General features: G+C 33.6%; 2 protein-coding genes, 1 non-coding gene and 2 pseudogenes across 3 annotated transcripts in view; 2 read left to right on the forward strand and 3 right to left on the reverse strand.

The window, feature by feature from the left end:
* LOC108474204 (probable mannitol dehydrogenase) overlaps positions 1 to 3,489 on the forward strand; it is a 4,672-nt gene extending 1,183 nt beyond the window's left edge. Inside the window, exons 3-5 of the mRNA XM_017776134.2 lie at positions 2,273 to 2,786; positions 2,862 to 3,015; positions 3,112 to 3,489. Of these exons, the coding sequence (XP_017631623.1) occupies positions 2,273 to 2,786; positions 2,862 to 3,015; positions 3,112 to 3,326 (883 nt within the window). The 3' untranslated portion in view covers positions 3,327 to 3,489. The remainder of the gene's footprint in view (positions 1 to 2,272; positions 2,787 to 2,861; positions 3,016 to 3,111) is intronic.
* A 159-nt stretch (positions 3,490 to 3,648) lies between these two features.
* Positions 3,649 to 9,133, reverse strand: LOC128283865 (probable mannitol dehydrogenase; annotated as a pseudogene).
* A 27,688-nt stretch (positions 9,134 to 36,821) lies between these two features.
* Positions 36,822 to 42,829, forward strand: LOC108471316 (probable mannitol dehydrogenase; annotated as a pseudogene).
* Positions 42,830 to 46,054: 3,225 nt separating this feature from the next.
* Positions 46,055 to 46,966, reverse strand: LOC108471317 (uncharacterized). The gene is made up of 3 exons (XM_017772953.1): positions 46,775 to 46,966; positions 46,430 to 46,600; positions 46,055 to 46,321 (listed from the first exon to the last, which is right to left on the reverse strand). The coding sequence occupies exons 1-3, from the start codon at positions 46,964 to 46,966 to the stop codon at positions 46,055 to 46,057; spliced, it is 630 nt and encodes a 209-aa protein (XP_017628442.1).
* Positions 46,967 to 67,477: 20,511 nt separating this feature from the next.
* Positions 67,478 to 67,584, reverse strand: LOC128284444 (small nucleolar RNA R71). The gene has a single exon (XR_008274870.1). It is a non-coding gene; the product is annotated as a small nucleolar RNA R71 (small nucleolar RNA).
* Between the last annotated feature and the right edge of the window lie 4,505 nt (positions 67,585 to 72,089).

Genomic DNA, 72,089 nt, shown 5'->3' on the forward strand with positions numbered 1-72,089 from the left:
ATCTTTATTTTATTGTAAATTCATAGATATAATAAGTAATAAAAAATATTGATAGAATCAAATACAAATTCATACATAAAATGAAGAAGTAATTGCATGACTAATGCCTGTTCGTGTTATCTGGTATGACATGAAATTGGATGTCAATTAAAGTATTATTATTTAACCGACCAAATTTGGTGGCTTGATTATCATGAATCAGACTAAAAGTGGGCATAACAATTATATTTCGGCCTCATGTTATGTCAGTGGTATGAAATCCAGCCATTTGTCTCTCAATGCGTATTACTTTAGTCGTTCTATGTCCACTACGGTTTCTATCTTACTAATTCCCACCCTTTAATTGTGGTTACAAATTTGTTGATCCCGTCTAATGATGATGTGTCAAGTTTTGAACCATTTCTTAATGTATATGAACTGATTCGAAGTGAGAGCATCATGAATTTCGGCTGCCAGTACTAACTACACTTTTACCACTTCATTTTGATGACTCAAATTTGGTTCTATTTGCTTGAAGTTGTTTTATGGAGGCAAGAAGGTCCACGTTCTTTTGTTTTCTAACATAAACTCGAGTCTAGGCCTTAAAGGTTAAAATTTTTTGTTAATTTAATTCTTATTATTTTTTAATAAAAATATTGATTAAAACATTAAATTTTTATAATAATCTATAAGTATGTCATGTTTTTTTAAAAAAAAATCATGAATTTTTATATATTTTTGAATAATTTTAAAATTTTAAATTATTTATTGACATGAAATATAAAATAAATATTATCATATCAATATGAAGTACACATGAATTGTCATGTGAGTTGCCACAAAAATATCATTAAATTTAATGTTTTTAGTCAACATTTCTGATTAAAATAATCAATTTAACTCTTTCTAAAAATTTAATGATTAAATTTAGATTAAAAAAACCAAATTAACAAATATAAAAATAAAAACCTTGAAAGCTAAACTTCACATTACGTCTTTACTTTTTAATACTATATTTAGAATTTAATTAATAGTAGTAAATTAAAGAGTTTAGTTTAGATTCAAATATTCTAATTTACATTTTAAGTAACCAATAATAGAGAATAATTGTCGTGCTTAACCAGTCATTACCTATTTTCTTATCCAAAATTGTATTAATAAAAATATAATTATATAAATACCAAATTACTTCAGCTTTTTATAACTTCTATTGAAAAAACAAATAAAATCTTTTAACTTCTTATAACTCTACTTAAAAACCAAATAAAATGAAATTTTAAACACTAAATCTTACTCAACCTTAATCTCTATCTTAGGTCAAACTTTTAAACCCTAAATATAAGCTTGAAGCCTAATTTGACTCTATATTTTTAAGGAGAGTATTTAGTTTTTTCCGTCCATTTGGTCATTTTTCTTATTAAATCGATTTAATTCACCATAATATATGAAGATCAATCCAACTAGATTAGAGTTTAAGAACCAATATAATTAAATCGATTTACAGTCTTTTAATTAATTTAATTGAATTTAATTATTGACTTGAATAATATATTTATTTTATATATTATAAATTAAAAATATTAAATTAAGTTGATTTTTTTATAAGATCAATTTGAAAATTCAAAAATCAATAACCGAAAAAATAATCAACAGAACTAAACCTATAACTCAGTTTAGTCGCTTTTCTCGATTTTGAACAAAATTGCTCTCCCTATATATGCTAGCCCTTAAATCTTAATCAATCTCATATCCTAATATATATGTATATATATATATTTTGAAAGTTTACATTAATGTTATAATTAAAATAAAAGATACAAATACAAATCTCAAAATAGTAGAATGGAACTATTACAGCACATTCAAGTACAAAGAAGTCCAAACAAGTAGAATCAAATTATTATAGCATAAATTAATTAAGAAGTCTAGTAACTCAATTAAAACCCACACATAACATCAACACATGGTGAGATAAGAAAATCTGCACATATAATTACACATAACTAATTGAGAAAGTTAATTTTAGTATGGGTTAACTTTATGTAATTAAGATTAAAATATTGTTAAACAAAAATAGATGGAGAGCCTAATAATTAAGAATTTTTTTTAAAAACAAAATGAAGAGCTCTGAAAGTAATTTCTCTCTATATTTTAAAGTCCTAGTGGAAGTAAAATAAAATTTAAAAAAAAAAAGGATATATTTTTCTTATAAAATCATTTATTTATTTAGACCATTTCTTTTTAACAGCTACATCTTCATCGAGATATAACACAAAATGCCCATAATTTGCAGGCATGAAATAGTAGGGGAAGTGACAGAAGTAGGCAGCAAAGTGGAAAAGGTTAAGGTGGGAGATAAAGTGGGTGTGGGATGCATGGTCGGAGCTTGCCACAGCTGCGACAGTTGTACAAACGACCTCGAAAATTACTGCCCTAAACTCATATTAACCTACAATGGGATTTACTACGATGGAACCATAACTTATGGAGGCTATTCAGATTCAATGGTCGCCAATGAACGATACGTTGTTCGTATCCCTGACGGCATGCCCCTGGACTCTGCAGCTCCTTTGCTTTGTGCTGGAATCACTGTTTACAGTCCTTTGAAATACTTCGGATTAGGTGAACCTGGAAAGCATATCGGCATTGTTGGCCTTGGTGGTCTTGGTCATGTTGCCGTTAAATTTGCCAAGGCTTTGGGGTCCAAAGTGACTGTAATTAGCACTTCTCCTAGTAAGAAGGCTGAAGCCTTGGAACATCTTGGTGCTGACTCTTTTTTGGTTAGCCCTGACCAAGACGAACTACAGGTAATTGTGTGCACTTACTCCTACTTTTACTAATAGAAATTTTAGAAATGATTTTACTTTTTCGGGTTGGAGCAGGCTGCCATGGGTACGTTTGATGGAATTATAGACACAGTCTCTGCTACTCATCCAATTATGCCACTGCTTGGTCTGCTAAAATCCCATGGGAAACTTATTATGGTTGGTGCACCCAGTGAGCCACTCGAGTTACCTGTATTTTCGTTGATCATAGGTAAGCAGAAAAATGCATTTAATAAACACTAGTCTTGGAGTTTGAATTCGAGTATAAAGCTGACAAGTAATTTATATATTTGTGATAAAAAAACAGGAAGGAAGACAATGGCTGGAAGTGGTATCGGAGGAATGAAGGAGACACAAGAGATGATTGATTTCGCAGCGAAACACAACATAAGAGCAGATATTGAAGTTATATCCATGGATTATGTGAACAAAGCGATGGAGAGACTTGAACAGGCTGATGTCAGATACAGATTTGTAATTGACATTGGAAACACCTTGGCTGCCACCAAGCCTTCAAGTTGAAAATCACTAATCCGTTGCTTTAAAATGCTCGGATGTCGCAGTAGTTTCGTGATTGAATATCGTGTGCTTAAACAGACTTTGGTATGCTATGCTTAAAATAATCGATGAATAAAGAGTGCAGAATGCTTCATGTCTGGAGCATTTATTTTAATACACAAATAAATGTTGAACTATCCAAATATAGACGATAGGAGTAATAGTTAATTGAATCATACCAAAATCGGTTTATTAGAGTTTACATTCCTTTCACTTAATCGGATTGGATTGCATTATGATCCATTTATGAAGGCCTCTGCCTTCGCAACATCACGTGAAGAACATGTAAAAACCAAAAGTATTACAAGAAAGTAGGAATATTAGGGACTGGTGTTGCCGTTTTGTTGTGTAATAACATATAGGAAGCAGAGCTTTAAGAGGTGGGCTTCAACGTGTTCCCAATATCAATGACAAATTGATATTTGACATCTGTTTTGAGAAGGCGTTCCATGATAGTGTTCACATAATCAATTGGTGTAACTTCAATGTCTGGTTTTATGCTTTGTTTAGCTACAAAATCAATCATCTCCTGAGCCTCTCTTATCTCTCCGATCAAACTTCCTCCTGTTATCTTTCTCCCTGCCAATTTTAATGTAAAAATCACATCAATATTATTTGAATATGCATATGGTGAAGTCGAGCCTCATTCATTCTTTTAGAGAGCGTATATTCACCATAAACTCTTACCCTAGAGCAATGGAAAGGCTGGTAGCTCAAGTGGTTTCTCTGGAGCACCAACAAGTGTCACGGGCTGCAGTTCAAAGCCCGTGACCATCGCACCAAATGTATCTCATGGAGGTTTATCATTTAGATGGGAATTATTTGACTCAGAAGAACTGGTCCGATTCAAGGAGCTATTGGAGAAGCTTGTCGATTGAAACCTAGGTGGCCCAATGATAAAGATATGACAACATTAACTATCTTGATAAATAGAGAAACTAATCTTAGAAGATCAAGGGGAATCATATCTTATAAGATTATATTGTATTTGATTATGTAAATTGATTATGTAATATTGTAAATCCCTAGATTTAAGGGATAAGCTAATCTCGTCAGTCGATGTAACTTGATCTAGATTGTCGGTTTTGGGGGAGCTCAACTATAAATATAGAGTCTCCCACTCACTTGTATTTCATTCCATTCTTTCATTGTTTCTTATATTCTTTGAGAAAAAGTAATACAATTGAGAGCATTTACTTAAACACCTCTCGTACGTAGTTTTCTATGGCTTTCTGTTCGTTTGTACTTCTTTTTATTTGTGTTGCTTCCACTATATAAATTAGTGCATTGGAGGAATTATTTGTGAATCCTAAATTGTTTGGTGATTAAGCTGACTTAGGTGTGTTTGCGTCGAAAGGATTGCCCAAGGCCTCATAGAATGTGAGACAAAAGTTCTACCCCGTAACACAAGAACAAGCTTCCCGTGAGTCTTCAGCAACCCAAGCAAAGGCAGCAAGGGATGTTGAGCAGATACTGTATCGATGATGCCATCCAATGTACCATTAGCAGCCTAAACACAATAAACATATATTATATATAAATCCAATAATTCACTAAGCACATACATATCATCCATCATGCAACCAAAACTTAACAATCATGTGTATTGAAGTTTAAATCCAATCAATCAATCACAAATTCAATTCTTTTAACCCCATTCTTAGGATGTATCAAAAAATTAATAAAATTATTAAAAAATCACAAAATATCCCAAAAATATCAAAACTTAGAAAATAATTAAAAAATAAAAAATCATAATCTATTTGTGAAAATCATAAAAATATTTTAAAATTATAAGTATGCAAAACTCCTTTCAAAATTAAAAGTTTCAGAAAAAGTTTCGCACCTATAATTTTTAAAAATAATTTTTAGAATTTTCAAAAATAAATTGATATTTTATATTCATAATTTTCTAAGTAATATTTTTGGATTTGACGGTTTTTGCATTTTTAATGATATTTTTAATTTTGTTATATATTTTTTTATAAATTTAAGTGAATTTTTTATTGACATGTGGCAACACGTTATTAGTTTGTCTATTTTTTAATTGAAAATTTAGATTGGGGTAATTGAGATTACAAGATTAAAATACTGGGTCAAATTGACAGCAAAAATAAATATAAAGACCAAACTGATATTGATAGTAATAATTTAACCAGATTTATTAAGCTTTTATTTTCTTTAAAGTCATGTAAATCTGCCCCACTAGATTTTTGTAAGAAAACCTCCAAAATTAAAATTTATAAAATTCCACGGTATCCATAAATTTTAAAAATACCTTTGATTGAAAATTATTTAAGATTGATGGCTTAACATAAATTTCTATAATATAATAAAAGTATGAATTTGAGAAAAATTTAAATCCACGAATCGTTTTATTAAATCGATTTAATTTAAAATAATTAATTAAGATTTATTTTTTAAATATAATAATATAATGTCTTTATAATATTTCAAATTCTTGATAAAAGTAAGTTTGATTCTCGAATTTTCCACTCAATAAAATTATTTCATTGTAATTTATTAATTGATTATGATTCTATATAAATGTAAGTAAACTATCTATATTGAATATAAAGTGACTAATTAAATTGGTATCACGAGTCAACTCAACACTAATTCAGTTGTGTAATTATTAAAGTACCCTTATTTTAAAGGGTAATTAATATTATTATAAGGGTATTTTCATATTTTTCATAATTTTATATAAAGTTTAAATAAAACAACTAAAAATATTATTTGGAAATCAATTCAAAACCAAAAATTCATATAAAAACCTTTACAACTTTAGTGATAATCATCTATGGATATATTTTTATAAATATATCTTTTAATATAAAATATTTTCATTTACTCACATTGTGAGTGTGATAAAATCTAATATTTATAATAATATTAGTTGAAATAATATATACAAACCCTTATTTTCAATATTAACAACTCAAAATGGGAAAAATAAATAAATGGATTTTGAGGGTTTAGTACCAATAAAGGTCAATTTCCGGAATTATCTATGGAAATGGGTCGTTTCAAAAAATAATAATGGGAATGGACCGAAAATCCAAAAACGAGCTGATGTGGATGGGTTTTCAGGGGAAAACCTAGAAAAACGCTTCCACGTCAGCGCTTTTTTTCTTGTGTCAGGCAAAAGCACGTTGACATGGACGCGCTTTAGTAAAAAGTGCTGATGAGGACGCGCTTTTGGCTGTGTAATCCCCAGTGGATTATTTGCAAATTATGACCTAGGTTTAGGTTTTTTAGATTTGATTAGGGTTTATGAAAAATTAAATTAGGGTATTATGTTTTTAATTGTTTAGGGTTTTTCAGCTTGATTAGGGTTTAGGAAAAATTAAATTAGGGTATTAGGTTTTTAATTGTTTAGGTTTTTGGGGTTTGATTAGGGTTTAGGAAAATTTAAATTAGGGTATTAATTTTTTAATTGTTTAGGGTTTTTGGGTTTGATTAGGGATTAGAAAAAAATAAATTAGGGTATTAGGTTTTTAATTGTTTAAGGTTTAATTTTTTTAATTGCTAAGCATTGTTCAAGGAAAAATAATTTTGACAATATGGGTTTTGAAAAAATAAATTTGCCATGATGTGTTCTGAAAAAATTATTTTGACAAGATGATTTTTTTTTTTGAAAAAATGCTCTAAGTAGGATACACAGCCAGTAATATATTTGTACAAAAATATTCAAAATAAATTCTATTTTATTAAATGAAATAATATAAAAACAATTTGTACAAAAATATTAAAAATTAAATCAATGCATGTGCCGGTTGGAATCAATGCCACATGGGAGTAGTCGATAGTTATACTCTGGATTCCTTTTTAGCTCAGCTTCTAGCCAGGGTTGTGGTGTTCAGGATCAATTTCTAGTTGTGGGTGTTGGGAGGATGACCCACCTTGATAGAATAAAAGATCACGGAGGTGTTTGCATCACTTATGGCGAATGAGCGTAACCGGCTTGAATCCCATAAGGCAATGGGGATTGGAAATGAGTTAAGCTCATCGACGGTGCCTCGTGCAATCCCTCCTACGACGATGGCCTATATATCATCAGTTGAGTCGGAGTCATCAGGAAATGAGATGCACTAGGCCATATATTCCAACCTGGTATATGAGCGGAAAAAGGATATACATAAGGGTTAGGATACGCACCTTGCATAATCTAAAAGGGCTATGGTTAGGGCATCATCACTTGTTCTGTTGAGGCTAGTGATTGTGTGGGCATTGTTGATGGGCCCACCTCGCTATCCCTTGTCATTTACTCTTCTGAGAGCAAATATGGCTTGTCATGAATCCTAAATCAATATATAATCTGGATCACATGCTAACTCCTACCATGAATCCTAAACCATGACATGTAATCTGGATCACACGTTAACTCCGGAACGATAATCGGTTCACGAGTAGGTATATTATCATATCGATTTTCCTACATTTCAATATATTCTTAGTGGAAGAGCGGCCAATGTGTATTTGGTCGCCGTAAATCAATTTTGTGCTCATCATCGAGCATCTTAGATGTCACGGGAATAGGTTGTTGCCATCTGAATTGTTGTAACAATCTATCCATCTGATGTATCTCGACAATAGTGTAGCTAACCAATGGGACCCTAACGTGCCAGATGTTCAGATTCTGTAGGAATTCATTCAAAATTACTGCTTGAATTGTCGAATCCTCGTATGGTGTCCATTGAAACTATATGAACGTAATAAAAATATTAGTTATATACATAATACGAAATACAAAATCAACTATGTTATGTAATGAAATAAGTACTTACATGTGCTTCTGACTGTTGGTCTAATAAAAGCCATATATCTTCAAGAGCTGTAGGTATTCACCCGTAACTCGACAAATGGTTCCACCTATTTAAATAAAATTTTAGCATAATATTTTATTTTAAATCTTTTTAATAATTGTAAAATCTAATATAAATTTTACCTTATTATGAGTGGGAATGTATACGGGTGCTCCACTCGAGGATATAAAAATGGAAAACGAAACCGAGCCCATGATTGTAGCAGTGAGAGGCAATCTTTAATTTTGATTTTATTTGGTTGCATTGCCCGACACGTCTTCTGATATAATGTCGCCAACACAGCAGACTCCCAACTGAGTTCGCTAGCTGCTCTAAAATCGATGAGTTTCAGTAGTCACCTCAGATGTACAAGGTTTTGTGACTTGTCTGATATCAGATAACCTCAGATGTACGAATCATCCCTCGGCACCAAGACTATCTCTCGTAACAAGCCGATATCGATCCAACCTCCGTAAATAATATCCGGAATCGCACCCAAAAGATCGTAACATATGGCTCCCGAATCAGTAGATTGAGCGGACCCGGTGAGTATGGACCTATTCACCGGTAACTCCAACTATAATTACACGTCCTCTAAAGTGATGGTACACTCCCCACATGGAAAATAGAATGTGTGATCTCGTGTCTCCACCTCTCCACAAACGTGCTGATGAGTTTCAGTTCCAACTTGCACCCCCAACCTATATTGGCCACGTGCTAAAAACCTGCTTCCCTCAAGTAATTTTCAATCAACGGTGATAGAAGACTAGGTAAATTATGAATAAAACATTGTAACACTTGATCTACCGGCTATTATTAAAAAAATTATAAAAAATATTAATTAAATTATAAAATTTAAATAAAAAATTTAAATAATATTAAAAAAATGAAATTAACACTTACCATTTGCATTTGGCTGACAGATATATGTTTATCATCAAGAAGAATTAATTGGCGGGCCATTGTTAACATGATCAAATTTCTTAGAAATTATAAAAAAATAATATTAATTCAGACAAAAATAAAAATTTTAGAGAGCTTTGAGAACTTTTTTGAGAAATTTAGATAGAGATTTGGAAGAATAATAAAATTGGTGTGAAAAAATAGGTTGAGGGGATTTTATACTTTTTTCCTGTCCGTTGGGCCCAATGGTCAAATTTTTAAACGGCTGTTGGAGGTGACCATTGGGGATTACACGGCCAAAAGTGCATCCTCGTCAGCGCTTTTTACTGAAGCGCGTCCACGTTAATGCGCTTTTGCTTGACACAAGGAAAAGAAACGCTGACGTGGAAGCGTTTTCTGGGTTTTCGATCCATTCCCATTATTATTTTTTGAAATGGCCCATTTCCGTAATTAATTTCGAAAATGAGCCTTTATTGTTAATAAACCCAATTTTGAGGCCACGACTAGGTTATTTTTATGGATTTTTTGTATTTCACCCTTGCCTAAGAAAAAGGCAGAGAAGATGAAAAAGGAAAGTGAGAGAGAGAGGGAAAGAGAGATGAAATTTTATTAATGTTAATGTTAATTTTATTTTTATTAAATTAAAAATGATACATGATATAATTTGATTGATTCAAAAGTGTTTTTTTTAACGAGAGTTAATGGTTGGTAGTAGCATAATAAAAAATTAAGTATTAAAATGAGAAAACTTGCATAGTTTAGGTACTTATTTTTTAAAACTAATTTCAATGTCCACTACAAGAAAACAAAGTTTTAGCGGCAAGCGCCGCAAAAACTATTAGCGGCTCTTTTAAACGCCGCAAAAACTATTAGCGGTGTTTTTCCAAGCGCAGCAAAAAACGCCGCTATAGGAAACACCGCTAAATTTTGCGGCGTTTATCTGAAAAAAACGCCACAAAAGATCAAGACTTTTAGCGGCGTTTGTGAGAGAAGCGCCGCTAAAAGCCATGGCTTTTAACGACATTTTTTTCACAAACGCCGCTAATTTTGGCAGATTTGAAATGTATATTTTTCACCAATATGCAACCCTTCCTGCATTAAATCCAACCAAAAATAGCAAATATAGCATGAAATCTAACCAAAAACAGCAAATGTAGCATAAAAAATACAACCAAAAACATTAAATCTAGCAAATGTAGCATAAAAAATACAACCAAAAACATTAAATCTAAATGATACTTCAAATTCAACGAAAGATCTATGATGTAAATTAATAAATTAAGTATAACTCAAAATATTCTTACAATAATGTTAAATGTGACAATGTTAAAAACATTCTTACAAGGAGAAAACTAATGTCTAAGATGGCTGCTTTTGCGACTGCTAAAACATCTGTATCATTTGCTGAAGCTATAGCTGAATCTCATCGTACTTTCTGCTCTGCTCTACTGCCATCACTGCTGCCTCTGCCTCCCTCGCTGCTACCGCTGCCTCCCTCGCTGCTGCCTCTGCTCTAAGTTGTTGCTGGAGTTCTTCATATTTTCTTTGAACCTTGGCAATTTGCTCAACTGTGCTCGCTTGCATCTGAGCTATCTGGTCTCTTAACCTCTGAACTTTAGCTTGAGCTTGACTCCCAGAAGGTATGTATTGTTGGGAGCCGGATCTAAAATATTGGGTCGGGGTAACACTAGATCCTTGAAATCGAACCTACCGTACCTTTCAGGACCCAAAACTTCAGTGATAATTCTGTTATCAATATTCTCAAGATTAACAGAACTATCAATTGAAGCAATCACTTCGTACTCCGCCTTCTTCTCCTTTAGTTTCTCCTAATAAATCAATCAAAGAATTAGAAACGAAATATATAATAAAAAGGAATGCAACTTAACTTAACATTGTTTAAAACTACTAACGACGAATTAAACCATTATAATTAAACATTATAAATATTTATAATAAATAAAATTTTATTAAGTAAATATACCATAATTTCTCCAGCTTTGGATGTCATAGGAGATTCATCTTTCTTCCTATGCGTAATCTCAAAAAGCTGAAGGCATCCAAATTTTTGACCTGACGAGACTTCCTACAATATAGTAGTAAAAATATTATTTAATAGTAGAAAGTCATTAATATTTGATAGAATTAATAAATTCATAATACCTCGGCCTCAGCTACAGAAGCAAAACTTCTCGATCCTGTCGTGTGCACTAAATTTTTGTTTTTGCCTGCTGCTTGTTCCAACTCGTTCACAGTTCTACATAATGAAATTATTATTACGTATATAGTTAACACTATATATAAGAGTTTGGAAATATGTAATACCTCTCCTTTCTTTGAATTCTAGAATCTAACCGCATCTTCCCATTAGTACCTCAGCATTCCCGGTGGGACATTTCTCAATTTTTCCTCGAGGCTTATGTCTTTCTTAAAATATAGTTTTTTCAAAGTGCTTTTATAGTCTCTCCATTTTTTACCCAATGCTTTCTTCATATAGTCATCGGAGACCTCTAAAGCAAATCTCTCCTAAAAAAACACAAGTTTAGAATGTAAATATAAATGACAGTTAAACTGAAGTACTATAAATTACTTTAACGTTTTGTTACCTTAATATTATCAAGAGCCTGATTTTTGTTGCTATCAGGCATGTGATGCCATGATTCATAGTTGATGGGCAACATATTGGCATTTCATGCTATAATGCCCGAATAGCCTGCTAAAAGTCGAGCTTCAGATCCAACAGGTTGACCATGACTGTTTTTACTTACTTTGACATGCTCGACAGGATTTAATTCGTATAAATCTTTAAGTAGCGTACATCTTTGACCTCTACGTGTCCCACCACTTTCAGCTAAAAACGATATCTTATTATATTAAAATTGAAAAATAAATCAATAATAAAAGTCAACACACATGTAAAATAAACTTAACATTACTTCGAAATTCTGCAAGCTCGTCAAGTGTCTCCGGCACATTCGAAGATCCAACAACTGTCTGCTATTCACTATTTGCTTCTTCCGAATCTGGAGCATTCTGGACAATACTTAAATCTCGTAATCTTCTTCTATGCATTTTTCCTGCAATACACATAAAATAGTTGAAATTTTAGTAACAAATTACAACAATAATAGTACATATAAAATAGTTAAATTATATAACATGACCAAGATTAAAATTATAGTATTACATATAATTAAAAAATCGTAAAATCTTACTACATCATTATTTGTAAATATCTTCATCTACATCATGTCGGACCCATTGATGTTGTGTACTAGTACTAGGGATATTTTCATCTAAGTTTTGTTCTGGAAAAGGCAATGTTTCCGATCTTTCGACGATGTCATCTCTACTTCCATTACCTATGTCAAACAAGTCTCTAGGGGTGTTCTGGAGTACAACATACCAACCCTTATCAATTGAATCTTTCGAATAAAAAACTTGTTTCACTTGAGAAGAAAATACATATGGCTCGTCCATCAATTGTTGTGCAGTGTGAATCAAGCAAGAGAAATTAACCATTGTAAAACCAAATTGATCTTTTTTAATTCTGCGAGCAGTATTAACATCAGCCCAATCACACCGAAATAAGAAAAATTTCCATCTGCCATAGTAACCCAACTTAATAATGTCGACAAGAAGTCTGTAATACTCTACATTACCCTCAACCGGATTACTGTCCCTAACACTAGCATAACTTGTAATTGAAGAATTAACAACAATTCCACAATTTTGAGTTCTCATCATTCTCTCGCGATATTTTGTATGAAATCTATATCCATTGATGAGGAAGGCACTATATCTTTTTATTACTCTGTTCGGACCTTGGGAAAGCCATTTAACTTCGTCATTGACGTCCTTCCTACTCCAAACCTATTGAATCAAAAGTAAATTGAGAAATTATAAATGTATTATACATTCTTATTTGATTAACTACATTTCGTGATTATATGTAACTTATTAACATACCGTTTGGCTTAACCATTCATGAAAAGATTCTGTGAATAACTTATTAATCTCTCGTTGTTGTAATCTTCAAGAGCGTACGTGTGACAACCCTAATTAGACCCTGGTCGGAATGTGGTTTCGAGACCACATTACCGAGCCAAAAATTTATTTTTGTGTTTTAATTACATAAGTTTTTGTGTGACAGCGAATATATGAGAAATTAAATGCTTAATATTAGCTTTAGGAATGTGAATTAATTCGAAAAAGACCTAGTTGACGAAGTTAGAAAAGATGATAGATGAATTATAAGGAGTAATTAATAATAGGGAGAGGAAGCACGGCTTTGCATGTCAAATTACCCATAAAATACATGGTGGCCGGCCAAGGAGTGATGATGCTCCACTCATTCTAATTTAATATATTTTTTTTAGTTAACAAATGATGGGAATAATAATAGGAAAGTGAACAAAAAAAAAGGGGTGTTCATACTTGCCATCTCCTAGCCGAAAAACCAAGAAAAAGAAAGGGAGAAAAATTTTGAAGAAGTTCGTTCATTGCTTGTATCTAGGAGGAGTGTTTGATGTTGTGGCATGAAAATGAGGGAGTTTGAATGCTTAATAAGGAGGGAAGAAGGAGTGTTCATGTTTTCTTTCTTTTGCAATTGTCGTAACTAGAGGAAGAAGAGGAAGCAAGATTCGGCCAAGGTGGTCCTTTAGATCAAGGTATGTTCAATGATATTTTTGGAAGTTTACACAACCTTTGGGTGATGAATCTAAATTCTATCTATCCCATGGTTGGATTTGGGGTTGTCGGAGAGTTAGGCTTTGACTAAGAAGCTTAAAAATTTTAGTTGATACCTTGATGCTATTAACATGTTAGTTATATGTATGTGTTAAATTGCTTGTTATGTTAGCATGAAAGTTGAAGTTGTTAAGTCACTTTGTTGGAGGTGTCGAATTTAGGACTAAGAAGAGAATGAGTATTCGGCTAACATGGTTGAAAGGTGGATGTGCCGATTTTTTTTAGATTTAGACTATGAGAATGGCTATAATGGGCATTAAGATGTGGAACTTAAGAAATGTAGTTATATGTGGATTTACATGATGTTACAAATAGATGTGAAAATATGCTAGATTAGGAAAATTCGATCAAGTGTTCATGAGATGAAATTAGATGTTTAAATGATGTTATAGTTGACATTGTACATACATTCGGCCATCTAATTGAGTATGAAGGTGGTGTTAAATCTAATTGTGATGCCCATTCGGAAGTGTATATATATATATATACATAAGTATGCCCATTCGTGAGGTTACCTTTGATTATGTGTATAATCGACTAAATGGGTAATTAGTGAGGATGGTTGCCGAATATACTAACATACATATGCATGTGTAATTGGATTATAAATATTTAGCAAGGTGGTTAAACTAGTTGATTTATTGATTAAGCTCAAGGAGTTAAAGGAGGAGAATCAAGCAAAGGCAAAGAAAAGATCATCGAGTAGCCGAGTTGGAACCGTCTTACCCAACACAAGGTAAGTCATTAAGCATATATTTTGTATTAATTTAAATGATCATAACGTCTATGTAATGATGCTGAATGGAATGATAAATATATATATATATATACATGTATGCATGGAGTGATGAAAGTATTGAATGAAAAAGAAAAGAGGTGAGATGTATTGAGTTGTTGGTTTCGGCACTAAGAGTGCGGGTGTAAACATTCATGATCATGAGATTGGCACTAAGTGTGCGGGTTCAAATTGTATAGCACTAAGTGTGCGAGTTTGATTATATAGCACTAAGTGTGCGAGTTCGACTATTAAGCACTAAGTGTACGGGCTTATTATACATTCTCTAATAAATATACATGCTCTAAGTGTGTGGCCTTATCGAGTCAATCATGGACAGCGGTACGAGTAAACACCTTGAGCTCATAAGGAATAGACATTTTATTTATGTTTGGGATTGAGCTTGGTAAGTCTTGAACCTATGTGGTGATTATACTTGAAGATAAATGCATCCAATGTCATATGGTGTAATGTATGAAATATCAAAGTAGGGTTTGGTATGAGATCGAACCGAAATGCCTAAGGAATTATAGCACAGTTTGGGTATGGATGGAGGATTTTAATCCCGCATTATTTATTTTCTCTTATGATATATTATTACTGAATGGCAATGTAATGCTTATGACTTACTGAGTTATATACTCACTCGGTGTTTGCTTGTCACCTACTTTAGGTTTTTGGATTCGTCTTTTACGTGTTTCTGGACCATCATCAAGTCATCACACCGCTAGCAACTTTTGGTATCTTTTTTTAGTCGGTCTAGGAGAACATTTCGCATGTATAGGCTAATATGTTTTGTTGAAATTTGGTATGTAAACTTTTAGCCATGCGAAAATGGCATAAATGTTCGGTTGGATTTGGTTCTATAATGTTAGGTCGCAAGTCTTGGTAATTCGATTTTTATGCCATATGTCATGGTTGATTATTTTTGGTGTTAAAATTCATGATATGGCAATAGTGTAGTAGGGAGGTGTTTGACAATGATTAGCCTTTGGCATGGCTAGTCATGATCATAATTTGTGATATGTATGATGAATTACTAGTTAGATCAAGGAGAAATCACGAAATAGGCATAGTTGCTTTAGTAACAGATGCTGGCAGCAGCAGTGACGTGAGATTGAAAAATCACTAAAAATAGTAGGAATGGAATTAAATAATGAATAAATTATGTAATCGAAGATCGATGAGTCTATTTTCATATAGAAGAAACAAAACGACCATATGAGCTGTATGTTAGGAGATAATTAAACACTTGTGAAACAGGGCCAGAGCAATTTCTGGATCCCCTGTCCCGATTTTATAAATTCACCCTAAATTAATCAGATACAATTAGAAGCCATGCTTTATATGTATAGATTCCCTTTTGAGTCTAGTTTCATTAGAAACCAATGGCATAAGTATTGGAGCTCTGTAAAGGGAGATATCTAAGTCGTAATACACAAGGGTCAGAGTAGTTGAACCCAGGAACAGGGACGACTTTAACCAATAAACTATACCAATTGGCCCAGCCAAAAATTCTACAAAAATTCTACCATATGTATATATGAGTCTAGTTCCGGGGAAAATTTACGGAACTGGATTTCAAGTTTCAGAACTCAAGATATGATTTTTTAATGCGACTCGTACGCAGATTGGCAGCTTGTCTGGGAAATTTCTAATAAGTGGTTTGAAGTCTGTTAACACCTCGTGTTCGACTCCGGCGACGGTCTCGGGTTTGGGGTGTTACAATTTAATTGGTATCAGTGCTATGGTTTAGTCGGTTCTAGGACTACCATAGCACGTATGAGTCTAGCTATACATGCCTTAATGTTAATGTTTAAATGTGTGATGACTTCTGACGGTTAAAATTTTTGTTTTGATTAGTAAATGGATCCCGGTGTAGAGAGAACCTTGGCAGATGACGTTGAAAGTGTAGCGGGTGCTCCTGCACAAGGGACGCCGCCTGTTGAACCTCAGTCATCTGCGAATAATCAAGGTGAGGGGGCTAAACAAGCCTTCTTTACCATGATGAATGAGTGGGTCGCATAATATGCCCGAACCAATCCGGCTGTCCAACAATTCCAATTTGAATAATCCACCCAAAGAGCCCGTAATGCCATCGCCATCGATCCCGTGAGGCTGAGTAAGCCACCAGACTTGATTAGGAAGCGCGGGCTGAGGAGTTCAGGCCATAGTTCTTGATGATGCCGAAAGGGCCGAAGTTCGCTTGATAACACCATTCGGTGTTTGATGAATCATGCACACCGATGAATGTCTAAAGTGTGCTATATCCTTGTTGCGGGACTCAGCCTACTATTGGTGGAGGACCTTGATTTCCATAGTCCCAAACGAACGAGTTACTTGGGATTTCTTTCAAACGGAATTTCGAAAGAAGTATATTAGTCAACGGTTCATCGATCAAAAACGTAAGGAATTCTTGGAACTCAAGCAAGGCCGTATGACAGTATCTGAATACGAACATGAGTTCGTAAGACTCAGTCGGTATGCCCGGGAGTGTGTGGCCGATGAGGTTGCTATGTGCAAAAGATTTGAAGAAGGATTGAATGAAGATTTAAAGCTACTAGTGGGTATTTTGGAGATAAAGGAGTTCGTAACACTAGTCGAACGAGCCTGCAAGGCGGAAGAACTTGGAAAGGAGAAGAAGAAGGCTGAATTTGAAGCTAGAGACTATCGTAAAAGATCAACGGGTAAAGCTCCGTTCTCGGCTGTAAAGAAGTTCAGGGAGGACAGTAGTAAGTCGAGGATGACTGCGGGAATTTCCATCAGAGCACGACCATCGACGGACTCTCGAGCTACTTCGGTAGCTAGTGTGGGCAATAATCGTCAAGAGAAACCTGAATGCCCCCAATATGGAAGACGACACCTAGGTGAATGTTGGGGTAAGTCTACTAACAGGGCCTGTTACGGATGCGGTTCGAAGGACCACTTCATTAGAGATTGCACGGAGCTTGATGAGAAGAATAAGATGCAAGGTGCAAGACCTAGTGGAGTGACAGCTAGAGGTAGACCACCGAGAATTTTAGGAGGTAGGGTGGTAGTCGAGAGGGCCTCGATACTACTGTTCGAGCCGAGACCCGACTCTGCTAGAGCATATGCCATTCGCGCATGAGAGGAGGCATCCTCCCCTGACGTCATCACTGGTACTTTCACTCTCTTTGATACTAATGTGATTGCATTGATTGACCCTGGCTCTACTCATTCATATGTATGTGAAACCTTAGCATCCAAGAAGACTCTCACCGTTGAGTCTCTCGAGTTCGTAATTCGAGTGTCAAACCCTTTGGGTCAATACGCACTTGTTGATAAAGTGTGTAAGAGATGCCTCTAATAATCCGAGAATCCTATTTTCCTACCGATTTGATGCTTTTACGGTTTGACGAATTTGATGTCATTCTTGGTATGGATTGGTTGATCGTACATGATGCAATGGTGAACGCAAAAGAAAAACCATCGATTTGAGGAGTGCACATGATGAGGTAGTCCGAGTTGAGTCTACCGATTTGAAGGGGTGCCGCAATAATATCTTCAATGACCGCCGGAGATATGTGAAAAGGGATGTGAAACATACCTTGCGTATGTATTTGATAGCAAAGAGATGGAAAGGAAACTTGAATCGATACCGTGGTTTGTGAGTATTCGGATGTTTTTCCGAGGAGTTACCGGGTTGCCACCGGTTCGAGAGGTGGAATTCGCATCGAGATTGTACCGTACCACGCCAATCTCAATAGCCCGTATCGTATGGCATTAACGAAATTAAAGGAGTTGAAAGTTCAATTGCAAGAATTGATGGATAGAGGTTTCGCTCGACCGAAGTTTTTCTCCATGGGCGCATCCGTATTGTTTGTGAAAAAGAAGGATGGAACCATGAGATTGTGCATCGACTATCGTCAGTTGAATAAAGTGACCATAAATAATAAATACCCGTTGCCACGTATTGATGATTTGTTTGATCAATTAAAGGGAGCCTCAGTATTTTCCAAGATAGATTTGAGATCTGGTTATTATCAGTTGAGGGTTCGAGACTCGGACATACCCAAAACCGCTTTTAGAACGAGGTACGGTCACTACGAATTCTTAGTGATGCCGTTTGGGCTCACTAATGCCCCTACGGTATTTATGGATTTAATGAATCGAGTATTCAGGCCATACTTGGATCGATTTGTGGTTGTGTTTATTGATGATATTTTAGTTTACTCACAAGGTGAAGCCGAACACGCCGAGCATTTGAGGTTAGTATTACAGATTTTGCGAGACAAGCAGTTATATGCAAAATTCAGTAAATGTGAATTTTGGTTGAAAGAGGTTAGCTTTTTGGGGCACGTGGTGTCTGCATCGGGTGTTAGAGTGGATCCGAACAAAATTTCGGCCATACTCGATTGGAAACCTCCAAGGAATATTACTGAAGTTAGGAGCTTTTTGGGACTTGCCGGATACTGCCGACGGTTTGTAAGGGGTTTCTCGATGATAGCTACACCGTTGACGAAACTACTCTAAAAAGATGTTGAGTTTGAATGGACAGAAAACTGTCAGAAGAGTTTCGATCGACTAAAGACCTGTTTAACCGAAGCTCCAGTACTAGTACAACCGGAGTCCGGCAAAGAGTTTGTCATTTACAGTGATGCATCCTTACTTGGGCTAGGTTGTGTGTTGATGCAAGAAGGTCGAGTTGTGGCTTACGCGTCGAGACAATTAAAGCCGCATGAGAGAAACTATCCGACCCATGATCTTGAATTGGCAGCCATAGTGTTCGCCCTGAAAATATGGCGACATTACTTGTTTGGGGAAAGGTGTCATATTTATTCGGACCACAAAAGTCTTAAATATTTGATGACTTAAAGAGATCTAAATCTGCGACAAAGACGTTGGCTTGAGTTGTTGAAAGACTATGAACTTGTTATTGATTATCACTCGGGAAAGGCTAACGTGGTTGCCGATGCTTTAAGTCGGAAAGCACTGTTTACTTTGAGAGCGGTGAATGCTCACTTGTCCGTCTCACCCGATGGGGTGCTAGTAGCTGAATTAGAGGCCAAACCATTTTTGATTCGTCAAATACTTGAATCCCAGAAAGTCGACGCTGAATTGGTCACTAAACGAGCTGAATGTGCTTCGAATGAGGAATCGGAGTTTCGGATTGACGACAATGATTGCTTGATGTTCAGAGGTCGATTATGTGTTCCAAGAAATTCGGAACTTATTTCGATGATTTTGGACGAGGCTCACAGTAGTCGAATGTCAGTCCACCCAGGTAGTACTAAAATGTACAATGACCTGAAACGTCAATTTTGGTGGCCCGATATGAAACGAGACATTTCTGAATTTGTTTCAAGGTGTTTGATATGCCAACAAGTAAAAGCGGAACATCAAGTCCGTCGGGATTACTTCAGCCGATCATGATACCCGAATGGAAGTGGGATCGGGTAACGATGGATTTTGTATCTGGATTGCCATTGTCATCAAGCAAGAAAGATGCAATCTGGGTTATTGTTGATAGATTGACCAAGTCGCTCATTTTATCCCCGTCTGCATGATTTTTCGCCGATAAATTGGCGTAATTATACATCTCCCAAATTGTTTGATTGCATGGGGTACCTATTTCTATCTTGTCGGATAGAGACCCAAGATTTACATCGCGATTTTGGAAAAAGTTACAAGAAGCGTTGGGTACTAAGATGCATTTAGCACCGCATTTCATCCCAGATCGATGGCCAATCTGAACGAATAATTCGGATACTCGAGGATATGTTGAGATGTTGCGTCTTAGAGTTTTGTGGTTCATGGGAAAGATATTTGCCTTTGATTGAATTCGCTTACAGCAATAGCTTTCAATCAAGCATTAAGATGGCACCTTACGAGGCCTTATACGGTCGTAAATGCCGTACCCATTATTTTGGACCGAACTTAGTGAAAGTAAAATTTTGGGGTTGATTTGATTAAGGATGCCGAGCGAAAGTTCGAGTAATTCGTGAAAGTTTGAAAGCCGCCGGATCGTCAAAAGTCGTATGCGGATTCAAAAGAAAAGACATTGATTATCGGGTTGGAGACAAAGTATTTCTCAAAGTTTCACCGGAAGAAGGTGCTTAGATTTGGTCGTAAGGGTAAACTAAGTCCGAGGTTCATCGGTCCGTATGAAGTATCCGAACGAGTTGGACCCGCTTGCATACCGATTAATTTTGTCCCCTGAGCTTGAAAAGATTCACAACGTTTTCCATGTCTCGATGCTTCGACGATATAGGTCTGACCCGTCGCACGTAATCACTCCATCTGAGATCGAGATTCAGCCTAACTTGAGTTATGAAGAAGAACCGGTTCGCCTTTTGATGCGTGAAGTAAAAGAGTTGCGAAATAAGAAAATCCCATTAGTGAAGGTGTTGTGGCATAAACACGGAATTGAAGAAGCCACTTGGGAACTTGAGGACTCTATGAAGGATCGATATCCAAAATTATTCACCAGTAAAATTTTCGGGGACGAAAATTTCTTATGTGGGGGAGAGTTGTGACAACCCTAATTAGACCCTGGTCGGAATGTGGTTTCGAGACCATATTACCAAGCCAAAAATTTATTTTTGTGTTTTAATTACATAAATTTTTGTATGATGGTGAATATATGAGAAATTAAATGCTTAATATTAGCTTTAGGAATGTGAATTAATTGAAAAGGACCTAGTTGACGAAGTTAGAAAAGATGATAGATGAATTATAAGGAGTAATTAATAATAGGGAGAGGAAGCATGGCTTTGCATGTCAAATTACCCATAAAATACATGGTGGCGGCCAAGGAGTGATGATGCTCCACTCATTCTAATTTAATATATTTTTTTAGTTAACAAATGATGGGAATAATAATAGGAAAGTGAACAAAAAAAGGGGTGTTCATACTTGCCATCTCCTAGCCAAAAACCAAGAAAAAGAAAGGAGAAAAATTTTGAAGAAGTTCGGCCATTGCTTGTATCTAGAAGGAGTGTTTGATGTTGTGGCATGAAAATGAGGGAGTTTGAATGCTTAATAAGGAGGGAAGAAGGAGTGTTCATGTTTTCTTTCTTTTGCAATTGTCGTAACTAGAGGAAGAAGAGGAAGCAAGATTCGCCAAGGTGGTCCTTTAGATCAAGGTATGTTCAATGATATTTTGGAAGTTTACACAACCTTTGGGTGATGAGTCTAAATTCTATCTATCCCATGGTTGGATTTGGGGTTGTCGGAGAGTTAGGCTTTGACTAAGAAGCTTAAAATTTTAGTTGATACCTTGATGCTATTAACATGTTAGTTATATGTATGTGTTAAATTGCTTGTTATGTTAGCATGAAAGTTGAAGTTGTTAAGTCACTTTGTTGGAGGTGCGAATTTAGGACTAAGAAGAGAATGAGTATTCGGCTAACATGGTTGAACAGTGGATGTGCCGATTTTTTTAGATTTAGACTATGAGAATGGCTATAATGGGCATTAAGATGTGGAACTTAAGAAATGTAGTTATATGTGGATTTACATGATGTTACAAATAGATGTGAAAATATGCTAGATTAGGAAAATTCGATCAAGTGTTCATGAGATGAAATTAGATGTTTAAATGATGTTATAGTTGACATTGTACATACATTCGGCCATCTAATTGAGTATGAAGGTGGTGTTAAATCTAATTGTGATGCCCATTCGGAAGTGTATATATATATATATATATATATACATAAGTATGCCCATTCGTGAGGTTACCTTTGATTATGTGTATAATCGACTAAATGGGTAATTAGTGAGGATGGTTGCCGAATATACTAACATACATATGCATGTGTAATTGGATTATAAATATTTAGCAAGGTGGTTAAACTAGTTGATTTATTGATTAAGCTCAAGGAGTTAAAGGAGGAGAATCAAGCAAAGGCAAAGAAAAGATCATCGAGTAGCCGAGTTGGAACCGTCTTACCCAACACAAGGTAAGTCATTAAGCATATATTTTGTATTAATTTAAATGATCATAACGTCTATGTAATGATGCTGAATGGAATGATAAATATATATATATATATATACATGTATGCATGGGGTGATGAAAGTATTGAATGAAAAAGAAAAGAGGTGAGATGTATTGAGTTGTTGGTTTCGGCACTAAGAGTGCGGGTGTAAACATTCATGATCATGAGATTGGCACTAAGTGTGCGGGTTCATTATAGCACTAAGTGTGCGAGTTTGATTATATAGCACTAAGTGTGCGAGTTTGACTATTAAGCACTAAGTGTGCGGGCTTATTATACATTCTCTAATAAATATACATGCTCTAAGTGTGCGGCCTTATCGAGTCAATCGTGGACAGCGGTACGAGTAAACACCTTGAGCTCATGAGGAATAGACATTTTATTTATATTTGGGATTGAGCTTGGTAAGTCTTGAACCTATGTGGTGATTATACTTGAAGATAAATGCATCCAATGTCATATGGTGTAATGTATGAAATATCAAAGTAGGGTTTGGTATGAGATCGAACCGAAATGCCTAAGGAATTATAGCACGCTTTGGGTATGGATGGAGGATTTTAATCCGCATTATTTATTTTCTCTTATGATATATTATTACTGAACGGCAATGTAATGCTTATGACTTACTGAGTTATATACTCACTCGGTGTTTGCTTGTCACCTACTTTAGGTTTCTTGGACTCGTCTTTTTGCGTGTTTCGGATCTGTCATCAAGTCATCACACCGGCTAGCAACTTTTGGTATCTTCTTTTAGTCGGTCTAGGAGAACATTTCGGCATGTATAGGCTAATATGTTTTGTTGAATTTGGTATGTAAACTTTTAGCCATGCGAAAATGGCATAAATGTTCGGTTGGATTTGGTTCTATAATGTTAGGTCGCAAGTCTTGGTAATTGATTTTATGCCATATGTCATGGTTGATTATTTTGGTGTTAAAATTCATGATATGGCAATAGTGTAGTAGGGAGATGTTTGACAATGATTAGCCTTTGGCATGGCTAGTCATGATCATAATTTGTGATATGTATGATGAATTACTAGTTAGATCAAGGAGAAATCACGAAATAGGCATAGTTGCTTTAGTAACAGATGCTGGCAGCAGCAGTGACATGAGATTGAAAAATCACTAAAAATAGTAGGAATGGAATTAAATAATGAATAAATTATGTAATCGAAGCTCGATGAGTCTATTTTTATATAGAAGAAACAAAACGACCATATGAGCTGTATGTTAGGAGATAATTAAACACTTGTGAAACAGGGCCAGAGCGATTTCTGGATCCCCTGTCCCGACTTTAGAAATTCACCCTAAATTAATCAGATACAATTAGAAGTCATGCTTTATATGTATAGATTCCCTTTTGAGTCTAGTTTCATTAGAAACCAACGGCATAAGTATTGGAGCTCTGTAAAGGGAGATATCTAAGTCGTAATGCACAAGGGTGAGAGTAGTCGAACCCAGGAACAGGGACGACTTTAACCAATAAACTGTACCAATTGGCCCGGTAAAAAATTCTACAAAAATTCTACCATATAGATATATGTGTCTAGTTCTGGGGAAAATTTACAGAACTAGATTTCGAGTTTCAGAACTCAAGATATGATTTTTTAATGCGACTCGTACGCAGATTGACAGCTTGTCTGGGAAATTTCTAATAAGTGGTTTGAAGTCTGTTAACACCTCGTGTTCGACTCCGGCGACGGTCTCGGGTTCGGGGTGTTACAGTACGCGAGATCTCAAAATTTATTTGTACTCATTATGTTAAAAACAAGTTTAATTGGTTAGAAAATAAACAAATCAAAACGACGAATATGTGAGGAAATTTTAGAACTTACTTGCGTAACGGTTCAATTGAATCGTGGTGAAAAAGTACATATCGATGTGCTTGTATCCACGATATATCATCTAATTCTGCTGTTTCAACTTTGCCGAACGGTTCTCCATAACTTTGGAATAAATAAGTTTCGGCCAAGTTATGATCATTGAGCCCAGCATTTCTACTTGGTCTATTAAATCGTGTTTCAACATCTTCTAAATATCTGTCATGCACTCCTCTGCCAAGTAGCCTTCAGCATCTTTCTGGATAATGCTTATTGCGGAATAAGACTTCAATTTGCTTAGGAACCTAAACACGATATACAATATTTATCAAAAGTTGTAACTAAATGTATAGAGGTAAATGAATGAATACTTGACAAATAAATTAGCACTTTTCTATAGGATACATCCATCGATAAAAAATCGGTCCACCAAGTATTGCTTCGTGAGGGAGATGGATTACCAAGTGCACTATAATAGTGAAGAAGGAAGGTGGAAAGATCTTCTCCAAATTGCATAAAGTCAAAGCGGCTCGATCCTATATTTTCTCAAGTTCTTCAACATCCAAAACTTTGGCACAAATAGCTTTCATTATATTGGATAGTTTAATTATACATGACGTTACATTTTTTGACATACAGCATCGTAAAGCAACTGGGAGTAAATCTTGTATCAAGATGTGGTAATCATGTGATTTTAATGAATATAATCTTTTATCTTTAAGATTCACGCATCGAGATATATTTGACGCATACGCATCTGGGACCTTTATATCCTTCAACACCATGCAGAACACTTCTTTCTCTTTCTTTGACATTGAAAAAATAGAAGGCGGCAACAGATATTTCCCATTCGGAAGTACTTGAGGATGAAGATCACGCTGAATTCTCATGTCAACTAAATCAACTTGACTCTGAAGATTGTCTTTTGATTTTCCATCGACATTCAAAATTGTCCCAATTATGTTCTCGCAGGCATTCTTCTCAATATGCATGACATCAAGATTGTGGCGTAAAATGTTGTGCTCCCAATAAGGCAACTAAAAAAAAATACTCATTTTTTTCCACAAGTCTGCCTCATTAGGATCATCCTCTTCATCAGATTCATTATCAGATTCATCCCTTGATCTTCTCTTTGTTTGCGTGTTAGGTGATTGATTCATCTTTCCATAACTAAAATTGATAACTTTTAACACAAACAAGATTTCAGATCCAATGGTCTGCTTAAGAGCTCCTCTGTACTCTTCAGTACCGTCAAATAGAGTCCTCTGAAATCTAAATTTATGATTTCCATCTAACCACCGACGATGGCCCATGTAAGAGAACTTCTTCCCATTATACAACCACTTCGAGCAAGTTTGCGCAGGACAACAAGGACAAACATAACGTCCTTTAGTATTCCAACACGATAAATTAGCATAAGGTGGAAAATCATTAATTGTCTACAACAAAGTTGCACGTAAATTAAAGTTCTCATTTCTCAATACATCATGTCTCAACACCCGACCATAACTGTTTTAACTCTTCAATAAGTGGCTACAAATAGATGTCAATATCATTTCTGGGACCTTTCTCTCCAGGGATAATCATTGATAAAATGAATGAAGATTACTTCATGCAAATCTATGGAGGCAAATTGTAAGGAACAAGCACTACAAAGCCAAAATCTTGTACAAAGTACTCATGATTTTAAAAGGATTAAAGCCGTCAGCTGCTAGCCCAAGCCTCAACACCCGACCATAACTGTTTTAACTCTTCAATAAGTGGCTACAAATAGATGTCAATATCATTTCTGGGACCTTTCTCTCCAGGGATAATCATTGATAAAATGAATGAAGATTACTTCATGCAAATCTATGGAGGCAAATTGTAAGGAACAAGCACTACAGGCCAAGTACTGTACAAAGTACTCATGATTTTAAAAGGATTAAAGCCGTCAGCTGCTAGCCCAAGCCTCAACACCCGACCATAACTGTTTTAACTCTTCAATAAGTGGCTACAAATAGATGTCAATATCATTTCTGGGACCTTTCTCTCCAGGGATAATCATTGATAAAATGAATGAAGATTACTTCATGCAAATCTATGAAGGCAAATTGTAAGGAACAAGCACTACAGGCCAAGTAACCTTTCTCTCCAGGGATAATCATTGATAAAATGAATGAAGATTACTTCATGCAAATCTATGGAGGCAAATTGTAAGGAACAAGCATTACAGGCCAAGTACTGTACAAAGTACTCATGATTTTAAAAGGATTAAAGCCGTCAGCTGCTAGCCCAAGCCTCAACACCCGACCATAACTGTTTTAACTCTTCAATAAGTGGCTACAAATAGATGTCAATATCATTTCTGGGACCTTTCTCTCCAGGGATAATCATTGATAAAATGAATGAAGATTACTTCATGCAAATCTATGGAGGCAAATTGTAAGGAACAAGCACTACAGGCCAAGTACTGTACAAAGTACTCATGATTTTAAAAGGATTAAAGCCGTTAGCTGCTAGCCCAAGCCTCACATTCTAAGGATCGCTTGCAAAGCTTGGAAATTTACTATCAAATGATTTCCAAGCTAAAGAATCTGCAAGATGTCTTAATAATCCATCATCGGTTCGTTGATTGTTATGACACCTCATAGAATCGGCTGTCTTTGACGACATGAAAAGCCTTTGAAGTCTTGGTATCAGGGGAAAATATCGCAAACCTTGACTGGCTTCTTTCTTAACTATGCCCCACCTTCATCCGCATTCACATCTTTTGTATTCCTATCTATCCAACGAGACTTACCGCAAACATGACAAGACTGTTGGTTTTTTTATCACCCTAGTACAACATACAGTCATTTAGGTAACTATGAATTTTATCGTACCCATGGCCCAAATCTTTTATTAGTCTCTTCATATCTTGACAAGACTGGGGGATTTTTGCAAACGGAAACATCTCTCTCAGAAACTCTAGTAGCATTGTAAAAGAGTTTCCGGTCCACCCTCCCAAACATTTTAAGTGAAATAGACAAATACAGAAGGACAATTTCGAATATTTTGATCCCTCGTAAAGTTCTTCGTTCATTTCATTAAGTAAATTGTAGAACTTCGCCGCTTCTTAATTTGACTCCTCATCAGGTGCACTTGTTCCCGTTTTGCCAAAAACATTTCCACCAATATTACAATCATCGGATGTAATAAAGTTAGGTGGAAACGATTGCTCACCATGACTGTGCATATTAAATGTATCCCGCAACATACCTTCCATGTCATCTTGTTTAACATACTAATGGTAAGCAGTATCAGGATAAGTCGGATTAATCGTTGAAGAAACTCCACTAAATGTACACTCTCCATGAAAAATCCATTTTTTATACCCCCGAATAAAGCCATCAACAATTAGATGTTCGTAGACAACTTCACGATAATGCCAATTGATGTTGCCACACTTCTTACACGGGCAAAGAATCATATTCTCTTGGCTTGCATTTTGAAATGCAAAATTTAGAAAAGTTTGTACTCAATTTCGATAGGCGTTGCTTACACTTGACAAATTCATCCAACTCCTATCCATTTCATAGTTCTTGAAATCTAAAGTTTACAATAAATTACATGGGTAAGTTGTTTATTTATAAGTATAATTAAGTTATGTAAGTTATGATATGATATATATTTATGTACTATGTAAGTTATGTAAATTATGTAAGTTATCCGAATTATGTAAATTATGTACGATATGATATATATTTATGTATTATGTAAGTTATGCAAATTATGTAAGTTGTTTATCTTATGTAAATTATGTAAGATATGATATATATTTATGTTGATGGGATTGTGATTGTGTTGATGGGAAAACACAAGGGAAGTGAAGATTTGGTTATTATATTAAATTTACAAGTTTAGGGTTAATTATTTATTTTGAATTAAGTCCATCATGTGTGCTCAATTATGGTTATTTTATTTGAGTCACATGAATGCTAAATCAACTCAGGAATGAATGGGCTAATTCCTTAAAATAAATTAAAAAATTATTTTCCAAGTAACTCAAGTCTAATTTGTTGAACAATATTTAAAAATACAATTTAATTTAATTAGGTTATTTAACAAAAATAAAAGTAAACAAAATATTTTTCGTGATTAAAATAAAATAAAAATATATTTAAAAACTTTAAATATAATTTAATTTAATTAGGTAATTTAAAAATAAAATAAGAGTAGACAAAATATTTAAAGAAAACTTTAAATACAATTTAATTTAATTAGGTAATTTAAAAATAAAATAAAAGTAGACAAAATATTTTTGTGATTAAAATAAAATAAAATAAAATAACATATTCAAAATAAAACTATGTCATTGAAGAAGGATCAAACTATCGAAGATACCCATTAATTTAATTTAATTGAGTTTAATTGTAAGGAGGAGGGTAAAAATGAAAACATAAAAAAGGGATTGAATTAATCAAGCACAAAAGATGAAGGACTAAGAAAAGGTAGAACAAGAATCAAATAATTAAATCTTAACTTAGATTGTAAATCACATGTTAAGTATAGGTTGTTTGTTTCAAGGTGTGGTAAAGATTGAGCATTATGATGGTAATTATTAGCTGTTTGGATTTAATTAAGAGATGTGCAAATCTTGGAACAAGCTTTTTCAGCAGCTGGACATGATCATATATACCAATGGTGAATTATTCTCAATGATGAAAATACCCTTTCATTGATGAAAAATTAACTAGATATACCCATGTGAGTCAAGGTATTTCAAGGGGTATTTTGGTCAGTGAATGAATCATATATATATATATATATATATATATAAATTTGATCTAGATTTCACATGGCTAATATTTACTTTCATGTGTTATTATCCAATTTACGTTTGTATGAAAAATAAGAATAATAGTAATTGATATTAAAAATAAAATAACATAATCAAATCTTTACGAGGTAATTGAAACAAATTTATAGGTGAAAGCCGTATTGTTTTAGTTAATGAAATGATTTCTATGGCATCAAATTCAGTTTTGCTTCCATATTTCATTTCAAAACTGTATATTATCTTGTTCATAACTAATTTTTACAAAGAACATCGCAATAAAATTTTACCAAAAAAGGAACATGGCAAACTGAATGGCAGATAACAGAAAACATAAGGCAGAAAACTAGATGACAAATGTAAAGTAAGTAAAATGATCCAATATTTGAAAGGAAAATCAGCAATTAAATCTATACAAAATCGGAGCCTCAGAAGATTAATTTTTCCAAAATCATCATGATAAAACTATTATTGATGAGAATTTTGAACTAAAACGTACCTTAGTAATTTCAACAAGCTTGTCTACTCCACTCTCACCAGGAAACAGAGGCTGGAGTCAGAAAAATAGTATTTGTTAAGTAATTTAAAGGGAAAATGCATATAAATAAGCAAAAAAAGTATGCAATGAAACATGTACCTGCCCAAGCAATAGCTTCGGCCAAAACACGACCAAAGAGACCAAATGTCAATGGTCGTATATATTCGATTGCACCAAATATTAATTTAGGTGCTCGATAGTACCTAGGACAGATCTAAGATACGTTTGGTTCCCCTTTCACCTGACAAAGTTAAAATCAAGGCTCATGAACAATAAGGCAGTGACTAAAGAAGTGACTAGACAGAAAAATTGAGATTCTATCATACATACCAAAACTGGAGATAACAGAAAACTGGATGGCAGCAAACTAGAGAAGCAGCAGAGGGCTAGCGACAATTTCACACCACGAGATGTGCATGTCAAAGACAAAAGGTATACATAAATTTTAGAGAAGAACATGGTAATAAAATTTAAAGCAATTTAAAGCTAATGATGTTGAGTTGCTAACGGCACAGGAAAACAAGCAACAAAAATTGGAGAAAGAAAGGAAGTACTTACCTTAGAGAATGTGAATTTCAGCTAAGCAAACCGGATGGTAGAAAATTGGAGATTTTTGAAAGATTAGCCTGGAAAATTTAATTTAAAGGGTAAAAATATTGTTTACCTTGTAATAAAATAAATAAAGTAGTTGTTCTATATATATTGAATATACGTTATCTCATTCACCACTCTGATTATACTAAGGACAAAATTCAGGATTATAAAGATTTATTAATCACTTCTAAAAATGATGAAAATCTAACATATATAGGCTGTTTCGGACAGCCATAAATAAGAAACCTTAAATACTTGATATTATGATGGTAACTTCCCATGCACAAGTTGTTTCGGACAGCATTAAGAAGACAATTCATGACATTTCAACATGCACATTCTATCATCAATTTGTCAAGACTTTGCACAGCATTTAACATGGTACAACACAAAACTTATTAAGCTAATTTCACCTTCAATGTGTCTAAATTTGGATAGCATTTAACATAGAAATTCCCCATGCAAAAACATGTTTAAACTGTCCAAAAATTGGACAGCAGAAATGCAGCCATTATGCATGCCAAAACACATTCAATCCATTCAGACTTAGACAACATAAATGCAACAGGAATTTATATTAGTTCATAAAGCTATGAAACACAAAAAAATAAAAATCTCAAAGACCCACGTATTTGGATAGCATTAAGATGATAAAAAATGAACAACATTAATATACAAAATATTACAGCATAAATGGGAAAATAACACCAATTCAGACATGAAACAAATTACTATTTACTAATGTTGTATTACATCAAAGAGCTATAAAAATTCACAAACTCTAAATAAACAATTAGATGTCAAAGCATGAAAATGGAATACGAATTTGAGTTGCAAGTGCAAATCCAAGATGATAACAAGTTCTATTTGTAGAACAAGGATGCAAAAAATAAAGACAATAAGAAGAATTGGCAAAGTTGATTGATACAGTGCAAAAGAACAAAATGAAGTAGTAAGGATAATCCAATGTCAAAAGTCACACAAACCTCAATACCATTAGAAAGTCCTGGAATAGTTTATATGTCACCACCAATGACTTTCAGAGTGAAATCCAACTTTTCTGCAAGCAAAAAAAAACATATTAACCTAACTATATCAACTTATTAAAACATTGCCAAACTATTTAATGTCAAATTCTCTAACAATATTTAAAAACTAAGTATTAGTGTTTTCTTATTCCCTCAACAAATATAATGAAGCTTAACAAATATATTTAACTCAATATAATGCTCTCTTTCATGACAGCCATCCATGTTTCAATAAATAATCAACTCAAGGCAAAATATGGTTGAAATCATACTGGTATATATAAAAATAAAGATAAAATACGTGGAAATCATGAGATTATATCCATTTACAAGTTATATATAATGATATAGATATGACAATTTCATGGTTTGTTTCACATTTGACTAAAAATAATAAAATTAAACTAAGTTTAAATCATTAAAAACATTAAAAACATTAAATCATTAAAAAAATTAATCATTAAAACATTAATTTTCATTTGAATTAAACAAGACTTTATTTAATATTCTTGAACTGAAAGAAATGTTTGGCAAAGTTATATTATTTTTGGATGGATTAGGGTTGGATTTAGGTATCTTATCTTTTATAATTGAATTGACGATGTTTAAAGAATTTCAAATTATTAAACTTTTAAATAAAATAAAATTAATTTTCTATTAATGGAGTTATATATATATATATATATATATATATATATATATATATATATATAAGCTGAATTTAAACAAAACAAATCGAATTTGGATTAATTAGACGGTAGTATAGCTTTAATGAGCTATTACTATTTAACATAGGTAGAAATGTAAGATGTGGTGGTACAAGCACAAAGCCAAATCTGCTATTCAAACCATACAATGTAGTCAACCAACAGCCATAGGGGGTGGGAGGAGGGACAAAAGAGGTCTGCCCAAAGACAATGGGGAACGAACTCACAACCTCATGGTTAAAGGATGAGATGAGCAATCATTACGCTACACCTAATGGTTACAATTCAACTCTTTTTAAAAGGTTGATGGTCTTGAAGTCAAATTTAACTAAAAAAAAAGAATAACATGTAAATTTGAAAGTTAAATTTGAAATTATATCATTACAAGCCAAAAAAGGGTAAAAACTTAATTATAGTAAACTCGAAATTGCTTCTTATCTAATGTGATATTGCTTAATCCGTCCTATTAATATTCCTATTTCTTAGTTCTCACTCCCAAATCTTCATCTCAAACTTAATTATAGTAAACCTAACTTAGGCTGTGAAGTTTAAAAATTTTAGTAATATGTTTACAAACGTAGGCAAAAGAGAAGAGTTAACATAACATTAAATTCAAGTGTCGTAACACACATTGTCACTCATTTTGTTCCCTTGATAGATTATCTTCCCAAGCAAAGTAGGTCAAGCAAATAAAACTAGCTAGGTAGTGACATTTTAGCTTCCCAGCTTGATATATTATCTTCTCATTTTGATTGAAATGGTACAAAATGTATATAGTTAATTATATATAAATCTCTAACTCTAACTATTTTGTTATATAACATATTGTAATTATTTGAATTGAAGTGATTAATTATAAAAATTGAAAATGTAATTGATCAGACACATCATTAACATTTTTTGGTTATGAAAGCAAGCATTATATTCAAATTTTAAAATTGGCTATACTTCTAGAGTTTTTAAATCTGTTTCTGAAACACCCAATGATGGCAAACCCCTCATAATATTTGCTGTAAAAGATGGAGAAGAGCTAATACTTGGTGATAGTCGGCGTTGAACAGATATGCAAGAATCAGAAGAGGTTTTAACTTCATAACCCCATCTATCCAATTTCATAAACACCTCAAAGGGACTTCACGAAAGTAAAAGGGATTTCGATTTGGGGATTATGGGAAATAGATTTGGGGATTTCAAATTGGGAGAATTTTTGAGGATTTGAGGGTTTCGATCATTGAGGTATTAAGTTGGGGAAAAATTAAGGATTAGGGGAAATTTTGTTGGGGGAAAAATAATGAGTTTCGGTATAGTGGTAGGGATAAAACTGATGACGTTTTGGTAAACATAATGAATTTTTGTGGCGTTTTCAGCAACCGCTGCTAAAAATCAACCTATTGCGGCGTTTATTAGGTAGCGCCGCTAATGAAACGCCATCGTTTTACAAGGTACAGAAGTAAAATAATTTGTATTAAACTTTTAAATAAAATAAAATTAATTTGTATAATTATTTAAACTTTTAAATAATTTTATTTTATTTAAAAGTAAATTAATTTTATTAATCTTTTAAATAAAATAAAATTAATTTGTATAATTTTATAAACTTTTAATAAAATTATTAAACTTTTAAATAAAATAAAATTAATTTGTATAATTATATAAACTTTTAAATAATTTTATTTTATTTAAAAGTAAATTAATTTATTAATCTTTTAAATAAAATAAAATTAATTTGTATAATTATTTAAACTTTTAAATAATTTTATTTTATTTAAAAGTAAATTTATTTTATTAATATTTTAAATAAAATAAAATTAATTTGTATAATTTTATAAACTTTTAATAAAATTATTAAACTTTTAAATAATTTTATTTTATTTAAAAGTAAATTAATTTATTAATATTTTAAATAAAATAAAATTAATTTGTATAATTTTATAAACTTTTAATAAAATTATTAAACTTTTAAATAAAATAAAATTAATTTGTATAATTTTATAATTGTGACTGAAATTAATCTTAAAAAATGAAACCAAACCTTAAACTCTAAAATCATAATCCCTAAACCCTATATATATATTACAAGGTACAAAAGTTATTAAAAATTAATCTTATTGTTTAATTAAACCCTAAAATAATTTTATTTTATCATTTTATCAAAATCCCTAACCTTTAAACCCTAATACCCTAGCCCTTTAGAACCATAAACACTAAGACAACACTAAACCACAAACCATTAACCATTAACCCTAAACCCAAAATAACAAATCATAACCCCTAAACCTTGAATACTAAACATTAAACCCTAAAATCTAAAGCCTAAAGCCTAAAATTATATACCCTAAACCTTAAACCCAAAATAACAAACCCCAAGCCCAAAATAACAAACCTTAAACCATAAACTTAAAATACGTACACTAAACATTAAACCCTAAATTGTAAGTAAAAATGCAATCTTATCATTTTGATAGCATATATTTTTATAATTTTGAAATGATTAAATCAAAAATTTTCCATTTTCAGAGGGATAAAGTGCAATTTTTACCTTTAAAATTTTTAAAAATTTCAAAAAGCCTAAATGGAAATTTTTTCATTTTAGAGGGGTCGAGACACTTTCAACCCCCTAGTTATGCCCCTAAATATATATTAATTATAGGGTTTAGGATTTAATTGAATATGATTCACTTGAGATTAACATACTATCGGCCTATGGCTATTAAACCTTAAACTATAAAACCCTAAATTATAGACCTTAAACCTTAAATATTAAACCCTAAACCCAAAAATAAATTTAATCAATATTAAGTATTGCTTCCATAATTTATAGTGAACATAAGCTTTTTCATTAATATCTATGTATATACACATCAACATCCATATGATTTTTTTAGGGTTTAGGGTTTTAGGGTTTATAGATTAGTGTTTATATATGGTCTATATTTAGGGTTTAAGGGTTTAGAGAAAGCCATACGGCGTCGATTTTAACAACTTGATAACTTAAATGAAAACTTCTAAATAGTTTTGTTATCAATTCGTAACTTTTCATAATTAAGTAACTAAAATGAAACTTTCTCACAGCTAAGTGAATAGTGTAGTTTATATTTTTTATAAAATCAGTTTCAAATATCAAAATAAAATCAAATTCAAAACAAAAATAAGAAAATAATATGAAAATTAAATCGGATCAAATCGAAACGAGTCTCGGTTAACCTACTCGAAAATGGATGCTCAACTTTTTGCGGCGTTTGGACCAAAAACACAGTTTTAGATAAAAATTTTTGCGGTGTTTTGACCAGAAACGCCGCTATTGCTCGATTTTTAGTGGCGTTTGGACTTGAAACGCCGCTATTGCTCGGTTTTTTGTGGCGTTTGGACAGGAAACGCCGCTATTGCTCGGTTTTTACTGGCTTTTTGGACTTGAAACGCCGCTATTGCTCAGTTTTTAGTGGCGTTTGGACTTGAAATGCCGCTATTGCTCGGTTTTTAGTGGCGTTTGGACTTAAAACGTCGCTATTGCTCTATTTTTAGTGGCGTTTGGACCTGAAACGCCGCTATTGCTCGGTTTTTAGTGGCGTTTGGACTGAAACGCCACTATTGCTCGGTTTTTAGTGGCGTTTGAACAAAAAAGCCGCTATTGCTCAGTTTTTAATGGCGTTTTATTCTAAAACGCCACTGATGTGTACTTTTTGCGGCATTTTTTGTTCAAAAGCCGCTAAAAACGCCGCTAAAGCCCTATTTTTCTGTAGTGGTCACATATATTACACGTGATTTTATGTGTTTATTTTTAATTTATTAAATAATATAATTTTATAATTTTATAATTTTAAAAGTTATATATTTACTAAATAAAATAAGGAGTGGTTGAATTTATAAAAGAAGTCTAGTAATTTTGATAAATAATTGAGAGAATAAAATATTTTAAAAGTGTTGGAAATAAAAATGAAAATTTCAAAATATAATGGTAAAAAACATTTACAATTGTTTTATGTTTAGAATTTTATTGAAATTAAGAACATATTTTACCCTAATATTTTTTTTGGTGAATCATAGTAACATGATAAGGCCGAACAACAAACATGACCAACACAACTCGAATTCAGGTCACACTTGAGGTGGTAAATACCCTTAACCATCAAACCATCACATGGGTTCACGCTAATATTTTTTAATTGAGATAGCATACTACTTTACATTTAATAAACCTAAATTAAATTATAATTAGATTCAAATGTCAATTAATACATATAAATACAACTATAATAGTATTTAGATGTGAGTACAATTTATAAGTATCAATACTACTTTATGTTTAAATGTCAATTAATAATTTTAAATTAAATTATAATTATATTTATATCTCAATAAAATTTATAATTATCACATTTAATTATGTACACATACTACTCAATCTTAACCTTATACCAATATTTAGATGTTAATACATTTTTTTGTTATCAAAATATTAAAATGGCAATTAATAATTTTAGATCAACTGATAATTAAATTTGTAATTATCAAAATATTTAAATTATAATACATTTTGTTGTTATAATTTTAAAAATTTTATTAAACTCGTACTTTTGTATAGATTATAAATAAATATATTATTAAAGTTTTTAAAAATTAAGATAAAATTGAGATATTGAGGATTATTTTTCAAAAAAATATAACTTAATTGGTATAATACATAAAATTTGAGAATCAAATTTGTTATTAGATCACATCACCTTCATTAAAATGAAGGGAATTAGTTGGGTGATATTTTGAAAGATTTAAAGCTGAAGTAATGAAGAAAGGAACTTGAGTTATATATACTGAAATTTACCCTAGATAAAAAAAAAAAAAAAATCTCCTAAAAGTTAATTCTATAAATAAGAAGTTTTTTTTTTAACTCAAACTCACCAAAGCATCAAAGAGAAGAAAAAAATGAACGACCATATCAGCTGAAGAAGAGCACCCAAAGAAAGCTTTGGGTTGGGCAGCCAGGGACTCATGTGCTCAACTCTCCCCTTTTACATTCTCCAGAAGCTTTAAATTATTTACGGTGTTCTGTTTTCATAAGTAGTTCTTTTTTTACTGCATTTGAACAAGATGGTTATGATGAGAAATTGCAGGGAAACAGGAGAGAAAGATGTGGTTTTCAAGGTGCTCTATTGTGGGATATGCCTCTCTGATCTTCATATGATCAAGAATGAATGGGGTAACACTGTTTATCCATTTCTTCCTGGGTAATTAATTTCTCTTCCTTCCTTGTCCTTCTTCCAATGCTCTGACGGCCAAATTCAACAAAAATTAGTCAAAGTACATCAAACTAAAATCAAAATACATTTGAATAACTACTAAAATAATATGCTTAAAACGAGGTTTGGTTTAAGGAATTTCACATTCTCAAGAACATCTTAAATGATATTTTTCATCTGGATTTTGAAAATTACTTTTAAGTTTCTAATCTTATATTCTTAGTAGTGTTGTTGGAAATATAGGAGTTATTCTTACTTAAGTAACGTAAGATATTTAAGAAATGCTACTTTTATATTAATTTTAGTTCATTTACATTGTAATAATTTAATTTTATTTTGCGGTTACTCTCTATATATACATATTTGTAATTATACTTTCAAGTCATATAATTTTTAAATATAGTTTTATTTTAATTTCTCACGAGAGGAAAAATGGGATGAAATTTCCCTTGCAACTCACTTCTATCTTTACAACCCATGAATATTCCTTCTCTCAAGAAATTTTCTTAATTTATCTGCTGCGGCCTCTCGAGATATAAAATTCATGGTTTTCCGCAAAGAGATAAAAGAGTTACAAACTCCATCTAACCAAAAGCTTAGAAAACAGGTTGAAGATATTATAAAGCTATAGAGCAACACCCAACCCACTCGTTGAAACACACAAATAGCAAGACCACACATTAAATCTTAACTTTTCTCCTTAAAAATCAAATGGGAATAAGTGCCGTTTCAACTTCCGGGAAAAGCGGCGGATCGTAGGTAATTTTACCCCACAAGAATAATAGTACGACTTAAAGTCGCGTGTTTGAATGATTTACAAATATAGGAAACAGTCAATTCATATATATATATATATATATATATGAAAGATAATAATTTGATAGAATTCATCTACTTCACTATTATTTTTGAAAAAATATTTTTAAATTTGATTTAAGATTTAAATATTTACTATTTTTTTATACATATTTTTGAGAAAAATTTTTTATTTTAGATATTATGTTATAAAGTAAAAATATGTTTTTAAATAATGTTTAAATTTGTTAATATTATAATATTTTAATAAAAATAAAAATAAATTATTGTAACTTATTATTAATATTTTGATATATAAAATATAATTTTAAATATTTTAAACAATTAATATTAATTATTTTTAAAATTTAATTTGAATAAATAAACTAAATTTTAAAATATTAAAATATAATCATTACAAATTTAAGTATACTAGTTTCTAATATTTTGCACATTTAATTTTTACTTAATTTTTAAATAACATATTTTAATTATTGTTACCTATCATTAATAACGATAATTTCTCTTAATTTTAATAAATTAAAATTTTGAATTATATAAAAAAAAGTAAACTAGAATGTTAATTTGAAAAAGAAATTAAAAATTGCACCAATAGTTCATGATAAATAGGATAAACATATTTAATAATAGCAGTTACAAAATAATGATTGCACAAAACATTTTTCCCTACACCAAACAAATAACATATAGATAAAAAAATTATTTGCCACAATAAAATCAATCTCCATTTTTTATAGGTAATTTTTCATATATAAAAAACAATTTTTCTTATATATTATGTATTGTTCTATTTAACTAATAACTTTATTGTTGAAATTAGCATAACTTTTTTAACCAATAATTTTAAATTAAATTACAATTATTTTAAAGTTAATTCAATAATATGATGATAGTAAAGGGTATACTTGTTGGTTCAAAGGTTTTTCCTAACTTGTGTTTTCATATATATTATAAATAAGTTATATACTTGAAATAAATTTCAAAAGGAAAATAATAGTATAACTTAAGCATTACATAAAATACCTTGGATTATAAATAAGAATTAAAAATATCATTTGACTCTAAAAGTACATCCACAAATACAAAAGCTAAAAGATGTTTTTACGATTGGGTTCAAAAGTTTTTTTTGACTCCAAAAAGATGTTTGTTTAACATTGTTTATTGCTCCAAAAGCGTATTTGATTCCAAAAGGTAATTTTGGAAAGTAATGTTAAATAAACACTAAGGACTTGTTTAGAAAACACACAATAATTGAATGAAAGTTTAATTACCAGGGTAGTAATTACACTCTTTTGTAATTACAAAGAATTGCAAATTCCCTAGATGTGTTTGGTTGATAGAGCATAATTACACCGTAATTTCATATGTCATGTTTGGTAATATAAATTGTAATTAAATAGTTACACAATTTATAATTTTTAAAAATATTAATTACTATAAAAATTATTAGTATGATAAAAAAGAATTTATAAGCAAGTAAAAAAATTAAAAGCAAATCATCATATGTAATTTTATCTAATAAAAATAATTTATAACATGATTACTAATAAAATGGTAAGAAAAGTAAACATCATATATAAATTTACCTAATTGTTTTAGTGCATATTTGTTGGGCTATTCCTTTTTAATATTTAACATATATTTCTTATCATCATTTGTTGGTCTTTGATCAAGTTCATCATCATCTGAATTTGAATCTACACAATTAATATTATCAAGATCTGTGGGGTAATTCCACATATGATTGAAGTTAAAATATGCAACATGCTTATACGATCCAATATTGTTTTCTTTATGTTATACTAAGGTGATATTAATATGAGAACAGGAAAAAGTTTTAGGGGAGTCGAAATTAAATTGTCTATATCTTTATAATTTTTAAAGGATTAAATCAAAATGTTATTATTTATAGGGGAGTCCAAGTGTAATTTTATATTTACTATTTTAAAATTTAAAAAAACTTAAAAAAAGTCAAAATGATAATTTTTATTTTAAAGGGGGTGGTGCCCTTGCCAATCTCCTCTAAATTTACCTTTTATGAGAAATTTATTTTAAAACATCAAATGTATTAATCAACTTTCGAATATTTGAATATCCCAAACTAAAGAATTCAAGAACTATCTTATCTAGATCATTTTATCAAATGATTTTTCAAAAAGTTATTATGTGAAAATATTCTTATTGTATCATGTTTTATGTAAATGACATCATAGCAGACTTACTGAGAGAGAAAGGGGGGGGGGAGTGATAGGCGATAATATAAAGGTAATTAAGTAATTACATGATAGCAGACTCAAATAGCAAGCCGTTTAGGATTGCTTTGTTTGTGAAAAGGAAATTTTGGATTATCATAGTGATTTTAAATAGTTTTTATTTATTTTTAGAATACAATATCCATATAATTCTATAAATATTATGTTTATTTTTCTTATCTTAATTTAATATGTTGGATTAACTTTTTGACATCAAACATTATTTTTATTACATTTCAATTTTTATTTTCCAGTTGAAGTTGATCCATGCTACAATAATTGGTATTACAATAATTTTTATTTTCATATCATATTTTATAATTAAACTAGTTTTTCTACCTGGCTATGGTAGAGTTTAAGAATAATTATAAAAATTAATTTTAATTATATTAATCATTATTATTAAACATTATAATTATACAAAATTTGAGATGAATTGATATGCAATATATGAGAAAAATTAAAACACTATACAATACAAAAAATAACATAAACACAAAATAAATATATATGATTAGTAAGGCCACCTCAAACAATGCAGTCTAATATTAAGAAGTAAATAATTTAAATAATGTGGATTAATTTGCAAGTGATTTTATCTACATTTGAATACATCAAATATAAACCCAAAATCGAATGTCATTAGATGTGAAGTTAGATGTTTAAAATATTATTTAAAATTAAAATAAAATTATTTTATTTTCTAACCGGCTAAATATGAATCACTCAATGAATTAAAATATAGATAAACCCTTTTAAATACACATTTTAAAATATTTAAAATTAAAATGAAAATAATGATATAATAAATTATTTTTCCCTAAATTTTATTACTATAAGTTTTTTTTTGAAAGATATTACTATAACAAACTATTCAAATAATTGTAAGTAATAAATAAATACTGGCATAAAAATTAATTGAAATGCAATATACAAAAGTATAATAAGTAAGATATGAATACATAAACATATCAATATATATAACACAAATATTTACGAACAAATCTTAACATGTAAAAATTAAGATAAACTTATAAAATAAAATTTATAATACTTTAAACATAAAAATACAAAATTTTAATACATTTTCTTTATTTTTCTCTCTTCTTCCTTTTCCATTCAAACGTAAAAAGAAAAAGCAAAAAAAAGCACACTTGTCACCTCAAAACATCTACAATGTAAGCCTATGTATCTTCTTTTCTATAGTTGTTATTTTCATATCATATTTTATAATTAAATTTAAAAAATAATAATTCAAATTGATTTCAAAAGAAATATTGTTGTGGCCCGACTCATGAAATGAAGTAATTGAACGAAAAACAAATGCATGAAAAGAAAAGAAAAGAAAAGAAAGCTAATGGGAGGAGGGATCCCCATAAAGGATGCACTTCTCCAACCAGATAAAGACATTAAAATAATGTCGATCAATGACAACTGAAGTTGACATGACTGTAAATACAAGGTTATCATTTCCCCCCGCACTATTCAATGAATTTTGCAGACATGAGATAGTTGGTGAAGTGACAGAGGTGGGGAGCAAAGTAACCAAGTTCAAAGTTGGAGATAGAGTTGGAGTCGGGTGTATGGTGGGATCATGTCGGTCCAGCCATGAATGCGCTAACGATCTTGAAAACTACTGCTCAGGGGTGATTCTTACCTCTGGGGCAAAGTACCATGATAGAACTATTACTTATGGAGTCCACTCTGATTGGATGGTGGCCGATCAACACTTTGTGGTGCTCATTCCAGATAATTTACCTCTCGATGTAGCCGCTCCTCTTTTTTGTGCTGGGATTTCAATGTATAGTCCACTGAGATATAATGGACTCGATAAACCAAGTTTGCATATTGGTGTGGTTGGATTGGGTGGGTTAGGTCATCTGGCTGTGAGATTTGCCAGGGACTAAATTCTTGGGGCTGATTCCTTTTTGGTTAACCGAGACCAAGATCAGCTTCAGGTTCCTATTTGAATGTTCAAATTTATAGCTTTTAACGTTAAAAAAGAAAGTAATTATATATGTTGGTTGTTTAGGCTGCGATGGGAACAATGGATGGTATACTGGATACGGTATCAGCGAAACACCCTCTGCTACCATTGCTTGAGTTGTTAAAGAAACATGGAAAGCTTATTCTTGTTGGAGCTCCAACGCAAGCACATGAGCTACCGGCATTTCCTTTGCTCGGTGGTAGAATACAATATATAATTGGTTGTTGTTAAGTTTGGTAGTGAGCAATTACTATGACATTAAGCTTAAATGTTTGATTATGGCAGGGAGGAAGCTAGTTGGTGGAAGGGTCATTGGAGGGATGAAAGAGATGCAAGAGATGCTTGATTTTGCAGCCAAACACAATGTGAAGCCGAAGATTGAAGTTGTGGCAATTGATTATGTGAACACTGCCATACGCCGCCTTGAAAAAACTAATGTTAAATATCGATTTGTCATTGATATTGAGAACACATTGAAGCCATCGTCTAATTAATATGGAATTAAAGCTGTACATTATAATATAATATTATTTGTATTGCATGCATATGAAAGGATGTTAGAGATATTAATCACTACTATAAGTTTTTGTTGTAAACAGATTTGGGCTTGTTCAACTTTAATGGATATATTCTACAAAAAAAAACTTTAACTGGTATGATTTGTTATGCCACCATATTCTTATGTAAACATAATCTAGATTATACATAAATCATTTAATATTATGTTGAAAGAATAAAGAAAATATTAAAAAGAACTTGCCTTTGTATTAATTTAGATTAATTGCCTCCATTATATATCCTCGATAGGTTAATATTTGTAACACGGTGTCTACATTTGCTTATTTATGATAATCTTGTAACTTTTTGTATTAACTCGGACTAATTGTTTTGACCATGGTGTTGTCGTCAATATAAGTCAAGAGAATGTAAGATATGTCCCCTCATTTCACTTGAGATAATGGATCCTCTGTAAACCACTCTACTACCTTTGTATGTCTTATGCTATACTCAAATATCTTACCTTAAATATCCATCAATATATGCCCATTTCGTAGTCTAAAGATTACTTAGACTATTGACAGATGAAAATATTTTCATAAATACTTAAATGAAATACCAAATGGAACTCTCATAATAGGTTTCATATTCAGTGTACTTATTCTTGCAACAAGAACTCACATGTTATTCTTAAGCATCTTGTGCTTCAGCTCATGATATCAATTGTATGCATCCTATTGAACACCTTTCACCCAAGTTCATACAATAACCTGAGCAAAGGATGTCACATTTGAGCATTACACTCACTAAACTTGAACATCATCTAATTCAATTCATTGAAACCAAATTAATCTCATTTGAAGTGGTTCGAGCAATTCCCAAGCTATCTTCAAAGTTTGGTTGTAATCGGGGCACATTTTAAATACTTTCGAAGCAAAACGGACCAAATTAAGTGGTTTGAAGCAGTTGTTTTGATACAACCATGTAACACTCCTAACCTGGCCTAGACGTTATGGCTGAATTTGGGTGTGTTACGAAGAAGGGTTTTAAACTATATCTTTTAAGTTAAAACGTATCGTTTTATTAGTTTACCAATCGGAGTCTTAATATCCAGAAAAACTTGAGTTTATAATCTTATTTGAAACCATTTTAAGTTATTAAGAATTTACAGTGGAGGTTTGAAAATCATTTTATTCAAAATCAAACTCGTGTTTCCATTGTTAAAACCATTTGTTTGTGTAAAGTGTTTTTGTCAACATTGCGAAAAAGAAAGCAACAAAATCCAAATCCAAAAGTTAAAACCATACAGTCCAGAGAGTCCCAAAAATTGCAAACTCTAAAAAAACAAACCAGATTTTAAAATAAAATCAATTTTACTAAATAAGAACAGTTCACTGTCGAGTGGTCACCGCTGAGCCTACGTTGCACTGACCCGCCTAAGTCTGTGGATTACCTAAATAGAATAGACATACATATATGAGTTTTCGTAAACTCAGTGTATAACCCAACAAAAATAGTCATGCAACATACATAGAATTTTATATATAGCCAGATACAGATTCGGACCTAAGTCTATAACAATAACAAATATCCGAATCAGATAACAGATCAGACGTACAGAATCCTACTCCCATCCTCTACACACCATCTCCGTCTATCTCATCACACCATATGGGGTTAAAAACACCCACCCATCCCTATACACCATATAGTGTCGATGCGACACATAACTGATAATATGCAGTCAATCTGCCAGAATATAGGTGAAAGGTCGCTGTACAGATCACTTCCTCCAGAAATACAAATCCCACTCTAAACAAAGATACAAAATACAGATGCAAAAATAATAGAATAAACATGCTTAACATGCTCGTACACAGATAAATACATACTAACAGTACAGTCAGGCATACATATAAGTTTCTACTCAAATTAGATTATTAGAGTATTAAATCACATGAAATAAGGTTTGGTTAGGCCTTACCGACCTTACGGTAGGTCCACAGTCGATTGGAACGACCTGTGCGAACCTACGAAAAATTTCAAAATTCTGGGTCCACACACCCAGAATGGTCTTGCCTGTGTGGTCCACACACTCAACCTGGCCTAGCCTGTGTGGCCCATACGGTCATGTAAAGCGCACGGCCACACCTTTTTTAGTCACATGGCCGGGCACACGCTCGTGTGGCATCGATAGCCCTATTTTTTGACTTTCGTCAAACTTCAATTTTTTTTGTTTAAGGTACACACTTGGTACGGTTTTGATGCTATTGCCAACTCGAGCTCACCAGAACCTAAAATCCATATCACATTCTCCCTAAAATTAGTTTTAATCCATAGCTAAACCGAACCAACAAAATAAAAAATAATAGAATCCAAGTGTTTGATACTTACCCAACTTCTCGAACAAACCCGACTACAATTCTGCAAAAGGTGAATTCTGTTCCTTATGATTTGTTGCCAACAACCCAAAACCTTATGATTTGCTGCCAACAACCCAAAACCACATTATCGAAAAGAAAAAGGATATAATCAATTTAGAACAGCTAAAGAAAAATGATTCCCTAACCTACACAAAAAAAATCACCCCTTACACTTACCATGCCATACAACAACACCGAAGAACTGGAATGCCAAGATTGAACGACAAGACTGCGACAGAGTTCAGAAGGTAAGGAAAAAGGGTATTTTGCCAATTAACAGGAAAAACGTCAAACTTGGAGATTTTTGGAGGTGACAGAAAAAGAAGATAAAAGAATTAAAGAAAAGGAAAATGACAACATATGCCTAATTTTCCTCCCACTCCCCCCAAACCCACTAAATCTCAACTACCAGAAATTTTCGATTCATCCAAACCTTTATCATACACCCGAAGCAAAAATTATCACCCTCGCTCATGCAAGGATTTGAACACAGGACCTCCAACACACTAATTCCTTACCACTCAAACTAGCAAGCTCATTCTGATATAGGTTAACAAAGAATATTACATAAGCTTACCCAGTAGGGATAAGGCTAGGATTAAAAATAACAGAATTTACTAAAAGTAGGACTTGAACCTAAAACCTCACACGTACCCCCAAAACACTTAGTCACTAAAATGGATACACATTTATGTCAAGATTTATAGAAACAGAAATAAATTATTCAAGGCATTACAACTCTACCCCCTAAAAGAAATTTCGGCCTCGAAATTTACCTGATCCAAATAGATGAGGATATTACTGATGCATCGAGTCATGAGGTTCCCATGTTGCTTCCTCAGTGCTATGATTTCGCCACAAAACCTTTACCAACAGAATGGACTTCCTTCTCAGAACCTTAATATCTCGATCCAAATTATAAACCGAATCCTCCTCAAACGTCAAGTCCAGTTTAATCTCGATCTCCTCAACAGAGACAATGTGAGATGGATTAGACCAATACCGCATCAACATCAAGACATGAAACATGTCATGTATATGGTCTAACTCTAGAGGTAGCTTTAACTGATAAGCAACCGGTTCCACATGTTTTAGAATTCAATATGGCCCAATGAACCTAGGGCTCAACTTGCCTTTACGACCAAACCTCAAAACTTTCTTTCACAGAGATACCTTAAGGAATACGAAGTCACCCACAGTGTACTCAATATCTCTCCTTTTCAGATCCGCATAGTACTTCTGCATATCAGAAGCCGTCTTCAGACGATCCTGAATCAGTCTAACCTTATATTTAGTCTTGGAAACCAACTTAGGACCCAAAATCCATTCCTCACCCAACTCAGTCTAACATAGTGGAGTATGACACTTACGACCATACAAGGCCTCGTAAGGTGCCATCTGAATACTGGACTGGAAACTATTGTTGTAGGCGAACTCAGCTAATGGTAGAAAATCTTCCTAATTACCTCTAAAATCAATCACACAACTCCAAAGTATATCCTCCAGTATCTAAATCACCTTCACCTTCTCAGACTGACCATTGGTCTGGGGATAGAAAGCAATACTAAAGTCCAATCTCAAACCTAAAGTTTCATGCAGTTTCTTACAAAATTGATAAGTGAATCGAGGATCCTTATCAGAGATTATCGAAATTGAAACTCCATGTAGCCTTACAATCTCAGAAGTTAACTTTTGCAAAGAGTAGTCCATCCGAACTGGAATAAAATGGGTGTACTTAGTCAATCGATCTACGATAACCTAAATAGATTCCTTCTTAGTAGGTATCAATGAAAACCCACTAATGAAGTCTATCGTCACCCATTCCCATTTCTATAAGAGAATCTTAACAAGTTGAAGCAAACCCGAAAGCAACTGGTGCTCAGCCTTAACTTACTGGCACGTCAGACAACGAGCAACAAAATCTGTTACCTTTCATTTCAATCCAAGCCACCAGTATAGCTCACGAATATCCCAATACATTTTATTACCATTAGGATGCATAGCATAAGGGTTATTATGCGTTTCCCTCATAATCGACTGTCTCAGATCAGAATCATTCGGTGCACAAACCCGTCTTCAAAAACACAAAACTCCATCCTTATTCAGTCCAAAAACAGAAGTACTGCCACTCTCAATCTGACGAAATCGCAGACCTAGAAACTCATCCCCCAACTATTTTTCTCGCATCTGTCCAATCCAAACTGGCTTAACTTGTAAATTGGCTAATAGACCCCTATCATCAAACAAACTGAGACGAGTGAATATCGCCCTCAAATCAGTCATTGCTCTATGACTGAGAGCATCAGCCACCACATTGGCCTTATTGGAATGATACTCTATTGTGTAGTCATAATTTTTGAATAGCTCATCCCATCGACGCTACCTAAGATTCAACTCCTTTTGAGTAAGGAGGTACTTGAGACTTTTGTGATCTGTGTAGATAATACACCTCTCACCATATAGATAGTGCCTTCAGAGCTTTAATGCAAACACCACTGCAGCTAACTCGAGATCATGTGTCGGATAATCTCCTTCGTGTGACTTAAGCTACCGAGATGTATAAGTCACAACCTTACCATCTTCCATTAGTACATACCCCAGACTGACGTGCGATGCATTATTATACACTATAAACTCCTTACCAGATTCAGGCTGTATTAGAACAGGAGCCTGAGTTAGGATAGACTTGAGCTTCTCAAAGCTCGATTATTGCACATCAGTCCAGACGAAAGGAACATTCTTACGTAGAAGCTTAGTCAGAAAAACTACAATCAGTAAGAACCACTCAGCAAACCTCTAATAATAACCCATAAGACTTGGAAAACTACGAATCTCAGAAACGTTCTTAGGCTATTTCCAATCAAGTACAGCCTCAATCTTTCTAGGATCAACTCAAATCTCTTTAGTAGAAACCACATGCCCTAGAAATGTTACTTCCTGTAACCAAAACTTGCATTTGCTCAACTTGGCGTAGAGTTGCTTCTCTCGGAGTATCTGAAACACTACTCTAGGATGCTTATCATGTGCATCATTAGTTTTAGAGTACATCATAATATCGTAATGAAGACTACGATGAACTGATCCAGATATGGCTAAAAAACTCGGTTCATCAAATCTATAAATGCAGCCGCAGCATTCGTCAAACCAAATGACATAACTAGGAACTCATAGTGCCCATAAGGAGTCTTAAATGCTATTTTATGAATATCAGCTTCCTTAACCCTAAGCTGATGATACCCAAATTGAAGTTCTATTTTTGAAAATACTAAAGCCCCACGGAACTGATCAAACAGGTCATCGATCCTCAGAAGTGGGTGCTTATTTTCATAGTCAGTTTATTCAACTGCTGATAGGCGATGTACATCCTCATGGTACCATCATTTTTCTTCACAAATAAAACCGATGCCCCCTACAAAGACACATTAGGATGGATGAAACCACGATTTAGAAACTCTTAAAGTTGAGCCTTAAGCTCTGTAAGCTCTTTTAGTGCCATAAGATATGGAGCGATGGACACCGGAGTTGTACCCAGTAGAAGCTCAATAACGAATTCAACTTTTCGATTCGGAGGTAAACCCAGTAACTCCTTAGGAAAAACATCTAGAAGTTCCCTCACTGTTCTGATATCCCCGACAGAAGAGTCCCCCAAAACTAAAATACTAACGTAGGCCAAATACACCTCACATCCTTTTTGAACCAATTTCTCAACTACTAGAGCAAAGATCACATTAGATAAGTAATCTCGATACTCATCAATCACAACCACTTTATTATCATCCTCGGTCCCTTAGAACAACCCTCTTAATTACACCGTCCGAACTAACTCGGTGCTCTACTAACTAGTTCATACTCAGAATTAAGTCGAACTCCCCAAACGGTAGCTCTATCAAATTTACCGGAAACACATCCCTTTGAACCTCTAATGGAACATTCCTATATAGTCTACTACTTGAACAGATTGCCCCAATGGACTCAGTACAGTAATCTCACCAGAAGTACACTCAACAAAAATCCCCAAGTTCTCGAAAATAGAACTTGCTACATAAGAGTGTGTAGAACCTATGTCTATCCAAGCAGTATATGCAGCATAAAAAATAAATAATGTACCCATGATCATATCAAGGGCGCGTTTGTCCTCTCGGCTTCGAGCAGCATAAACTAGTGTAGACTGTCTCCCCTCAATCTGATTAGCACCTCTACTCAGTGCTCTCTGTCGTCGGCTCATACCATTACCACCCCTAGTCAGTCCACGGCCCCTAGGTGACTGCGTACTACCCTTTGAGGCTGAACAAAATCCGGTCCTGAAGCTTGCATCTAATCAGAACGATGTGAACACTCTCTAATCTAATGATCTAATTACCCACACCGCAGACAGGCTCCTAATCTCATCCAACACTCGCTCGGATAGCGCCTACCACAATCACTACAAAGTTGAATCCTAGTAGGAGCAATAGGAACTCCTACTCTATTAGGCCCATTAGGTCTGGCCCATTTCTTAGGCCTCTGAATGAAACTAAAGGGCTTCAAAGGCCTCTCTCACGATCCCTATTCTGGTGCTCTACGCGCTTAACCTCTTCGGTGATCTTCACCTTATCCACCAGAACAAGAAACTCACGCTCCCTTTGTGGAGCAATCAGAACCCTTAGACTATCCCTCAAACCATTCTCAAAATGGACACATTTCTTATTCTCGGATGCCGCCATGCCTCGAATGTAATGACCCAGTCTCAAAAACTCGGCCTCATACTTGGCCATAAACTTATCACCTTGCGTGAGATTCATGAACTCACGCCTACGAGCATCCACATAGCTTGCGCCCACGTACTTCCCCTGGAAGGTAGTCTTAAAGTAATCCTAGTTCAGAAGATTCGATTAAATACCTTCCTCAACCGACAACTGTCACTAATATGCCTCATTGTGAAGTAAAGAAACTGTACCCTTCAATTTCTGTTCAGGAGTGCAGTCGATGTCATTTATTATTCTCTTAGTGGCCTCTAACTAGTACTCGACCACAGTAGGGGCGACTCCAGTTACACTCTTAAATAGCTCAGCTCCATTAGACCGAAGTCGTTCGATTATCGACCCATGGCCTGCAGATCTAGAATGGGCTCCAGCGTCTCTCTCCAAAACTCTCAACATGGCTTGGGACAATGCGTTGTCCCAACCGATCAGCTTAACATATTTTAAACTATACGAGCATGTTAAGCATGTTTAAAACATGGCTTGTTATTTTTGTAGTAGATGTTTAAAAATCGTTTTATTCGAAACTAAGCTCGTGTTTCCAAAAACCATTTGTTAAAACTATTTGTTTTCGTAAAATGTTTTTGTTAATGTTGTAGAAATGAAAGTAAAACAAAATCCAAATACAGAAGTTAAAACCATGCAGTCTAGAAAGTCTCAAAAATTACAAACTCTCAAGAAAAACCAAATTTTAAAATAAAATTGATTTTACTAAATAAAAATATTTCACTGTCGAGTGGTCACCGCTGAGCCTCCGTCGCATCGACCTGCCTAAGTCTGTGGATTAATTGAATAGAACAGACAAACAGATGTGAGTTTTCGTAAACACAGTTTATAACCCAACAGAAATAGTCATACAACATACATAGAATTTTATATACAGTCAGATACAGATTTAGACCTAAGTCCATAACAGTAACAGATATTACAATCAAATAATAGATCAGACGTACAGAATCCTACCTCCATCCTCTACACACCATCTCCGTCCATCTTATCACACCATGTTGGGTTAAAAAAACCCACCCATTCCTACACACCATATAGTGTCAATGCGACACATAACAGATAATATGCAGTCAAGCCACTAGAACATAGGCGAAATGTCATCGTACATATCACTTCCTCCACAAATACAAATCCCACTCCAAATACAAATACAGATGCTAAAATAATAGAATAAACATGCTTAACATGCTCGTATACAGATAAATACATTCTTAACAGCATAGTCAGGCATACATATCAGTTCCTACTCAAATCAGATTATCAAAGTATTAGATCACATGAAATAAGGTTTGGTTGGACTTTACCAACCGTACGATAGGTCTACAGTCGATCGAAATGACCCGTGAGACCCTATAGAAATTTTCAAAATTCTGGGCCCACATGCCCGTGTGGCCCACACGGCCACACTCACACCGTCACACGGTCGTGTTGAGTGCACGGCCACACTTTTGTCAGTCACATGGCTGTGTCTCGCACACGGCCAGCCACATAGTCGAGCACATGTCTGCGTAGCGTCTACAACCCTTTTTTTTTTACTTTCGCCAAATTCCGATTTTTCTTGTTTAAAGTACACACCTGGTACGCTTTTGATGTTACTGCCAACTCGAGCCCACTAGAACCTAAAAATCGACATCACATGCTCCTCAAAATTAGTTTTAATCCATAAATAAACCAAACGAACAAAATCAACAACAGTAAAATCCAAGTGTTTGATACTTACCCAACTCGAACAAACCTAACTACAATTCTGCAAGAGGAGAATTCCGTTCCTCACAATTCACTACCAACAGCCCAAGACCACATTACCGAAAAGAAAAGGAAAGAATCAATTTAGAACAACTAAAGAAAAATGATTCCCTAACCTACACGAAAAAAAATACCCTTTACACTTACCAAGCCGCACAACAACACCGAAGAACTAGAATACCGAGATTGAATGACGAGACTATGATAGAATTCAGAAGGCAAGGGAAAAGGGAATTTTTCCAATTAACAGGAAAAACGTCAAACTTGAGGATTTTTGAAGGAGAGAGAAAAAAATAAGATAAAAATAAAAATTAAAGAAAAGAAAAAAATAATGTGACAACATATCCCTAATTATCCTCCCACTCCCCAGTAATTCTCAAGTACCACAAAATTTTGGTTCCTCCAAACCTCTATCAGACACTCGAAGCAAAAATTATCACCCTCGCTTACACAAGGATTCAAACACAAGACCTCTAGCACAGTAATTCCTTACCACTCGAACCAACAGGCTCATTCTGATATGGGTTAACAAAAAATATTACATAAGCTTATCGAGTAGGGATAAGGCTAGGATTAAAAATAATAGAATTTGCTAAAAGTGGGACTTGAACCAAAGACCTCTTACAAACACCAAGAACACTTAGCCATTAAAACAAATACAGATTTATGTCAGGATTTATTGAAGCAGAAATATATTATTCAGGGCATTAAAACTCTACCCCTAAAAGAAATTCCAGCCTCAAATTTACCTGATCTGAACAGATGAGGATATTACTGACTCATCAAGCTCTCGAGTTCCCACGTGGCTTCCTCAGTGCCATGATTTCGCCATAGAAACTTTACCAATGGTATGGACTTCCTCCTTAGAACCTTAATATCTTGATTCAAAATCTGAATCAGCTCCTCCTCAAACGTCAAGTCTGATCTAATCTCGATCTCTTCAACAGTGACAATGTGAGATGGATCAGACTAATACCGCCTCCACATCAAGACATGAAACATGTTATGTATACGATCTAACTCTGTAGGTAGCTTTAACTGATAAGCAATCGGTCTCACATGCTTCAGAATCCGATACGACCCAATGAACCTAAGGCTCAACTTGCCCTTACGACCAAACCTCAAAACTTTCTTCCACGAAGATACCTTAAGGAATATGAAGTCACCCACAGCGTACTCGATATCCTTCCTTTTCATATTAAATATTAAAAAATTCATAAATAAATTAATCACATAAATATTAATATAACTAACCTAACTTAACTTTATACTTAGATTTTATCAGTTAAAGTAAAAATTCTTAATGTACTTACAAACAAAGGCTTGGATAACTTCCTTCTTCTTTCTCTCACTCTTTAGCTATCTCATTTCCTTTGTCACCTACTTGAGATTCACCCCTCTTCTCTTTTTCTTCATTTTTCATATAAAAAAATACAAGATTCAACATTGAAACAATGATCGAATAATGCTTCCATGCACTTTTATTTGAAATAAACATGTTCATTTTACTAATTCATGAAAATCTTACCTTAAACCTTTAAGGTTTCACTTGAACTTAATTTTATCTCTCCTCTTACATGAACACTTGAAGAAAGTAAATAAATCAAACTTGAGTTAATTGAAAATGGTGGAATGGACTAAAATAGAATAAAATAAAAGTTGGTTTTCATAAGCAATGGTGGTTGAAGTTGGAATGGATGAAAATATATGAAAAGTTTTACATCTAGCTGCCCATTTTCGATATCAATTCTCATCAAAATCCAAGGGCCTAAAATGTGCCAACAATGATGAGATTTTTCTCATAATTATGTATTTATGAAATGTCCATTTTACCCTTAAACTTTCTCTATCTTTCATTCAAATTCATCACACTCTCTTGGTATATTTCCACATTTAATCCTTCCTCATTTTTCTTTCAATTCAATTTAATCATTTATACTTTTAAATTTCACACTCATTTTCTAACACTTTTCACACTCTTATGATTTAGTCTATGCTCTAAATTAATTTCTCTCAATACACAAGTGTTTTTAATTCCCTCTCGTTATCCAACTACTTTCTCAACTAATACTAATAATTTTTATTTATTTATTTTGAAAATCTTAACACATATAATCTCAAATTAATATTATTATCATCTCAGGGGTTGTTAGGGATGTTACATCCCATGCATAGAGGCTTAATCGACCATTGAGTATTATTGATGCCTTATCTCGATAATACCATGACTAGGAACAATTTAAGAATCATGACTTTGATACATAAGGATCTTGTAATTGTAACTATTTGCAATTCTCTTGCAAGACCTTATGTGATCCATGAATTTTATCTACACAAGTTTAAAAATTCATCTAATTAAAATTTTACTTGTATTCAGGGATGTAATTAGTGGTCGGGTAGCGGAATAGTGGTTGCTATATGGCAGTAGCGGCGCCGTCCGAAACCACTACTGTTTAAAATAGCGGTGTGAAGCGAAGTCACACCAATAGCGGTGGATCGCAGCCACAATTTAACGGGTAAAGGACAATTGTGACAATAACGGGCAACTATTCCTGTTATTTTTTCGTTAAAGTAAAATTAAAAAAAAAATCAACTCCTCTAAAAGAAAATCAACAGAAATACAATGCGACAAAAGGGAATATATTCCTCACCTGCAAAATCAGATAGTTTTCAATAAAAAATGTAAAAGAAGTCCAAATTCAACAGAAAAAATCAGTTCCAAATTCAACAAAAAAATCAGTAGAAAAATATGAAATTCTCATATTTCACTGTCTAAACTCCAAACCAAACAAAATCACAACACAAACAAAAAATCTCTAAAAAAAAATCTTACTTGCATTCAGAGATTCATAATTTTTAAGTAAGTACTTGAATTTTTTTATCTTGATTCTTGCTTCTTTTTGTTGTAAAATACAAGTTTTGAATCTGCAAATATGTTCTTTAGGTTAGGGATGACTGATGAGAAATAGTTAAGGAGAAGGGGAAAGGTTTTGGAAGGATGCTTTGAATGGGTTTGGAAAAAATTTTGGGGGTTCCCAATATTTTTTGTTTTTATTTATTGTTGATGGTTGAGACTTAAGAGCCGATGGCCTAATGATTTATTTTTCCTACCATCCATTTGTTTTTTTATATTATAAGATTTTATATTTTCATTTTTTTGGGGCTTTGGTTTCTATTTTAATTTTTGTTGTCTATTTTTTTGGGCTTGGTGTCTATTTTTTCCTAGATTGGATTTGGTGTCTATTTTAATTTTTGTTTGGTCTCTAGAAATTTCGCTGTTGTGTACTACTCATTTTCTATATCAAATCCAACAATCAACTTCTAAAAGCCCTTAAACCATCCTACAACTAAAAATATTAATTTAAAATTAAGTTATATATTTTTATTAGAGTTAAAATGTGATTTTGTATTGGTTTGTATCCCGATAGTTCTCAAAATAATTAAATTGAAAATTTGACATTTTCTAGGAAGAAATTATAATTTTACCATATATTAACTTAATATTTTATAAATCTTGGGAGACTAAAGAAATAATTTTTCATTTTTTTTTTGGAGCTTAGGGCACTAGTTGGCTCTCTCTTTTCACCTTCTATCGTTCTAATTGCTCAAATTTAATTCCCACCATGTGAGTTGTCTTCATATTTATTTTGGCTTAAATCTTACTATGTGAGAGTTCTCTTTTTAAGTTTTGAAAATTTAAGGGGCAGTGCCTTTTGCACCTTTAAACTTTCACTTGAATTGAACTTTAAATATATATTTTTGAGAATATAAATTTGAATTTCATTTATTATATAATTTGTAAAAACAAAATGGATACATATAGGTAAATTAGTTGAGTTTGAAATTAACAAATTTCTTAAAAAATTCAAATAATCATAAATATAATATTAGCATAGCATTTAAAAATCCAAATCCAATCTCATTCTCAAAGCCCGAATTTATGTTGTCAATCAGCTGTGAATTGTGGCACTTATATGCTATTTGAGTATATCTATTTGAGTATACTTTTTTTGGCACCTAAAATAGAAAATAATTATTGAACTAGAGATGATGCGTAGTTGGAATTTTTTCTATATTATTTGAAATAATCATTATTTTAATCACATATTTTATCGGGTGATCGGGTAATAATGGATTATGGTGTGTTGTTGTTTTTAAAAATAAATAAATTATGGGTTATTAATAAATTTAATTTTCTCATGTTAATGATGTTTACTTTTTTATATTATATTGTTGATAATTTAAGTAATGAGTTGCTTATATTTTTAAATATAATTTTATGTTTCTTATATATAAATAAAAATAAAGCATGCCACCATGTGAAGAGTTCCTAACTAATGGATTGGAGGGTGCACCATGTAACGATATAGGTTTGTACTTTGGAACTCCAGTGCCAAATTTGAAAGGAAATGTCGTATGTAAACTTTGTGGTAAAGTTGTGAAAGGAGGAATAACACGATTTAAAAGGCACATTGCTCATAAAATCGGCAATGTTGCACCATGCCCTAATGTTACTGGTATGTGATACTTTATTATTATTTTTAAATGTTATTGTAATTTTATCAATAAAGATTATGTATAATTAATAATAATATAAAGTGTGAATTATTTTTATTTTATTAACAAGTGTCATTAGAGAAAGTATAATGAATATATTGAAAGAAAGCAACACAAAGAAAATAGACAAAAAGATGAGAATAGATGAATTCTTATCTCAATTAAGAGGAGAGGAAGATGAACACGAGGAATTCATTGATGAGGTTTCTGCTATAAGTCAAGCAACTCAAGAAAGTATCCAATCACAACACAAATGGCATAGAAGGGAAAAATTCAGACGAAGTACTGGTGGTTGGAATAAAATTTATGAAGAAGGGTGATCTTCTTATGGATCAGCTAGAGAATATCATGGAGAAAGAACAAGTAAATCCATCCCAAGTGAGTTTGAGTTTACCTTAAGGGGAGCTATACTTGAATTGGATGGAAGCAAAAGTTCAAAGAAGTAACCAAAGATCAGTGACTCTTTTTTAAAAACTTTGCGAAGGAAGATAGGTGAAGTGATATCTAAATTTTTAATATATGAACGAGTTCCTTTTCGATTAGCAAGCTCTCCATGTTATATAACTTAATTCAAGTGTCAACATAAGTTGGACAAGATGGAGAGCTCCCAACACCTTATGAGGTTTCAGATGTGTATTTGGAGTAACAGTATCAACGAGTTTGTGATTGGGTAAATGGACTAAAGACTCATTGGAAAGAATTGGGTGCAACTCTAATGTGTGATGGTTGGACCAACAATTTGAATCAAATGCACATCATTAATTTCCTTATTTATTGCAGTAAAGGAACCATTTTTTGGAAATTGGTAGATGTCTCAAGTGTTCATAGTAAAGATGATGAATTCTACTACAGTTGTTAGATTCAGTTGTAGAAGAAATTGGAGAAAATTAAATTGTACAAATTGTGTTGATAATGAGGCGGTAATGAAAGCTGTTGGAAAAAAATTAATGTTGAAAAGAAAACAGCTATATTGGACCTCATGTATAACTAACTGTATAGATTTATACCTCGAAGATATTGGGAAAAAGCCCAGTGTAGCAGAAGTGTTAGATGAGCCAAAGAAAGTGACTTGCTTTATATACAATCATATTTGGACTGTTAATTTGATGAAGAAGTATACACAAGGGAAACAAATACTTTTACCCGCTCTTACTCGATTTGCAACTCATTTCATTAAACTTGAAGAGATAACAAGACAAAAGCAAGGTCTGAGAGAAATGTTCAATTCAAAGGTCAGTGTTTTATAATTAGTTAATATAATTACTTAAATATAGCAACCTTTAATGATTTTATTAGTTCTGAATAGTTTAAATATATTATTTTAAAATTTTTCGTATGAATATATAGGAATTTAAAGAATCAAAATGGGGACAACAAAAGTTAGGGCTTGCTTATGAAGCCAAAAAAATTGTTTTGGGAAAATATTTTTGGAAAAAAAGCCAATGACCTCATAAAAGTTTACGAGCCCCTAGTAAAAGTATTGAGACTTGTGGATGGCGATGAAAAACCAACAATGGGCTTTATTTATGAGGCTGTTGATAGAGCTAAACGAGCAATTCAAAAAGATTGTCGATATTGCATTGAGTACAAAAAGACTATTGACAATAGTTGGAATTTTATGCATTCCGACTTGCATTCAGCTAGTAAGATAAAATGTTTCATATAATTAAGAACTATTTTTATATTTTAATATTTTAAGCTTTAGATTATTATTTGATGATATTCTTATAAATTATTCTTAGGTTATTTTCTCAATCCTTAATTTCAATTTGGGGTGGAGCATTCTGAGAATGTACTAGTAGAAACATTAGACGGTACACGATCAGTAATTGAAAGATTAGAACCTTCTCTTGATACTCAAGTCGGAATGGTTAATTAGGTTAGATTCAAGTATTATTATTTGTAACTTCGTTACATAATTTGAAATAGATTTTTTTTTACTCTATCTTTTATTTATGCAGTTGTTACTAGTTAGAGATAAATATGAGACATGCGGTACTCCACAAGCACAAAGAGCTTAGAAGCAAATGCATAAACAGTTAATTAAATTATTTTATTTTATTTATATTATTTAATTATATTGTACATTCTGAAGTTATTTTGAAATTTAAATAATATTATGCAGCTGAGTGGTGGATAATATACGGCACATGTGTTCCCGAATTAAAAAATTAGCAATTAAAGTGCTTAGTCAAACAACTTTTGCATCAAATTGCGAACGAAATTGGAGCATATTTAGTTATATTCACACCAGGGCAAGAAATAGGTTAAAGTATAAAAAACTTGAGAAACTAGTCTTTACTTATTATAATATGAGGCTTCAGATAAGGTATCAAAAAAGAACGAGCATTGATGATAAAACGCTAGTTTTAATCCTATTAGCCTTGATTATATCTTTGAAAATGTTGATCCACTATCAGAATGACTTCATGAGAAAAAGAATCCATTGTTAGATGGTGAAAATGTCGGTGTGTTGCCTGTGGATACCTCTGATGATGAAATGGATGTTGATCAATCTCAACAATAAAATTTGTCTCATTCAAGTTCTAGTTCAATGCCAAGTCAGAGTGACGATGGACCTGATAGTGGTGGTTTAAGTCCAATTGGTGAGGATGATGGATATAGTGGTGATAGAGGTGAAATTAGGTCTTCTAGTCAATATGGAGGAGAATATGGGGTTGGTACCACTAGTGGACATTTCTGTGATAGATTAGAGTTTGATGGAAATATGTTTCCTGAACCTAGGAGAAATAGAAATGAACCTAGAGCTCCATCAAAAGGAAAAGGCAAGAAGCATACTTCTGTAGGCTATTCATCTGGTAGGAGATTGATTTCTAGTAACCTTGAGTATAGTGATTCATCTACTAGCACTTAAGGTTTTTATCCACCAGAACAACCTTCATATTTTCAACCTTCACATGGTTATCCACAACCATATAGTTATTATCCACCATTTCCTAATTATGGTGTGCCATACCAGCCTCAAATGCATCCTCCACCACCAATGTATCACCCACCTCCACCTCTCATGTATCCTCTTCCTCAAATATATCCTCCATATCAATTATAATGAATATTTTTGACAAAGGTCAAGATAATCAAGTCAAGAACGCTCTCAAAGTGAAGGTGAAAGATTTGATCCTCCTTATCATTCCACTAATTGGTGAAAACTAGATCGTACTACTACCATTATTTGTAAGGTATATTTTTTAAAAAATTTTTGTTAATGTTCTTAATTTTGATGATATTAAAACATTTAAAATATATCTTTAGATAAATGAATGGAGTATATTTTATGAAAAGATAACTAAGAATTGAAGCATGTTAAACTATGTATGAAATAGAATGAAAGTGAGAATAAGTGGTAGGAAATAGGAATAATTAATGAGAATATATACATTTATCTATTCATTTTTTCCTTTTAAGACCTGAGAATATTTATAACTTCACCATCTTAAAAGTCATCAAGAAATCTGAAGACATCTCTCGTGTATGAATTTTTAATTATTTTATCTATAAAAACTTTCAAACTTATTAAATATGATAAATGTTTAATATTTCCTTTTTTACTTTGTTATTAGTTAATATAACATTCTTAGAAAATTAAGTAAATAAATATAAGAATAATTAATGATTATAAAACTTGTGTTCTCATATCATATTAATAAAAGTTCATAAGTGTTAGAAAACACTCTAAAATCATTAAAATGACTTTTTATAATTATAATTATAATTATTATATTTTACAATAAGTTGTCCGAATTTTAAAAAATTCACAATCGGGATACTCACAAGTGACCATAATAACACCTGTTATGTCCACAACCGCGATAAACGCAATACAACCGAAAATACAGCCGCAACTGCAATTTAAATTCCTGCTCGTACTTAAAAAAAATATCTGAATGTTATCATGAAAACTATAATAAATTTTTTAAATCCAAAAATTATTTAGTATTTAAAAGCAAATCTCGATTAATTCATAGGAATTACACTAACATTATTTTTATCATATAATAAATATTTAAAAGAATTTCAAAGTAAGCCACCTACAAAATCTTAAACAACTTCTCTCAAAGGTCACACCGATGGGATAGGATAGTCCCCCAATCACATTTTGCTATCCTGTAAAAGTGAAAAATTAAGTAAGTCACCTCTTTCAAAGGTAAATTTTCTTGTTTGAAGATCTAATCAACTTGACTTAGATTTGGTTAGTAATTAGAATTCAAAAATAAATAGTTTTTACTTTAATGATTTAAAAATAAAAAAATTCCTATCTAACACATCTTTTCTATAGGTTTTTTTATATAAATAACATAAAACTATAAAAATAACATGAGTTACAAATTAATTACTAAAATGACATGTTTTATACAATAAATTATAATGGCATTGTGATCTAGGTAGACTTATATACAAATTGACATCATACTAAATAATTGTATTTACGACTATTTGTATTATACTAGGATAATCAAATTACTGTATAACTTGTTGATGGATCAATACATTTGAAACTTTTAATGTTTGCATGCTTTGTAATATACTGAACTTAGGTGTTTGATATCAAAAGTAGTAAGTCAGTTATATATCATGCCAAGATTATGTGTGAATATGAAATGCCTAGTCATGTGTTCCAAAGCTAACATTTGTATCATACTTGTTCAAGGGTCATCTTTTAATTATTCTTTTTTTTTTTTTTGCTTTGCTTGAGGACAAGCAATGACTTAAGTGTGAGGGAGTTTGATCTGTCATAATTCAGTGTAGCTGATTAAACTAGTTTTGACACTTGAGGAGCTTGAGAACAAGCCTATTTTTTATTATGTTTTTCTTAAGTTTTCTTAGTTTCGTTTACATTTAATAAAAATTGTAAATTGAGTCTTTCATTAACCTTAAGGGCCTAATGAGGCCTAAGAGTGAGCTAATATAATTTTTGAATGTGCAAAAGACCATTAGAAGGTGTACCATGTAACATCCCTTACCCGTACTCGAGACCAGGACAAGGTACAAGGCATTACCAGACACATACTAGGATATTTTCAGAAAATACGGTTTATAAAATTTCATTCTAATTTAAAACCAATCAAACAACATCATAGTGTCCCGATTATGGACCTACGAAGCCCAAAACATACATTAAAAGTGATCCGGGACAAAACCGAGAACTATAGAAAATTTTAGTAAAATTACTAGGGTTATGCCTCACACACCCGTGTAGAGGCAAAGCACATGCTCGTGTGCTTAGGGACACGCCCGTGTGTTTCACCCGTGTTGAATTATTTGGATTTATTTTCCATTTCAAACCTACACGGGTTTTCACACAGCCAAGCACACGCTCGTGTCCTTGGCCCGTGTCTCTCACATGGCCTAGACACGCCTGTGTCTAAAAACCTGGACATTCTATTTATGACGTCATCACTCATTTTGAGGCACATGGCTAAGGCACACACCCGTGTGCTAGGCCGTGTCCTCCACATGGTTGAGACACATGGTCGTGTCTCTACCCGTGTGTTTACTACCATGCAATCTGACCAAAAATTTTAGGTGCAGGGGACACACGGCCAGACAACACGCTTATGGGGCTGCCTGTGTGTCACACACTACTTGGACATATTCCCATGTGTCTACCCATGTGGACCTTTTTAGGGCTATTTACCAAGCCTTTCGTCACCTTGTATCATCCATACACACTTAAAGACTTCAATGGTATTTAACATGGTCTAATCATACTCTTAAACAACCTTAGCATAACCCAATTGCATGTCAACCTCATCTCATCGGTTTAGTACATGCTAAATTATCCATTTTGTATTTGGGATTAACATAGCACATTTTACATTTAGGTCATGTTGTAACCATATACCATTATATGCTATGTCCACTCTCAAATTATTAGGTTTCCATTTCAATCATTCATTCATGATAACCCTTATCATCATATCTTATGAAACAATTAAACATAGGCATGCATCATTGGTAGGTTTACTACCTATATCAATATGAGCCATATCTCATGGCCATATACAAAAGAATAAGTTAGGCCCTTACATTGGCTAGCCAAATGACACATATAACAAAATAACCAAAAATCCTATACATGCCATTAAACAAAATGAAAATATCTATATACCAAAGCAGGACAAGTCGATAGTGTGTTGATTCTCCAACCGTCTTTCAATATTCACGAGTCCACGAGCTCTATAAGACAGGGAAAAGAGAAGAGGGTAAGCATTTATATGCTTGGTAAGTCTGAATAACTGGAAAGTAAACTTATCGGTAAATTAGCATACAACCATATTTAGGCAATAATTCCAACAAGCATGAAATAGTTTCCCTATCACATGCACTGAATCATCAAGTGAGTTTCATAACAATGCATCATGTCATTAATCTTTGATGAGCTCATCAATTCAATATTTTCATTCTTTATCTCTCGTGTTAATCCTCATTGAATTTGTCGAAATTCTTGATGGATAGCTCAATTACCGTCAAGTCACACAAGTGATCATCTCGAGTACGTACTCCCGCAAACCTTACATCTTACGGCGGGATTATCAGTCCAGGCTAAATCCCCCGTAGTAATAACTCATAGAGCAATGTCAGGATTATCAGTCTAGGCTAAATCCCTTTTAACGAAAACTGCTATTATAAGCTCAGATCTAAATTGCCAGTCCAGGCTAAATTCAGTCCTCAAATCGGATTACCCGTCCGGGCTAAATCCTTAATGCAACCATATTATTTAGGAGGCTCGATCACTCAAGGAACACTCGTTCGAGCTAGATCCTTTCCATTTTCAGATCATCCGATTACCCATCAGGACTAAATCCTTTTCTGCAACACATGCAGGATCTCATGTCATGCAAGCCATAATTTATCCATCGGATTTCCCTTTCTATTTCAACCGAGACATTTATCATCTTTTCAATTACACTACCATATTTCATGGATTATCATGCAACGAATATCTAATTTTTCATACATTCAAGAACATGCATATTTAAGTATATTAAGAGTCTACTTCGGGTTATACAAACTTGGTAATTGCTTCGGTTTCGTATTTTGGTTATTCGGAAACCTTTCGTTTTCCACAGTCGACCTCCGGAATTGGTTCTTCGGGGTCTATATCAATAAAATTTGACTATTAATACATCACATTTTTTCATTTTAGGATTTAAAACTCACCCCCGGGCAAAATGACCAATTTGCCCCTAACCTTTCACACTTTTACAATTTAGTTCTAAGGCTCGTATAATGAAATGCATGAAATTTCTAAGTTACTCAAGCCTAGCCGAATATTTTTCTTGCCTATAACAGCCCATATTTTCTTTCATTTCACATTTTTGTACTCATTTTCACAACTTTTACAAAATGGTCCCTTAAGCTATTTCCATGAAAAACTACTCAGTAGAAGTTGTTTACTATCTTTTAAACTCTCATATTCCTCCATAAATCATCAAAAGACAAACATCTCATGCATGGGTAAATTTTTAAACATGACGTCTAGCTTGAAATATGGGTAGAAATAGAGAGAGCATGTTACGAGGATCTCAAAAATATGAAGAACGTTAAAAACGGGGCTAGGGAGCACTTACTATTGAGCTTGAAAATGTTGGAAACCGTAGCTATGGAGACCCTTAGAATTTCGACAGTATGGAGAGGAAAATGAGCTGATTTTAGCTTGATTTTTCCTTCTTTTATTATTTTATTACCAAATGACCAAAATGCCATTCCTTACTAAACTTCCAAAATTTTCCATGCATGCCCATTTTTGTCCAAAAATTTAAAAAATAGGAAAATTACTCTTTAAGGACCTCTAATTAATATTCCAAAGCAATTTCATACAAATTGCTTCTAGAATTCAAGTTTTGCAATTTATTCAATTTGGTCCCTAATTTCCAATTGGACACCTTACACATAGAATTTCTTCATGAAACTTTAATACATGTTTATTTTCATATCCTAGACCTCATAATGATCATAAAATAATTATTTTAAAGTCAGATTTGTGGTCCCAAAACTACTATTCTAACTAAGCCCTAATTCGGGATGTTACATACCAACTCAATACTGGTCACTGTGTTGCAACAGATGGAGTTTGATGTCACAACATAGGAAGCAAAGAGAAAGAATTCCAAGACTACCTTTAGTTTTACAACACAAACAAGGGATGTCGCGACACACCCCTAAAGCTACCTTGAGTACGAGCATATTGCTTTCAATGTTGCGACACCGGTCCTGTACGAGAAATACTTACAAGACAGGGGTGTTTTGGTTTGTACAATCAAAATATTAAACATGAGAGCGTAAGACGACCTAAGCTTGAAGACAACAACAACCCTAACTCTATAAATAGGCTCATTTAACACTTGTTATAGACAGCTTTTCATACTGTATAATTTTCTTCATAGTTTCAGTTTTTAGTTATTACTTCTTTTTTAGGCTTGAGGTTATTTTTATCTTTGCATTTGTCGGGAGGTCTGATTTGTGGAACTCGATCAAATTTTTATGGATTTCGTGCTTCAATTAAATACAATTTAGGCTTCTCTTAAACTTTCGTCTCTTGATCTACTATTATTGTTCATCTTTTATATCAAGTTTATTATATTTTTGAGATCAATGAAAATCTAATTCTCTTGTGTGGGATTAGGGAGTAAATGTATGATTAATTGATTCTTGTGCAGGGTTTTCTTAGAGGATCAGTTGTTTGGGAAAGAAGGAATTTAAACCCTAGGTTTGATGACCCTAGGAAGTCATCAATGTAGGAATTAACTCAAATTTGGTATGACCTATCCGTAAACACCTTAGCCCTGAATCGTTTGGATTGTGTGGCCCAAAGATAAGTAGTTCTTGCTGACTCATTATTCTAGTGGAAGAGTGAGAGATCCTGCTAGGGTAGCGACTAGTTGATTGAACAAGGAACCCTAACCAACAATTACTTATGATTACAGAAGCAAGCTAGTCACTCATGCTTAGATCTGATTCAGTTTCCATATCAATATTCTCAAAGTTTTCCTTTATAGTATTTTATTCTTTATTTACAAAAATACCAAAAATCTATTTTTATGTTTATTTGTAATATAATTTATTTAAAATACTAATTAGCTCTATTTGTGCTTAGGTTAGGATTAATTTAGTGCTCGCCTCCCTTGGGTACTGATAAACCATAATATATACATATTTTTACCCCATGTTTAACATATTTATGGATGATTTTTCCTTAGTTTCATTGAATTTGATGCTCCTAATCCTTTAAATTTTGTTTTATACTTAGGTGAGCATAGGAAAGCAAAAAGAGCAAGAAACAGGCCAAAAACCGGACAAATTGGGCCTAATTCAGTGTGAAACACGGCCTAAGCACTTTCACACGGGTGATTCATACGCTCGTATGTCATGGCCATGTCAACTAAAAACCAACTCAGAATTACACATGGCCTGAACATCAGCACACAGGTGTGCCACACGGCCGTGTCTATGTCGAGCCCAAGTCTAATTCTACTCGAAAAAGGTTAATTTTGAGGGTTTTGAAGCATTCCGAAGTCTATATAAACACCTTAGAAGAGGATTAAAGGGGACATGCAGAGTAGAAGGCAGAAAATACTCAATGACAGCCATCGGAATCAGCTCGGAAGCAAGATCTACTTCAAGATTGAAGATCTCCATTTAATTTCCCTAGAAGTTCTTTGGGTTTCTTTATGTTTTGTTGTTTTCCCAATTTTGAGATGTTTTCCATTATTATGAACTAAACTCCCTAAATATCTAAGGGAGTTGAAACCTAAGACAGATCTTATTACTATTTGAATTATATGATAAATACTTGTTCTTATTCTTATTTGTGAGTTCTAATTCTTACTTTAATATTCCAGGTTATTAATTCAGGTTTTTGATGTACTTATTCAGTGGAGCAAAAGTCCCTGTTTAAGAGTAGATCATTCATAATTAAGAGGAGTTGCATGCAATCCTAGAGATAGGACGACATAAATCTGTCGGATTAGAGTCAAATCTAATAAGGGAATCCATAGATCTAGTTAATACGACAATAGGCGTTTTAATTAAAAAGAGATTTTGATTAATCAACCTAGAGTCAGTTGTTTTTAGTCTCGAGAGAGATAATAACGTAAACTAGGGATTTCTACAGATTAAGTCAAGTGAATAAACCGTCTAATTTAGAAGTAATAAGTAATGTCTAGGTGGATTCTTCCTTGGGTATTGTCTTCTCTATCGATTTTCTAAAAAGTATTTTCCAACTTTAATCTCTGTCGTAATCTTAGTTAATTAGATAATTAGTTTTAGTTTTAAAAACATCCTTTAATTCTTAGGTTAGATAATAAAAAGATAGTAATTACTAGTACTTTTAGTCCTCGTGGATACGATATTCTCGGTCTCACCATAACTATACTACTGTTCGATAGGTGCGCTTGCCTTAGTTGAATTTTTAGTTAGTTTCATGACCATCAAGTTTTTGGCGCCGTTGCCGGGGACTAAGATAGTAGAAACACTTAATTTTTATTACTTTAGCCATTTTTTTATTTTTATTGCAATTTAATTACTAAATTTTCTTTTATTTACTCCTGGCAGGTTTTTATAGTTTATGACTAGAAGAAACTCGTCAAGACCTTTACTTTTTGATAGTGAGATCGAGAGCACAGCTCGCAGAAACCGAAGGGAAATAAGGTGAAGTCTACAATACATAAAGGAAGAGCGAGAGGACGATATCCATACTAATACCGAGGAGATGGCTAAAAATCAGAATAATTCACTACCTCCTGTGGTTGCTGCAAATCCAGTAGATCAGAATCTCGCTCCTCGTACTATGTATGGTTATGCTAAACCTACTTTAACAGGAATTGAATCGAGTATAGTTAGACCTGCTGTTGCTGCAAATAATTTTGAACTGAAACCTAACACAATTCAAATGATACAACAGTTTGTTCAGTTTGATGGTTTGCAGGACGAGGATCCAAACACCCATTTAGCAAATTTTCTAGAATTTTACTACACTTTTAAGATTAATGGTGTTTCTAAAAATGTCATTCGCTTTCGGCTGTTTCCCTTTTCATTGAGGAATAAGGCTAAACAATGGTTGAACTCGTTACCACAAGGGTTAATCACCACTTGGGAACAAATGACTGAAAAATTTTTACTTAAATATTTTCCACTGGCTAAAACGGCTAAATTGAGGAATGATATCTCTTCTTTTGTGCAGATGGATCTAGAAACTCTTTATGATGCATGGGAGAGATTCAAGAACTTATTGAGAAGGTGCCCTCACCATGGGTTACCTCTATGGCTGCAGGTTCAGACTTTTTACAACTGTGTGAACCCCTCAATAAGGCAACTAATCGATGCAGCCGCCGGTGGAACTTTAAACAATAAATCACCTAAAAAGGCTTACAAATTTATTGAAGAGATGTCACTGAATAACTATCAGTGGCAAGTTATGAGAACAAAGTCAAAAAAAGCAGCTGGTGTTTTCAACCTCGATGCGGTCACTATGCTATCTAACCAGGTAGAAATTTTAAATAAAAAGATTGATGGTTTGTATGGTTTTACGCAGGTACATCCAGTGATGAGGTGTGATTCAAATGGAGGAGGAGTGCACAACATAGACTATCCATTCTTCAACCCTAGCACCGAGTAGGAACAAGTCCACTATATGGGTAATAATTCTAAATCTCAAAATAATCCGTATAGTAGCACATATAATGCATGTTGGAGGAACCATCCCAATTTCTCGTGGGGTGGTCAAGGAAATCAAAGACCACAACATCCTCTAGGTTTTCAACAACCACCTTACCAATAAGAGAAGAAATGGAACCTTGAAGAGATGCTCACAAAATTCATCTCAGTGTCAGAAACTTGTTTTCAGAATACCGAAACATCACTTAAGAATTAGCAAGCGTCAATTCAAGGGCTCGAAACTCAAATAGGGCAGCTTTTTAAGCTGCTTTCTAAAAGACCACAAGGTAGCATGCCCAGTAACACAGAAACTAACCTAAGGGAGCAACTCCATGCCATCACTGTGTGCGACGAAGAAGGGTTAGTTGAATCTAAATTTAAAACGAGGCACGAGGCTGTGGTAAGTAATGGTAAGGATGGGATGAATCATGGTACACAAGAGCTGGTAAGTAAAGAGTATAACCTCGTGTGCCATACCCTAAGGCGACAAGAAAAGACCACACGGACGAACAATTCGGTAAATTCCTTAAATTATTAAAAAAATTACATATTAACTTACTGTTTATTGAAGTTCTTTCGCAGATGCCAAACGTAGTGAAATTTTTAAAGGAGCTCTTGGCTAATAAAAGAAAGTTAGATGATGCTTGCATGTGGAATTAAACGATAAGCTACCCAACAAGTTGAAAGATCCAGGGAGTTTCACGATTCCTTGCTTAATTGGTAGTTTAAATTTTAATAATGCGTTGGCTGATCTAAGGGCGAGCATTAATGTTATGCCCTATAAAATGTTTAAACAACTAGGTCTTAGGAAACCAAAACAAACTAGGATAAGCATTCAACTGGCAGATAAAACAATTAGGTTTCCTAAGGGTATCATTGAAGATGTGCTAGTCAAAATTGATAAATTTATATTCTCAATTGATTTTGTTGTTCTAGACATGGAAGAGGATAGTGACGTGCCTTTGATTTTAGGACGACCCTTTTTAGCAACTACTAGGACTATCATTGATGTTGGCATAGGAGAACTAATACTTCTTGTAGGAGATGACATGATTACTCTCTAAGCTTGTGATTCGACTAAATTATCTAGTAAGCAAGATGGCTATACAAGTTCTGTTGATATGAATAACATTATGGCTCAAACTTCTTTTTAGAAAACGCTTAGGAAGAACATGATGGAGCCACATTCTAATCCATGTGACAAAAATAGAGCGACTCACGAAGAACGAAGGCTTCAGATCGATAAACTAGACGAATGGCAAACAAATGTTAAGGAGAAACCAAAAGTACACGATGAATCAAAGTGACGCCATGATGAGCGTAGGGATGAAACAAAGCAATTTAAGGTCGGGGATAAAGTATTGTTAGATGAAAAGGACCCCCGAATTACTACTTCAAAGTTTAATACAAACGGAGCGATTCTTTTCACGATACTGAATGTTTTCCCATACGGTACAGTCGAGGTAAATCATTCTCAATTCGGCACGTTTAAGATAAATATTACTTGACTTAAACTTTATGTGGATAATAGAATTGATAGTGAAAAAGAGGAGTCTCGACTCCATGATCCGCCGTGACCATGCGAATGAGAGGTAAGTCAAGCTTAGACCCTAAATAAGCGCTTTTCGGGAGGCAACCCGAGCACTAACACCACTAACTAGTTTATTTTAGCTATTTTTCATATTTTAATGCAGGAACAGTGTCCACACGGCTTGGACACACAGGCGTGTCCTTGGTCGTGTGGAAACAGAGCTAAAAATCCCCAAGTATTGAGTCACACGGCCTACGATAGAGCCACACGGGCGTGCGAAACAGCCGTATGGACCACACGGCCTGGACACACGGGCTTGTCCTAGGCGCCCGTGTGTCCAGGCCTTGTGAAACCTGGAGCTTATTTTTTCAAATTGTAAAGAAGTCAGAGAGTTACACAAATAAGGCACACGGTCCTATGTTCGGACACACGGGCTTGTGAGATACCACACAGGTATGGGAGAAGCGAACAAAGTAGTACATGGCCGTGCAATACAGTCGTGCGGACCACGCGGCCTGGACAAATGGGCGTGTCCTGGGCCGTCTGATGAATGGTCATTAAACTCTCGCGACGCACATGGAAAATATTCGAGCCACACGGGCGTGTTCCTTTTAAACCCCCAACTCTAACATTCAAGCCACAGCACACTGGCAATATCCGAGCCACACACACACGGGCAATATTCGAGCCAACATGGGCCTCATAAATCCCCCAACCCTAAAATTTTTTTAACTTTTTCTTCTCAAATTCCCCCCCAAACTAGCCGCCACCGCTTCTACCTATTCAGGCCACTTGTCCCCATCGTTCCACCATCACCCCACTCCTCCTTCCCCCACCCCTTCTTTCCCTTTCTTTTCCTCTTCTTCTTCTACCCCAACCCCCCACTCCCTCCCTTTCTACCTTTGCGCCACACCAGCCACCAAACAGCCCACGCCGTGCCCCTCCCCCGCTCACCACCGTCGGCCTGAATCAACTCCGACCTTGCCCCTCTGACGACCACAAACCACCATTGGTTACCCTTTTTTATTCTACCACTTACATTTATTTATGTTATTGTTATTATTTTTATTATTATTATGATTATTATTAGTATTTTCCTTCATTTTCTTTTAGGTTTAGTTATGATTATTAATAAGTTTATCGACCACTGAGATTGTGAATTTTTCTGGGTATTGAACATTAATTCTATTTACATTGATGATATTCTGATTATTCTTGGTTATTATATTCGATTCATCTTTCTTTTTATTTTTTTCTTATTATCCTTCTAACTATTTTAGTCTAGTTACTTCACTATTAGGTACATTTGGCTAGTCTTTAGTAGTTTAGTAGGCTACTCTTTTTTTATATTTTTACTAATTCATTTCGTATGTTGTCAGTTTTTGCATATTAGGTACTAGTGCATATAGGAATAAATTATTACATCTTAGCCATTTTCTTCACACTAGAGTCGTTCAAATGCATATATTCGTCTTCTTCACATGTTCTTCATAAGACTCCTCAATGTGTGTTGATTGGTGATATTATTATTCCTGCTTTTTACTGATGTTTGAATATTTTACTTTTGCAGGTACACCATGACAAACACACGAGGCAAGAAGACTACTGTCCCCGCTTCGAAAAAGAGGAAGGGTCCTTGCGCAACCTCCTCGAGCACCTCGATCGAAGCTCGTCGCCCTCTACTTCGATTCTCGTTAGGCCCACAGGATGACTTGTTTCAGCTTTTACTCGTGCGACCGCTAGGAGTGGGCCGCTGCATAGATTGGACCGCATTGGAATAGGTCGGACTAGCTGATGAGGTCTGTGCTTTCATTACCACTGCCCCGTGGGATCGATTCTTTGTGATTATCAAGCCTACCTATTTAGAGTTTACCTTGGAGTTTTGCACTACTTTCCATCTAGAGCATGTCATGAATACCCATGACGAGGCTGGTACTATCACTTTCCGACTTGGTGGCTTAGTGTAACATATGAGCGTATCTGAGTTTGACACAACTTTGAGCATCTACACTGATGAGTTTATAGGTGCCGATAACTTTCTTCAACTCTACTGTCACATCCGTTACTCACCTTCGTACCGTTGGACTGATCTCACAGCTAGTCAGATCTGCTATGACGCGAGTCGCTGAAAGGTGACATCTCTTTCTCCGGCTCTACGATACATCCACGCCTTATTAGCTCACACATTGGCTAGCAGGAGAGAGAGCACAGGAGTTGTCAGCACTACTGACGCATACTATCTTTGGAGCATGGCAACAGGTCATGTATTTGATTTGGCATACTTCATAGCGCTTGCTTTTCGCCATCAGACGGACCACCATAGGAGGGGTCCCATCTGTCTTGGTCCTTACGTGACTCACCTCGCTCGACACTTCAGACTCTTTGACACTCCGAAGATGTCATCGACACTCACACTAGTAGGCCAGATGGCTCCTCAGGGAATTTCTAGTATGATCCACATGAGGATGATAAAGCGACACCGTGGATTTGACCCCCCACAATACAGACTCATTCACTTTGATGATCAAGATGAGCCAGAGGACATTACTGATGGTGTCCCTCCCCTTTTTTAAGA

This window comes from Gossypium arboreum, chromosome 11 (assembly GCF_025698485.1).
Source record: "Gossypium arboreum isolate Shixiya-1 chromosome 11, ASM2569848v2, whole genome shotgun sequence".
In the NCBI taxonomy this organism is placed as follows: Eukaryota; Viridiplantae; Streptophyta; class Magnoliopsida; order Malvales; family Malvaceae; genus Gossypium; species Gossypium arboreum.

Bases quoted from the DNA above. Each gene is read 5' to 3' on its own strand.
- LOC108471317 (XM_017772953.1), bottom strand. From the start codon at position 46,966: ATGGACTACTCTTTGCAAAAGTTAACTTCTGAGATTGTAAGGCTACAT. The intron at 46,601-46,774 runs GTGATTTAGATA...CCACTATGTTAG, and splicing joins GTCAGTCTGAGAAGGTGAAG to ACTGAGTTGGGTGAGGAATG. The intron at 46,322-46,429 runs GTATCTCTGTGA...GTTGCTTATCAG, and splicing joins GTGACTTCGTATTCCTTAAG to TTAAAGCTACCTCTAGAGTT.